The sequence below is a fragment of the Agelaius tricolor genome, unplaced genomic scaffold (assembly GCF_023055355.1).
Source record: "Agelaius tricolor isolate 1412-34295 unplaced genomic scaffold, bAgeTri1.0.p SCAF_78, whole genome shotgun sequence".
NCBI classification, from domain to species: domain Eukaryota; kingdom Metazoa; phylum Chordata; class Aves; order Passeriformes; family Icteridae; genus Agelaius; species Agelaius tricolor.
Window position 1 is genome coordinate 650,837 of NW_027269338.1, and position 60,948 is coordinate 711,784.

General features: G+C 51.2%; 3 protein-coding genes, 1 long non-coding RNA gene and 2 pseudogenes across 4 annotated transcripts in view; 2 read left to right on the plus strand and 4 right to left on the minus strand.

The window, feature by feature from the left end:
- LOC139585446 (uncharacterized) overlaps positions 1 to 3,093 on the minus strand; it is an 8,005-nt gene extending 4,912 nt beyond the window's left edge. Inside the window, exons 1-2 of the long non-coding RNA XR_011677084.1 lie at positions 3,021 to 3,093; positions 1,090 to 2,055 (exon numbers count right to left, since the gene is read on the minus strand). This is a non-coding gene — a long non-coding RNA (uncharacterized lncRNA). The remainder of the gene's footprint in view (positions 1 to 1,089; positions 2,056 to 3,020) is intronic.
- A 4,420-nt stretch (positions 3,094 to 7,513) lies between these two features.
- Positions 7,514 to 9,954, plus strand: LOC139585441 (erythroblast NAD(P)(+)--arginine ADP-ribosyltransferase-like). Its single transcript, XM_071418202.1, has 2 exons — positions 7,514 to 7,968; positions 8,684 to 9,954. The coding sequence occupies exon 2, from the start codon at positions 8,717 to 8,719 to the stop codon at positions 9,569 to 9,571; it is 855 nt and encodes a 284-aa protein (XP_071274303.1). The 5' UTR covers positions 7,514 to 7,968; positions 8,684 to 8,716; the 3' UTR covers positions 9,572 to 9,954.
- Positions 9,955 to 32,310: 22,356 nt separating this feature from the next.
- On the minus strand, positions 32,311 to 33,811 carry LOC139585443 (NAD(P)(+)--arginine ADP-ribosyltransferase 2-like; annotated as a pseudogene).
- Positions 33,812 to 39,560: 5,749 nt separating this feature from the next.
- LOC139585405 (erythroblast NAD(P)(+)--arginine ADP-ribosyltransferase-like) lies at positions 39,561 to 43,277 on the minus strand (annotated as a pseudogene).
- Positions 43,278 to 49,131: 5,854 nt separating this feature from the next.
- Positions 49,132 to 52,450, plus strand: LOC139585406 (erythroblast NAD(P)(+)--arginine ADP-ribosyltransferase-like). The gene is made up of 2 exons (XM_071418163.1): positions 49,132 to 49,302; positions 51,644 to 52,450. The coding sequence occupies exons 1-2, from the start codon at positions 49,132 to 49,134 to the stop codon at positions 52,448 to 52,450; spliced, it is 978 nt and encodes a 325-aa protein (XP_071274264.1).
- Positions 52,451 to 58,660: 6,210 nt separating this feature from the next.
- On the minus strand, positions 58,661 to 60,019 carry LOC139585391 (erythroblast NAD(P)(+)--arginine ADP-ribosyltransferase-like). Its single transcript, XM_071418119.1, has 3 exons — positions 59,255 to 60,019; positions 58,903 to 58,944; positions 58,661 to 58,665 (listed from the first exon to the last, which is right to left on the minus strand). The coding sequence occupies exons 1-3, from the start codon at positions 59,994 to 59,996 to the stop codon at positions 58,661 to 58,663; spliced, it is 789 nt and encodes a 262-aa protein (XP_071274220.1). The 5' UTR covers positions 59,997 to 60,019.
- Between the last annotated feature and the right edge of the window lie 929 nt (positions 60,020 to 60,948).

A 60,948-nucleotide genomic window follows, 5' to 3' on the forward strand; every position in this document is an offset into this window, starting at 1 on the left:
CTGTGGTGTTGGTGGCAGCCTGAGTGACTGGGATAGCTGATTTATCTCCCTGCCCCCCTGCCTCCGTCTGCTGTCCTACAGTCTCCAACAGAGTGCGATAAGCATACGCCAGGGCCCAGCTCACTGCAATGACCTTTCTCTCCTTAGGCTCATCCTGGTATTTCTCTTTCAGATATTTCCCCCCTCAGCTGGCGTCTGAATTTGTTTATGGGGAAAATCCCAGACTATAGGGTCGGAGAATTCCTTCAGGATGTGGCCCATTTCCTCCCATTTCCCACACCACTCAGGATGTTTCACCCCTGGCTCTACTCCTAAGTCAGGGGTCTCATCAGCCCGTCTAGAAATCTCAGCCCTCATTCTGGAGAGACAGCAGACTGTATAGAGGAAGGTTACCAGATTGAATACAAGAAAGATGGTTTCTCTAACATTCAGGGGAAACTGAACATCCTTTACTACTGATGCAACCGATTCATAGGAGAAGAAGGAAAGCAAAGGCTGAAAAGCCTCATTCCCTGCTGCTCCTCCTCTAACAAACTGGACGAATAACCATAGCCAAGAACCATTCATACCTGGAGCAGACCCCAACATGTTTATAAACTTCTTGCACATCATTGCCATCAAGCCCAGCAGGATAGCTATTCTGGTCACTGCCCCTCTGCTGTAAAAACTACGTATGAGGGACAATACTAGAACTATGTCAGGATAGGAAAATAAACCTAGGGACCACAGAGGTATTAAAATCTCGAAAAACCCTACGGACCAGAAGCACATGCAAGCCTTCACCCCAACACTCATCATCAATTCAAAAAGCATGGCTATTAACTGCTTCAAACAGAGAGTAATGGCAACCAAAATACCCACAAAACAGGGTTTTTCCACTCACTCTCTCGAGCCCAGCGTTGGGCACCAAGATTTTGTCGAGGTTTAGGGCAAATTTGGAGGAGAATTTCCAAATTAGGGCTCCTCCAGTTAGCAAACCCACACAGCCCCTCCCCCCAGCCGGTTCGGGAAGGATTTCTCGGAGAGGAGTGGAAAGAACCTGTTTATTTAACAAGCACAGCACCCCCCAGCACACAAAATGAACAATACCGGATGACACCACTCTGAAAAAGATGACAAATTCAGAAAGTCTCCCTGGGGGTGGTCACTCTGGTCTCAGTCCCTCCGGCGCTGGGGCTGCTGCTGCAGGCCAGAAGGTGCAGGATCTTGGTGTTTCTCAGGTCCCAGTCCGGAGCAGGTTCAAAGTGATCAGAAAAAGGAAAGGAGAAACTGTCCAGGAAGAAATTGGACAGTTTAGCTGAATTAGCTAAAGAGCAAAAGCAAGCAGAAGCAAAGCGAGCAAGAGCGAGAGAGCAAAAGCAAAAAGCAAAAGCAGCAAAAGCCAAAGCTGCAGTCTCTGTGTCCCGCCAGGCTGATAAGAAAACCAAAACAAAACTTTCCCGCTTCAGAGCCGGTCTTAAAGGTACAGAACATAATATCCAACATTAACAGAACACATGAATGGGGATACAAGCATCATAACGTCACCCTAGGACAGTTAGGTAAGGGAAGATTGACATAGAAATTTCTTGAAATGAAAAGGGGTTGGTTACAATGATAGGTAACTGGCGGGAGAAACAAACCATTACGAGGGAGAACATGGGGGGAACTGAGGGTCAAACCAAAATCTTAACTTATAAAAAATAACCAACTTCACAATAAAACCAGTACAGGACACACAATGTTACATCTCCCCCTTTTTTGTTTTAAAAAGGAGAGGGGGACACTGTAAAAAGGCACAGAGTCCAGTTCCTGGAGATGGTGCTGTAAAATGTGTGAAGTCCAGTCCTTTGTACTCTGGTGCTCTCTGCCTTTTGGCTCTCCCACTCTCTATCACTCTTTGTGACACCGGCAGCAAAGGCGATCTTGCATGCTGAGGAAGGCTTTGTGGTGGAGGCAGTGATGACTTGCTTCAAGACACCGAAGCACAAGGATGGCAGGAAACGAATGGCAGCAAAGTAACTTCTGCTCTTCATGCAGGACAGCATCCACAATCGCGAGGAGCATTGTGGGCGCCTGAAATGAAATGAGAGCAGAACACATGATGAATACTAAAACAAACATAACAACGGAATTTCTCTGAGGGAGAGGCAAGGGAATAAAAGAGGTAATATCAGGAGTCTCTTCCCCTCCTGCGAGGTTTTCTATTCTGTGCAAACGTACGGTCATTGGGGTCCTCCTGGCCGTGGGGGGTTACAGCTTGAGGCGCGCTAACAGACTCCGTTGGTGTATAGGGCTTGATTAGTTTCTCAGGGACCCATCTGACACCTGAGGGCGTGGACACGCAGGCATATCCATGACCCCAAGTGATAAGCTGGAATGGACCCTGGATTTCTGCAGAGTCTGGGTCCCTAATAAGGACAGGTGGCCTTTCTTTGAACCCAATGTGTTGTTGTAGGCCGAATCGGTTACTAGATTAAAAGGCTGTGGAAACTTCTCAAAGGCCCTGATGACTGCATCTAACTCAGCAACTTGCAGAGAACCCTCCACAATCTGCACATCGGCTTCCCACTGCTGAGTCTGAGGGTCCTTCCAAGTAAGCACTGACTTGTGGGATCCTCCAGATGCATCTGTAAAAACTGTCAGGGCTTTGAGTGGGCGGCAACTTTGAACCTCTGTTGGACTTAAATTAAATTCAACATTAAACAATTTGTGGCCTGGATGGTCGATTGAAATTTGGCCAGTGTAGCTGTCTAGGGCAAACTGCAAATTCTCATTAGGCCGGTATAAATTTTCCACAGTGTCCAGAGATATCGTTCCCATGCATGTTTGGATAGGGAGGTGAATGCATGCAAAATCGCACCCTGCCAAAACACGCAGGCGAGCCCTAGCCCTCGTGATCAGCTGGGCCATCAGCTCTTGTGGCTTGGTGATGCTCTTGGACAGCTGGTGACCAAGGAACACCCACTCTATGATTAAGAGGGGGTCCTTTTGGTCCGTGTCCCATTGAAAAATCAACCCCTAAAGATGCGGTGGCCTACCCAGGATTATGAAGCTGAAGGGAAGATCCTCACGGCACCAGTGGGCGTGTCGACTTGCAATGGTGGACTGGACCTTCTCGAGTGCTGCCCTGGCCTCCGGAGTCAGGGCCCTCGGGGAATCCAGGGTCTCCCCGCCTTTTAACAAGTTGAATAGAGGGGATAAATCTCTTGTGGTGAGCCCTAACCAGGGCCGATCCAGTTTAGGGATCCACAGAGCTGGTGCAGGTCTCTTAGGATTTTAGGGTTAGTGCGAATTAAGATTTTTTGGGGTGTAATGGAACGGTGGGTGATCTCAAGGCCCAGATACTTCCAAGGTGGCAGGCGTTGGACTTTCTCTGTTTGCAGCTCAAATCCTGCCACTGACAAGGCTGTAATCGTGTCCTCTAAGGTGCGTGCAAGCGTGTCATCGTCAGGGGCACAAACAAGGATCTCATCCATGTAATGATATATTATGCATTTTTTCTCCCTTGCGCGCACAGGTGACAGAACCCTAGCAACACACCACTGTCAGATAGTGGGGCTGTTCTTCATTCCCTGAGGAAGAACGCACCAGTGGTAGCGCTTCATGGGAGCTCCTCTGTTGATGGGGGGCACAGAGACAGCAAACCATGGCGCATCATCTGGGTGAAGGGGAATGTGAAAGAAAGAGTCTTTGATGTCAATAACTGCCAATTTCCAATTTTGTGGGAGCACAGATGGGGAAGGCATCCCTGGCTGGATGCAACCCATGTCTCCAATGACATTATTGATTTTCCTCAGATCGTGGAGAAGACGCCACCTGTCACCTCCACGCTTCCTGATGACAAAACCAGGAGAGCTCCAGGGGCTGTTGGTAGCATTCTGTAGCGCACAATGCTACAGAAGTTGTCCCGGTATTGCTGGTGGGAGTGCCCGGCCACATGCACGGTGGCATTGAACTCCTTGTACACGTCCTTCATTGTGTAGGTCATGAGGGCAATGGCCTGGGCTGGGGACAGAGGAGTCACAGGTGGACCCGCCTCCACCACTCGGCCGCAGCCAGCATCCAGGTCTGGGCAAACAGAGGATTCTGCTGGAACTCAAAGTGGTTGAGGGCTGGCAACAACTCTGTCATGGCGTGTCGGCAGCCTGGATGCTGGTCATCAAAGGAGTTCCAAGCCATGTCCAGGGGGACAACTGTGAAGCCTGTGTTTGCCACGGTCATTGCCAGCAGTGCCAGGGTCCTAACCAGAGAGTCCAGAGAAGGCAGTGGCCACCAGGACTAGTGTGAAACACCGGGGGACACTGGGAAACTGAGGGGCCACTGTGGGACATGGGGAACACTGAGGAAGACGGCAGGACACTGATGTGACACTGAGAGGATGCTGAGGGGACATGGGGGGACAATGGGACACAGAGAAGATCCATCCATCAGGGGCTGGGGAAGGAGGGTGGTGTCAGCCCCAGGAGAGGGAGGGCAGCCTTGGCCAAGAGAGCTCTGTACACATCCTGGGAGCCTGATCTCAAATCCTGGGGTCACTCCTGGGTGACCCAGTGTCCTCCAGTCTCCCAGGGGCCCAAATCCCACACCCGCATTCTTGCTGTAATGTCCCCAGTGTCCCTTCAGACCCTCCAGGACCCCAACCCAAATCTGGGGTCACCCCCTGACCTTCCCAGTGTCACTCTTGCCCCCCCTCCTTGTCCCAGTCCCGCTCCCACTCTGGTGTCCCCTTTGGACTTGTTGCAAATGATACACCCCAGGACCCCAACCCAAATGCAGGGATCCCCTGCCCCCTGCAGTGTCCCCCAGCCAAGGAGATGAGTGGGTAAAGAGGGAAAATCCCTGATTTGAAAGAAAAAAGAGTTTCCTGAGTGAAACATGAGGGTTTGTCATCAAAAAATAGGTGGTGCAGCCTCTGTCCCCTTTCTCCATTTTATTTTTCTTCCTTTTCATTCTGTTTGTTTTTCTTTCTTTCCTCCCAGTGCTTCTTCTGTTGCATTGCCTCAAATCAGGAACTTTGGAACAAGCCCCAAACTGATCATTCATCATTTTTAAATTGCACCGAGCAGCCCCTGCCAGCTCCCTCTGCCCTTCCTGCTACTCCAGACCCTTCCCCAGCTCCCTCCCTTCCCTCGTCATGCTCCAGCCCCTCCAGGTCCTTTCTCAGGGTCTGCAGTGAAGGAGGAAAAAGGGAGGAACATTTCTCCAGCACTCTTTGTAGACAGAAGTTTGAAAAATAATATTTTGATTTCCCTCGAACAAAAACTCCAGGATCTGCTTTATTTTAGGAAATGAGGCGCTCTGCAGGAGAGGCGTTAAAGGAGCTGGACATGACCCCTGGGCATGTCCTGGAATCTGATCCCAAATCCAGGGGTCACTCCTGGATGCCCCAGTGTCCCCCAGACCCCCCAACTCCCAATCCCAGTCCCACAGTCCTATATCCCCCCTCAAGGTGTCTTGTCAGCCACCCTCAGGACCCTGACTCAAATCCTGGGGTCATTTCCTGGCCCCCCCCAGTAACCCGTGTGACCCCCAGACTCTCAATCCCACTCCCACAGTTCTGTGTCCCCCCTCCTGGTGTTTCCCAGTGTTTCCATTTCCCCAATCCCTCTCCCAATCCCTTGTACCCCTCCCAGTGGCCCCATGTCCCCCAGGACCCTGGCCCAAGGTTTGGGGTCCCCAATGGGTCCCACTGTCCCTGTCCCCTTCCCCCCTTACCCCAATCCCACTCTCAGTCCCATGACGTCCCCAGTGACCCCTGGACCCTGATCCAGTCCCATGGGCCCCCCAAGCATCCCCCATCACCCCACTGCCACTCCCATGGTCCTGTGTCTCCCACTGCTGGCCCCCAGACCACCCCAGCACCCCAGTCCCTGTTCTGTGACACCCCCAGTGCCCCCCCAGACCCCAATCCCGCTGTCCCATGTCCCCCCACAAGGGTCCCCAGCCCCTGATACTGAAATGGGACAGAGTGAAACTCCCTGATGGAACTGCAGGTATCAGAAAGCCGGAATTCTTTATCAGCTTGGACTCATAGCAGATCTCTCCTGGTCCTGCAGCTCAGGGGGGTCTTTGCCATTGGGTATTTATGCATCATAATTATAAATATTCATGAAATTGTGTCTTTATCGAATACAGGAACCAACACTTTTCCCGTAAATAATCTGCATGGCTCTGCCTCTTTTAGGAAATAATTTTTATTGTGCTACAGAGTCATAAAAATGGGCTGTCAGAGTTTGTTTTCACTGAGTGCCCCAATATCCCACGTGACCTTGCCTCAAACTTTCGCTTTGAGCAGGCGCTGCTCTTTCTGTGTTACAGAACTTGCCAAAAACCCCTCACTGCAGTTCCCTTTATCTCTTTCTCCACAGGTTACAGCCACCTTTGCCCTGCTGTGTTTTTACTTGTTCATCTTTAAGCTGGACCCAGCACCATTAAGGGATGGAAAACTTTCTATTCTCTCTCTTATTGCTCAGTCCCCATGACCCCAATCCCACCGTCCCATGTCCCCCCAGTTGCCCCCAGTTCCACTCCCCAGTGCTCACTGAGTTGCAGTCACACCTCAGATACCACTTGGGGTCCCCTATCAGATGCCATCTGCGGAGGATCAGCAATGGGACATCACACCATGATCAATATGACCAAGTGAAGTCAAATTTATTACAAGAACAAAATGTATTTATGCTTTGTTCTACTGTTCACGTGCCTCAGGCTAATACATGATTGGTTTAGCCTGGCTGTGCACGCGTCTCAAGCCTTCAGCTCATTGTTCAGTCTTCTTTCTTCATGCATCTCACTGTGGTTTATTGTTTTCCCTTCAGGCGCTCTGCTGTGGTTTTTTGCTCCGTCTTCTTAGCCCGCCCCACATCCTGGACTCGTTTTTCTCCTGAGTAGGCTCTTCCTGTTTTTGAGCTATCGGAGACAATGAGAAATTCTACTCAGACCCCTTAAAGGCTGCTTGGGCACTGTGTCCGTTTTCCTGCAAAAATCCCTCAACAGACATGCCTGTGGGCACCTTGAGCGTGGGGATGATCTCTTAGGGGAGTGCCTGGGTGCCTGGGCTGAGCTGAGCTGCCCCAAGGCGTGGCCGTTCTACAACCCAGGGCACACCAGCCTGGGGACTGACAAATCCCTGTGGGAAATAGACTTGCACTAAAGCTGCACGAGAGGTTCCTTTGTATTCAAAACCATCACCTCCAGGCATCACTGAAAGAGGAAAGACTCCTGGGGATTACTGGCAAATGGATTTTCTGAGCTACCACGCCAACATGGGCTCAGGTATCTCCTGGTGTTGGTGGATCCCTTCTTGGAGGTCCAGAGCTTCTCCTGCCAAACCAGCAAGGCCAGGGAAGTCACCCAGGCACTCCCCCAAGAGATCATCCCCAGGCTCAAGGTGCCTGCAGGGATGGCATCTGATAGGGGACCCCAAGTGGTATCTGAGGTGTGGCAGCAACTCAGTGAGCAGTGGGGAGTGGGGCTGGGGGGGACTGGGGCAACATGGGACTGTGGGATTGGGGTCCTGGAGGGTGAACAATAAGAGAGAGAATAGAAATTGAGATCCCTTAAAGGTGCTTAATAGGGTTTAAAAAGAAGTAGTAAAAACCAAGAAAAGGATGTAAAAGTGTGTACAGAGAAGAACAAAGGTGGGTGGAACCTATGGAGAAAGAGATAAAGGGCACTCCTGTGAGGGGTTTTGGCAAATTCTGTAACACAGAAGGAGCAGTGTCTGCCAAAGGTGAAAGTTCAAGGTGAGGTTATCTGGCACACTGGGGCACTCAGTGAAAACCTCACTGAGTAAACTCATTTTTACGACTCTCCAGGACCATAAAAGGATTTCAAGAAAGAGGTGGAGCCATGCAAATTATTGCTAGGAAATGTGCAGTTTCTGTACTAGGTGAGGGACACATTATAACGAATATTTGCAATTGTGGTGGATAAAGACCCTGTGGCAAAGTCCCCTGTGACCTGCAGGACCAGGACAGATCCACTGTGAGTCTGAGCTGATAAAGAATTCAGTCTTTATGCTACCTCCAGTTCCATCAGGGAATTCATTCCGGCTGATTTTGGTATCAGGACTGGGGGGACTCCAGGGGGACTCTTGGGGGACATGGGACTGAGGGATTGGGATTGCGGTGCTGGGGGGACACTGGGGGAGTCACAGGTCTGGGATTGGGGTAATGGGGGGCTCTGGGGGAAAATGAGGGGGGACACGGGATGGTGAGAGTGGATTGGGGTGATGGGGGGGCTGGGAGACACAGTGGGGGCAGAGGGTGATGCCTGGATTTGGGTTGATGTCCTGGGGTGACACCAATGGAACTGGGGAATGGGAGTAGGAGTGGGGTCTGGGCATGAGCCGAGGGGGACACCGGGGGGCTCAGGGAGTGACCCCAGGATTTGGGTCGGGATCCTGCTGGGGCTGAGGGGTCTTGTAGTCATGGGAGTAGGATTGGGCTTCTGGGGGGCCAGGAGGACACGGTAGTGTGGGATTGGGGTTCCTGGGGCTGGGGGACATTGGGGAGGGATAAGTAACCCCAGGATTTGGGATGAGGGAGGCCAGACATGCCCAGGGCTCTGCTGGCCAGGAGTGCCTCCCTTCCCCCTGGGCTGACCCCACTCCCTTCCCCAGTCCCTCACTGATGAACTCTCCCTGTGTCTCCCCTGTGTCTCCTCTGTGTCTCCCCTGTGTCCCCTTTGTGTCCTCCAGTGTCCACACCGGTCCCTGTGGCCTCTCCCCTCCATGGCCATCCAGGCACAGACCCTGGCACTGCTGGCAATGGCCATGGCCACCATGGGCATCGAGGTGGTGCCCCTGGACATGGCCCCGGACTCCTTCGATGACCAGTACCAGGGCTGCGGCCCTGACATGGCTGCGGCATTGCCAGCCCTCAACCGCTCCGAGTTTGAGCAGAACCCTCTCTTTGCCCAGGCCTGGACTAATGCCACAGCTGAGTGGCAGAGTCGGGGGTCCCCTGTGTCCCCTCTGTCATCCCCAGCCCAGGCCATCGCCCTCATGGCCTACACGATGGATGACCTGTACAAAGAGTTCAACCGAGCCGTGCGCACGGCCGGGCGCTCCAGGCAGGAATACCGGGACAACTTCCACTTCAAAACTCTGCATTTCCTGCTGACCCAGGCCCTGGCGACACTGAGGGTCACTCAAGGACCAGAGTGTCACAACGTGTACTGGAGGGTGAGCAGGTACCAGTTCAAGGCACAGCCCGGTGACATCATCCGGTTCGGTCTATTCATGTCGGTGTCAGAGAATGAAACAACTGACAAGATATTTGGGAATGGCACGGTGTTCCAGGTGCATACGTGCCACGGGGTGGGAATCCAGCAATTCTCCAAGTTTCCTAACAAGACGAAAGTGCTGATCTCACCCTTTGAGACCTTCGAGGTCATCGAAGTCAGCCAGGAAGTAGACAGGACGAGGATCCACCTCCGCACCAATGAGAACTTCAGCAAATACAACTGCGAGTGGCTGGAAGGTGACATCACAGGTGACAGCCTGGGGCAATGGGGACACCCACTGTGGCCCATAAGAAGGCACAGGGACAATGAAACTCACAGGGCATGGGGGACAGGGACATAGGCCCCCAGTGTGTGGAGATAGGAACACCCACTGCTAGGAACAAGGACAGGGGTTCCCTGTGCTGGGGACAGTCACTGGGGGTGGGGGGACAGTGACACCCAGTGCTGGGGACACCCACTGTGGACAGGGAATGCCCATGACAGGGCACAGAGGGTGGGGACACTCACTGAGAGCTTGGGGACAGGGACAGCCCATGCTGGGCACAAGGAGAGGGAAAGCCAGTGCTGGGGACACTCACTGGATGTGGTGAGAAACCAAGTGCTGGGAGCACCCACTGTGGCCATGGGGACACCAGGACAAGGCACAGGGGACAATGACACTCACTGGGCATGGGGGGACACCCAGTGCTGGGGAGAGCCACTGTGGACATGGAATACCCATGACAGGGCACAGGGGGTGGGGTCACTCCCTGAGAGTTTGGGGACAGGGACAGCCCATGCTGGGGACACCAAACCTGGGGACACCCATTGTGGGCATGGGGATGGGAATGTCCATGACAGGGCACCGGGTGGGGACCCCCGCATCTAGGATGGGACAGGGAAACCCCAGCCAGGGGACAGCAGGGACAGAGACAGGGATGTCCCCATTCCGATCCTGTGCCTCCCCACCAAAGGGGATGAAGACGTTGAGATGGCTGCCACACACACCCAAGGACAAAAGACTTAGTCCTAACGTTAATGTTAGTTTTTGCTAGGTACTTAACTAAACTGAATAACAATGAAAAAGCAAGTCTGTGCCACTCTAAAGACAGGGGGAGGAAAATCCTGAGGGATTACAAAACCAGAAATTAAACAGTGAACATGCCAAATAAAGAAAACACACTACAACACCCGGACACCCCCTGTCACCAGCCATGGCACCCCCTGACTTCCCCTATCCCTGTCACCCCTATGACCACCATGACCTCCCTGGTGCCTGTAGCCCATCACCGGTCATCTCATGGCCCCCATCTCTCCTGTCACCCCTAACCCCCCATTATGGTCCTCCCCCACCATCTCATTCCTCCATGATCCCCCTGACGTCCGTCTCTTTGTCTGCCAGGTGGCAGCGCCCCCAGGGCTCCCTTCCACTTTGGAGGACTCGTCCTGGCCACCACAGCCCTGGCAGTGGCCACTGGGATCCTCTGAGCCATGAGGCCACCACGGCCTCCAAGGTCACTGCGGCCACCCCGATCACCAAGACCACCATGACCCCCAGAGGAACGAGGCCACCAAGGCTACCAAGGCCACCACAGCCACTCTGGCCACCTTGGCAGCTATTGCCACCATGAGGTCACTGCGGCCACTATTGTCACCGTGGCACTGCGGCCACCACAGCCACTCTGGCCGCCATGTTTTGTTTTAGGGGGGTTGGGTGTTGCGTCTAATCCGCCTCCTTATTATGGGGTGTTAGGATTGGTTGTAGCGGCTGTTGCAGGGTGTGGTTGATTAGTGAGTTTGGGGGTTTCTTTTGTATCTTTGGTACTTGTTATGGTTTATTTAGGGGGGATGTTATTTAGTGTTTGTTTATTCAGTGTTGTTGGCGGAGGATCCTTATCCTGAAGCTTGGGCTAGCTGGGGGGATTGTTGGTTCTGGTTTTAGGATAGGTTTGGTTTTTTGTGGTGGGGCTTGCTATAGGGGGTGTGTTGGGACTGTTAGTGGACGAGGGGACGGTGAATAATGGGGGTCTGTTGTCGATTTGGTCGGATTTTAGTGGGGTGCCTTTGCTTTATTCAGAGGGGGTGGGGTTGCTTTTAATTGGGGGATGAGGGTTGTTGTTGAGTCTGTTTGTGGTGCTGGAACTTGTGCGAGGGTTATCTTGAGGGGCAATTCAGGCTGTTTGGGGGGGTCAGGAAGCATTTTAGCTTAAAATGCCAGCTTTGGGAGTTGGAGATGGAGGTTTGAGTCCTTTCTTCCTGAAGTAGTGGGGTGACAGTAAGGCAACTCTAAGAAGGGGTTTAGTCTTCAACCTTTGGCTTACAAGTGCAATGTTTTTATAAATTATTAGAGTTAATTAGAGTGTGAGTAGTTTGTTTTCTAGGGCAGCCACAATGGGGAATAAAACTAGATTGTGAAGCGGGTGGATGAGGCTAGTAGGCCAATAATGATGAATGGGTGTTCCACTGGTTGGCTGCCCACAAAGGTTAGGATGAGGACGTTAGCATCTAGGGTTCAGAAGAGGATTTGTGATAGAGGGCAGAAAGTTATTGATCGTAGTTTTGATGTGTGGGAGCATCCCCAGGGCTTCCTTCCAACTCAGAGGACTCTTCTTGGTCACCACAGCCCTGGCAGTGGCCACTGGGATCCTCTGAGCCATGAGACCACCATGGCCTCCAAAATCACTGTGGTCACTGGGGCTTTCATGGTGTTATGAATAAGAAGCTTGACTAGGCTAATATTCAAGCAGCAATCAATTTATTATTTAATATGGTAAAGTATGAGCAATACAGCGCTGGGTACAGTGGGGGAAGTTTTCCCTCCAACTGCACACCGATAATTGAGGGTTACAGGTATTTATAGGGGTACTCATCAGGTTTTTTGTAACAGTTTCTATTTCAAATGTTTACTCATCAGCAATTTTTATTCCAAATTATTACATCACAATTCTATACACTATTGGGATTTTAATTTCTCAGGATGCATTTTCAAAGGAGTATCCCCAGATGGTGATGGTCCAATTTCCGAAAGAAGATAGACGAATCCCATCTGGTGGAGTCCAGCTCCCCAGATGTGTCCACCTTTTAATTGCAGAGGCTATAAATCTAACAACAGTGATGTCCAGCTTCCTTTTGGTCGAAACCATAAATCCTTGAGGTGATGTTCATCTTCCTTTCTCAAACTGTTTTTCTCTGCTTCAATAAGGCGTGACATAAGCATATTTCCTATATATATATTCCAAAGCTATAGTTTCAAGGATGCAAGTAATATTCTAAAATTATACTTCAAAAGGTTATTATTGCAGAGCTTTGTATGGATTAAATGCAAGCAAAAAGCAACATCCTTAACACCTTAATTCTAATGCTCTTAAATCAACTAGGGTTAATTGCAAACAAAAGATAGGTTCAAAGGCCTTTTTCCATGCTTTATTTTCATCAGTTATTATTAGAATTCACAACTATCCCATTGCTGATGTCCACACATTTCACATTCGCAAGTACACACTTCGCCTGTTTGTACCTGACACGAAACACAGCTTTGCATCTCACAGTCCCCCCCCTGCTTGTATAAATTTTCATTTATCTTACTCATTCGTGTCTGGGCTTCAAATCTTGCCAAAACTTTGGAAGCTTTCTCTTTTTGGTCTCTTTTCTTTAATTTCATTATTTTGGTTATCTTAGCTCTTTTCTCAAATCTACCAACTTCTCCGGTAGCCAATTCCGAGTCGGTTACTGCAATCTCCATGCTTTGGATAACTGAGTAGATTAGTCGGATAAAACATGGAATAAGGCAAGGTAGAAACAATAACCCAGCTAATGAACACAATATCAGGAACTCTATTTTCTTCCACCAAGCTCCTCCTCCAAGCATCTGGTCCCACCATGAGGCTTGAAGAATGGAATTCCATTTTTGGACAGGGACATGAGCCACCCTTTTGATCTCTGCTGCCAAACCCTGGGTGATTTCTCCGTAATCATCAATCTCAACACAGCATTCTGACTCATTGAATTTCCCACACACTCCCCCTTCTTCGGCCAGCAAATAGTCCAAGGCTATTCAGTTCTGATACACAAAAGCCCACACCTGAGTGTGCTGCCGGCTTAACAAGTCCAGGGCTCTGAGGAGTGATTCGAGACTACCTCTACCCCTGCTTGCAGTCTGATCAACCTATTCAACAGGTAAATTGGGGTCCTATATCACCAGCTTCTGTCTTGAGCCCAAGTGGCTGGCCCGTAATAATCTGTTATTCTTTCTGCTGGCCACTCTTCTTCTCCCTATTTTTGGTCCCCTCCTGCCCTTGGAAACTCCAGTTTCAATTCTCTTTTTTCCCTGTTAAGGTTTTCATATAAGGGTGCTCTGTGGAGAGCTAGGGACTTGCGTGCGGAAGATCTCGGGCTGTACGGGTAGATAAGAAGCTCCCCCTTACCCTGCAGTCTGACCTTTGCTCTGTACCCAGCCACACCCGGCCGGACATGAGCAGAGGGAAATGACACAGACTGCCCAAACCATAAATACCCCCTGAGACCCCTCAATAAACGCCATTTTGCTGTCCACCACATTGGTGTATGTAGCATTGGACCGAGTGACCCTGGGCCTTGGGTCACCGTGCCGGACCTCCCGAACCAGGTCGCTAGGCCATAACGGCAACATCTGGTGCCGAAACCCGGGAAAATCGCAGCGCCCGGAGTTCGGGATTTCGCCTGGACAGGGGACCGGCGGCTGCACAGCAGGCCTAGTGCAGCGGGGGGGACGCCCCCGGACCAGCGTGGACCATGGAAGCCATAGCGAAGGTCGTAACTCAGATGCATGCTCAATGGGGGATTGATTGTAAGCTAAAAGATTTATGTCTTGCTATACCGAGACTTATTAAGCTGGGGGCGATAGACAGCCCGGTGGATATTCTCCATCCGGAGATGTGGGATACTTGTACGAAGGTTTTAGCTGAGGAGACTATTTCCTCAGGCTCAGGGAAAGCTCTAAAGTCATGGGGCAGAGTCGTGCAGGCTCTGCAGAAAGCTAGAGAAGAGCAGGAGACCTGGAAAGCCGCGCAGGCTTGGTTATTAGCCACGCCGCAGTTGGGGGTGAGCGCGGCAACGCAGACCGCGGAGGGCTTCGATCAGATCGGCACCGCGGAACCGCGAGCGCCGGATTCCCCCGAGCAGACCTCCTTACCATCAGGGGGGGAACACGCGCGGGCGTTTTGGCGGGGGTTAATGGAAGAAGCGCTGGAGGCGGCGAAATTGCCGGACCCCAAAGGGGTGGATAAAAGCGCACCCCCTCCATATCCGTTTGAAAATGGCGCCGAACCGCGTGTTCAGGGCGGAAAGGAAAACACGGCGGGCGGAAATGCAGTCAGCCTGCTTAACAACGCATGCGCGGGAGAGCGGGGGGATGGGGTGGCCCCCGCGGAGGAGCGTAAGGCCAATCAGAGCACTCAGTTCACTTTAGGTCCTTATAGGGCAAGGACCTCCCCCAGCAGGAGGCGGGGGGACCCCAGGGGGAGGGAACGGCCCGACCCCCGCAAGAAGGGGCAGGGTCGGAGCCCGAGAAAAAGGCAGAGCAGCCCGGAAACGTCCGGCCAGTCGACTTCCGACTCGGACTCGGACTCGAGCTCCGAGCTCGAGAGGGGATCGGGGAGTTCCGACTCGGATTCGAGTTTTAACAGAAGGAGAGCAGCGGCATACAAGGTCACTAGCCACAGCGCTCCTGCATGGGTGAAGGAGATATCGGAGAAAGATCGAACTCCGCTCACAGACTGGCGGAAAATAAAAATAGCGTGTGCTGAATGGACTCCGTCAGCAAAACTGGTGTTCCCGGTCCGGGTGGGGGGAGCCGGCGGGAATCAAAGGACCTATTCCCCGGTAAACTCGAAAGACGTGCAGGCAATTATTAAAGCAATTGCAGATAGGGGAATTAATTCTGCCATGGTTTCCACACTCATTGACAGCGTTTTTGGAGGGGATGACATGTTACCTTTTGATATTAAGCAGACTTGCAGAATGATCTTCGATGGGGCAGGGATGATCGTTTTTAAGCAGGAATGGGAGGATAACTGTATTAAGCAGCTGGCCCTGGTAACAGGGGCAGACCATCCACTGCACGGCTCCAGCATACAGAGGCTAATGGGCACAGACCCTACAATGATCACCCCCCAGGCACAGGCTGAGGGCTTGCGGGCACATGAGGTTATGACAACAACCCGTGCTGCCCGAGAAGCCATCCGTGTTGCTTCCAAAGTAATAGCCAAACCGTCGCCTTGGTCCACAATAAAGCAGAGTGAGAGTGAAAGCTTCACTCAGTTTGTGGATCGTTTACAGGCTGCCTTGGACTCCTCAACATTACCCTCAGAGGCAAAGGGTCCTGTGCTGGCAGAGTGCCTGCGCCAGCAATGCAACTCAGCCACCAAAGACATTTTAAGATCACTGCCGCAAGGGTCTAATCTAGCTGCCATGATCAGACACGTTGCAAAGGAAGAACACCTAGCTCCCATTCAAGCAGCAGTTCACACTGCAATAACGAGTGTCATGGCATGCTTTAAGTGTGGCCAAGCTGGGCACGTGGCAACAAACTGCCCCCAGTCAGGGCGCCCACCAGCAGCTGCTCCACCACGCCAGGGGAGACCTAGGGGACCATGCTGGGCATGTGGAAAGAAAGGGCATTTAGCTAAGGAATGCAGATCCAGGCATCAGGGAAACGGGAGAGGGAGGGGGCAGCCGGGCCGTATCCAGCCTCCTCCCACCTGGAACATGCAGCGGCCCAGCTACAGCAACCCCCAATGGGGCACACGGCTTTCATGCCCACCACCACCACCCTCTCAGGGAATGACCAACTTTGTCGCCCAGCCAATGGCTCAATCAAACCCATCTGCACCTCAGGAATACCAAGAACCGCTCCCTGGGGCCGAGGCCCCTGGGTGGCTTTGGCCATGAAAGCATGGGAACGGGACCCATGGGTGGCCTTCGCCGCGAAGGTGGGGAAACACCCACTGATCGTGTGGGCAGTGTGTCGTCTCCACAACAGCTCCGATGACTTGGCCATCTGCCTTCCCTTTTGGGTGGACACAGGGTCAGATGTCACCGTCATCCCAGACATACATTGGCCTCGACCATGGAAGCTAGAAGTAGCCCCCATGGCGGGCGGAGTTGGAGGGCTGTCCCGAGCCCACAAGAGCACCCAACCAGTGGCAATAACCCTCTGCACCGAGAGAGGACCGGGAAGAACTATCACCCTCACTGCATATGTGATGTCGGACTGCCCACCCTTGCTAGGGAAGGATGCCCTAGCCCTGCTGGATGTTAGGGTGACAAATTTATTCTAAGGGCCACTGTCGCGTACCCGCCATTGCCCATCAAGCTGACTTGGAAATCAGCCGACGCAGTGTGGGTCGAACATTGGCCCTTGTCAACGCCTCGAATGACTGGCCTCATTGAATTAGTTAGCCGTGAATTACACAAGAATCATATAGAACCCTCCACGAGTCCATGGAACACTCCTATCTTTGTAATACCTAAGCGGTCTGGTGAAGGCTTTCGACTCCTGCACGACTTGCGAGAAGTGAACAAGAGAATCCAGCCTATGGGCCCTGTGCAAACTTCGCTGCCCATGAACTCTGTGATACCGAAAGGACAACCCTGTGCAGTGCTCGACATCAAAGACTGCTTCTTTTCTATTCCCCTGCACGAAGACGACGAGGAGCGTTTCGCCTTCTCCATCGTCTTCCCAAACAGCCAGCGGCCCAACCTACGCTTCCAATGGAGGATGCTTCCACAAGGAATGCTCAACTCCCCGACCATCTGCCAGATCACCGTGGACCGAGCGCTAGCACCAGTCCGGCAGAGCAATCCGACTGTAACCATTGTGCAGTACATGGACGACATCCTGATCGCCGCACCATCCACGAGACAAGTGGACCAGCTGGTGTCTACCATCTCCGAGACCCTAAGGACAAATGGCTTTGAGGTAGCGAGTGCAAAAATAAAAAGGGGACCGTGCGTGACCTTCCTAGGAGTGGGAATCACAAGCTCCTACATAACTCCTCCCCAGATGAAAATCCGCCGAGACATCAAGACGCTCCACGACATGCAACAGCTGGTAGGGTCCTTACAGTGGCTCCGCAACATCGTCCTGATTCCTCCCGAGGTCATGGACCCTCTGAATGACCTCTTGAAAGGGAAGAACCCATGGGAGCAAAAAACCCTGACACCGGCAGCGGTAAGCTCGCTCAACTTCATCGAACGTCAGATGTCAGAGAGCATGCTCACCAGATGGGACTCAAGTGCTCCAGTCGATCTGTATGTCCACTTCACAAAAAAGGGGGGAGTGGGAGCCTTAGCCCAAGGACCCCCTGACAAGGCCCAACCAATACTATGGGTGGTTTTGGGGAAACCGTCGCGTGCCTTTTCCCCGGGAGTCGAGTGCCTCTGCAGCCTCATCATGAAAGGCAGGAAACTCGCCCTAAGACATCTGGGCATCGAACCTTCCAGGATAAGCTTGCCTCTCCGCAAACAGCTCTCTGCGCAGTCAACAACAATATCGGAATATCTAGCCATGGCCCTTACAGGCTTTGGAGGAGAGATTCGCTACGCGGAAAAACCCCCTTGGACTCGGCTGCTTACGGTCATCGATATCGACCTCCCACCAAAAGTACTTGACCGACCGCGGGCGGGACCAACCATCTTCACAGACGCATCATCACAGACCTCCACCGCGGCGGCAGTATGGCAGTCAGGAGAACAGTGGCAATGTGTCAAGGCAACCGACCCCACGCTTTCGGTCCAACAGCTTGAAGCAGCAGCTGTAGTGCTAGCGTGCGGACTGTTCCCAGAAGAACATATTAACATTGTGACTGATTCCATATTTGTGGCCAAGCTCTGCCTAGCCATGTCCAGACCAGGTGTGTCAGTGTCCACAGTGGCAACGATGCTGGAGGAAGCACTCTATTCACGGAAAGGCACCATATCAGTCATCCACGTCAACAGCCACGACCCGGTCAAGGGATTCTACCAAATAGGCAACGACAAGGCTGACGCCGCCGCAAAGGGCGTATGGACACTGAAAGAAGCTCGTCAGTTGCACGAATCCCTTCACATCGGAGCTAAAGCGCTTGCGAAAAGGTGCGGGATTTCTACTGTGGACGCAAAGCACGTCGTCGCTACGTGCCCCCACTGCCAGAAGTCACCACTGTGGTCGAGTGGCGTCAACCCCAGAGGCCTCAAAGCCTCAGAAATATGGCAAACAGACTTTACACAATGCCAGCTGTTGAAACCCCGAGCGTGGCTCGCAGTTACCGTAGATACGTACAGCGGCATGATCGTGGCCACACAGCATCTCAAGACTGATTCCAAAGCGACCATCCAACATTGGCTAACAGCCATGGCATGGCTTGGAGTTCCAAAACAGATCAAAACAGATAACGGCCCAAACTTCATCTCAAAGGTAGTCCAAGCATTCGCCTCGAAATGGAACATCGCCTTGGTGCATGGCATCCCATACAACAGCACCGGGCAAGCCATCGTCGAAAGAGCAAACCAGACTCTGAAAACTAAGCTGGAAGTGCTAGCAAAGGCAGAAGGCTTCACCAATGCCATTCCCCCGGGTGACCAGGCGCGCATGCTGGCAACTGCGCTGCTAGCGTTAAATCAATTCCCTAGGGGGGACGAAACAAACAGTCCTGCTCAGAGACACTGGGCCACTCGGGCGCTAGAAGAAGGCCCACGGGTGGTGATCAAAAATGAACTAGGGGAGTGGGAACAGGGTTGGAGATTGGTGCTCACGGGGCGGGGATATGCGGCTGTCAAAAAGGACGGGGACATTAAATGGTGTCCACTCAAATCTATCAAACCAGACCTTCAAAGGGAAACTCATGAGAATTGTGAGACTTTGTTTGCAGGACTGGATCATTGGACGTCCCCGAGCCTCATATTCCCCACTACTGGAAAAGAGAGAGAGGCCAACGAGCAACCCGACATCTCCTGAGAAGCTCGTGCCATCAAAATTAAAGCAACAACGGTGTTTCTGTGTAATTTTGCTGTTGGGGCTTGTTGCCAGAGGGCAAGCCAGCCCAGACTACTACCCTCATCAGCCCTTCAGGTGGGTCATGCAACATCTTACTGATGACAAGATGCTCAGAGACATCACCACGCCAAACGCCCCATCCTTCGTGCTTCGCATTACCGACCTGTTTCCGGGACAACCAAAGGTAGACCCCTATTCTTCACACGCCACGCACATGTACCTATCCTACTGGTGCCCAGCCTCAAACCCAGGAAAAAGTTATTGCAATCGCCCAGGGTGGGGATACTGTGGGCACTGGGGCTGTGAAACAATAGTTACAGACGCCAGGCCATCAGGACCTGGGTGGGACCCACAAGAGCCCGACAAATTCCTACAGTTCACCTGGGCACCCACAGGTTGCAAAACACCCGTCTTCCTTCAGGGAAGTTTCTATCGAAACCACCATAAAGTCCCCGAATTCCGGAAATGCATTCACTATAACATGACAGTTTTGCAGCCGAATCACCCTAGCTGGGCCATGGGCAAAGCATGGACAGTAGTCCTTCAAGGGTCAGAAAAGTGGGTGAATGTGCGAATTACCAGACTCCCAGCTTCAGTATCCCAATCAGTCGGACCCAATCCGGTTCTAGCAGTAAGTAGACCCAGGGAAGAGATCGCAGCTAACGGTAGTTCTAGCCGCGAAACACAAAGGTCGAAACTAGCCTCCCCATCCGATCTCTTAACCAAACCAACCCTCTCCAGTCCATTCTTAAGCGTGTTAAATGCTACCTTCTTATCGTTAAACCAATCCAACCCGAACTTCACAGAATCATGCTGGTTATGCTATGATGCACAACCCCCTTTTTACGAAGGTGTGGCCTTCGATCTCCCATTCATCTTCTCTAAGTCAAACAATCCACGCCAATGCAGATGGGACACCCCCCGGAGAGGTATCACCCTAAGTCAGGTTACGGGCCAGGGCAAATGCTTTGGCAATGCAACCTTGGCAAAGCAGATGGGCAACGTCTGCAAGGAATTCGTCAAACTTAAGGGAGGGAAGTTCCAGTGGGTGATCCCAGCTGCATCGGGAATGTGGGTCTGCCACAAATCCGGGGTAAGCCCATGTGTACTCCTTGACAAATTTGATCATTCTACTGACTTTTGTGTCCAAGTTCTAATTGTCCCCAGAGTCCTGTATCTCCAGGAAGAAGAGGTGTACCGCTTGCTCGAGGAACCCAACCGGCTCTACAAACGAGAGGTGATAACAGGCATCACCATCGCAATGCTCCTCGGTTTAGGAGCTACTGGTGCTGCCACAGGCATCTCGTCCCTTGCAACACAACATCAGGGACTGGCACAACTGCAGATGACAGTTGATGAGGACTTGCAAAGGATCGAGAAATCCATCTCTTCCCTGGAAAAATCCCTTTCCTCACTCTCAGAGGTTGTCCTCCAAAACAGGAGAGGACTGGACCTCTTATTCATGCAGCAAGGAGGCCTGTGTGCTGCCTTGAAAGAGGAATGCTGCTTTTATGCAGACCACACCGGAGTCGTCAGAGACTCCATGGCCGAACTGAGAAATCGGCTAAACCTAAGGAAAGCAGATAGAGAAGCTCAACAGGGCTGGTTCGAGTCGTGGTTCAACCGGTCTCCATGGCTCACCACCCTGATTTCTACCCTCATAGGCCCAGTCACTATAATCTTACTAACCCTAATCTTTGGGCCTTGCATGTTAAACAAACTGGTGCTATTTGTTAAAAGGCGTTTGGAAACGGCTAACATTTTGTTTCTCGAGCGCCGACAATTACTCTAAGGCGTGCCACTTACTAACACACTTACGATTTTACGCTAATTCTACTAACCCATGAAATTTTGTAACCTTTACATTTTATAACTTTATAAGATTTTTACTAATCATGAGGGGGGGGGGAAATGTGGAGAGCTAGGGACTTGCGTGCGGAAGATCTCGGGCTGTACGGGTAGATAAGAAGCTCCCCCTTACCCTGCAGTCTGACCTTTGCTCTGTACCCAGCCACACCCGGCCGGACATGAGCAGAGGGAAATGACACAGACTGCCCAAACCATAAATACCCCCTGAGACCCCTCAATAAACGCCATTTTGCTGTCCACCACATTGGTGTATGTAGCATTGGACCGAGTGACCCTGGGCCTTGGGTCACCGTGCTGGACCTCCGGAACCAGGTCGCTAGGCCATAACGGCAACAGTGCTCCTAACAGGTTACTCTTGGACTTTGGTAGTACAAAGAAGGAGGGTTGTATAATCCCTAAAGTACAGGATCCTTTCCATCTACGGGGCAGTTCACTGTAAGCTTTTTTTGCCCACAAATCCAATATATACCATTTGGGGCTTTCCATGGGTCATTTACACTCTCAGGTTTTTCCCAATACATTCTTAGGGTCTCCAGGGACTGGTAAGGGTTAGCTCCAGGACTTTTAGGCCAGCACAACTTTGTTTTGTTGTTCCATTCACAATTTTTCTCTTTATTTGAGCTCCAGTATCCAGCAGGAGGTGTTGGCTGCCAAGTTCTAGCATTATTGTTCTAATTCACAGCTAAAATAGACGTGCAGGGAGTATACCCTACCACTTCAGTATATTTTCTCCCCTCCTGGCTGATGCAAACTGTCCCAATTATTCGATGATTCAAAATCGATCCCTCAGGCCGCTTCAATGTTTTGGAAATTTGAGTATGGCTCCATTTTAGGAATTGCTCTGGAGCTAGACCCTCCCTTCTCCATGGCCACTTTTTGGCTGATTTTAATCCCCCACAAATCCAACAGTTAGATAACTAATTCTGTGGCAATTTCTTGCATTAGATCTACAAAAAGGTTCTTATTTGAAGTCAGAAAACCCCAATCACCATATTGCTGTTCTAACTGTTTGTATTTTTCACTCAATTTCTTTAGCCTTTCTTGTTCTGCCCATTTCTTTTTTGCTGCTGATTCTTGCTTTTGTAATTTTTGAGTCATTTGTTTTATTTTACTCTCTGGGTCTCTTCCTTCTCTGTCTCTTGCTAAACAAAAGAATTTGGCACATCGCAGACAAATTCGTTCATCATCATCTTTAAGAAGGTTGGTTAACACGGGCCCATCCTTGATAGAAACCTTCAGTCCATGTTTTAAATTTTCTCCAACCCAGTACAATTTTCCACCCATAGTGCACATCTTTAATTGGTTATGGTCATAGCCCACTTCACTAACATGGGAATGTGCCATGAACATTGATTCCATTTTTCCCCCGAACCAGACAGGGTGATTGCATTTGTCACAGACAGCGGGAGCAATAGGCTCTGATCCTGCAGCTCGCTCGTGAATTCTGTGGAGTTCAGGAGTGAGGCTATGGTAGCTATATGCCTGGGAGGCAATGATCAATACAGTGAGAATAATCCTCAAGGGGTTTAACTCTCTACCTCTCTCAAGGCCCCTTGGGTTGCATCCAAGGGCCGAGATGTAGATCTTCTCGGTAGCAGAGTTTATACCTTAGGATTTAGTCACTGATATTTTCCATTTCATTTTTGCCTTTTGCCTCATGAGCCTTCAGATCTCTATTTATCGTGGTTGTGGTCCAATTCTTTTTAATTTAGGCCAATTGGCCCCTGAGTTCAGGGGATGTGCAACTACAATAGGGTTGGTGTATGTGCCTCCCCCTCTTCCAGCAATACTCGGCTTCCTGCCACTCTTTTGCTTTAATTTGATATTCGTCAGGTATCCAATTGCCCTTGTCACACTCTACTTTTTCTAATTTGGCCTTTGGTACTTCCTGCAAATCAATTCCTGCTCTTGTTCTGTGTACCCAGGTTCTCCACCCATCTTTATCTCCTGTTTTAATATATCCTTTCCTTACTGCAGCTCACAAAGTTTTATCAGTTTCTTTCTCTATTTCTTTCATAAAATTACAGCAGAGAGCATTAGGGATCTGTCCCCTTGGTAGGTTTGTATACCAAAATTCTTCACACTCTATACACTTAAAACAACCCCATGGATAACACTTACAGTTTGGAGTAGTACATTCTACCTCTCGTGAGTACAATTGGTTTTGCAGCTTAAGGTAGGAGCGTTTTTGTGACATACATCAGTCCCTTTTTAACTTGATTTTCAGTTCTCTGGGGGTAGATGCAATTCTCCACTGGGATTCAGCAGACGTTTCTGTCGGTGGTTCCGTCTCTGTCGGTGGTTCCGTCTCTGTTGGTGGTTCCACTGGTCCTTTGACCCGCGACACGTGGGTCCAACCTTTTTCCACAGTTCGGACAGCTCGATCAGTGGTCAGCAGAGTTAAATATGGACCTTCCCACCTAGGAGACAAACTCTCTTCCTTCCAGCTTTTAATCAGCACCCAGTCACCTGGTTTTATTTGATGTATGCTAAATCTGAGAGGGGCTGATTGAGCAATTACCCCTTTCTCCCTTAGTTCTAGGACATGTTGTCCCATCTTCTGGATGTATTTTTGAATAGTCATATCGGCTATGACTACTGATGTTTGGGGTACTTCCTGGGAATAAGGCATTCCATAAAGCATCTCATATGCAGAAAGTCCTGTATCTGCATTTGGAAATGTCCTTATATTAAGCAATGCTAAAGGTAAACATTTTACCCATGACATTTGGGTCTCAATCATTAATTTTGTTAACTGCTGTTTTATTGTTTGGTTCATTCTTTCTACCCTCCCAGAGCTCTGGGGGTGCCAAGGGCTGTGATATTCCCAGGAAATCCCCATGGCTTGTGTTACTCCTTTTATGATGCTGGAAGTAAAGTGGGAGCCCTGATCAGAATCAATAGCCCCGATAACACCAAACCGAGGAATGATTTGTTCCAACAATATTTTAACCACAAACTTCGCTGTGGCTTGGGCAGCTGGGTAGGCCTCCCCTCAATGAGTTAGTTGATCTACTAATACTAACAAGTATTTCCATCTGCTCACTTTTGGTAATTCAGTATAATCCACCTGAACCCTTTCAAATGGTCGGTAGGCTATTTTCCTACCACCGGTTGGAGCTTGTCTCATTACCTTTTTGTTAACCTTTTGACATGTCAAAACCCCTGTGTTATTTGTTTCGCTATTTCAAAAATTCCAATACATCCATAATATTTTAAAAATGATCACATAAGGCTCTTGTTCCCCAATGAGTACGTTGGTGTAACTGGCTTAGAATCCTTCTAGCATAAGCTTTAGGTAAAATCTCTCTCCCATCTGGCAGTACCCATTTTCCCAGCTCTTTCTTAGCTTCTAATCTTTTTATAGCTTCCTCCTCTTGAGTACTATAACTTTTTGACAGCTCCTCTTGAATTTCTGCTATAGTGTTCAGCTGGATAGTTTCTTTTAATTTACAGGCTGCATCCTTAGCAGCTTGGTCAGCTGTGTTGTTTCCTCTTGCTAAGTAGCTTGACCCTCGTTGATGACCTCTTACATGTACTACAGCTATTCTCTTAGGCCCTTTCAGGGCTTCAAGCACTCTGATTATTAACTCCTGATGGATCAGTTTCTTCCCTTGAGTGTTTATCAAACCTCTTTCCATCCAGATTTTTCCAAATGTGTGTACAATTCCAAAAGCATATTTTGAGTCAGTGTAAATAGTCCCCACCTTATCTTTTAAAAGTTCTAAAGCTTGGTATAAAGCAAATAATTCACAAGCCTGAGCTGACCAGCTAGCACTTATTTTTCCTCGTTCTATTACAGACAGATTTTCTCCTTCTACAATAGTGTATCCTGAATTTCTTTTCCCTTCTATCACCCTTGACGAACCATCGAAAAAATATTTTTCCCCACTAGATAGCTCTATCTCACTTTAATCTGGTCTCCCTTTTGTTTGTAATTCAATTCATTCCACACAGTTATGATCAAGCTCTTCAGCTGGCTCCCCATAGAGAAATTGAGAGGGGTTCTGAGCCGGAGTGACCTTAAGTTCCAGTTCAGGGGAATGTATCAAATAGCTTCATACTTTAAAATCCGGCTATCAGTGAGCCATTTCTCTGCTTTTTGATGCAATATGCTTCTGACATTGTGAGGGGTATATACTGCTAAGGGAGCTCCAAATGTAACTTTCTTTGCTTCCTCTACCAGAAGGGCTGTTGCTACTATAGCTTGTAAACATATTGGCCATCCCCAACAAGCAGGGTCCAGTAATTTTGAATAATACCCCACCGGCTTTTTGTCTCCTCCCCAGTCCTGGGTGAGCACTCCATAAGCAGTTTGCTCAGCAGTACTTACAAATAATTGAAAAGGTTTATCTAAGTTAGGTAGGCTGAGTACTGGGGCTTGAATTAGAGCATCTTTCAAATTCTTAAATTGTTTTTCATCCTCCTGGTTCCATTTCATTGTATTGACTGTTAGTTTTTCATACAAAAATTTCACCTTTTGACTATATCCATCTATCCATTGTCTACAATACCCCAGTAACCCTAGGAGTTGTCATACCTCCCTTTTGGTATTAGGTAAAGGTAGACTTAGTATTCCCGATATTCTCTCAGGATCCAATTTCTTTGTTCCTTTACTCAGCCAGTGACCTAGATATTTCACTTCCTCTTCAGCAAATTGGAACTTAGCGCTCGAAACCTTTAGGCCTTTCTTTCCCAAGAAATTCAACAGACTGATTGTTGCTTCTCTCACTTGCTCCTGATTCTCTCCTGCAATTAACAGATCATCTACGTATTGTACTAGTTTAGTTCCTTCTGGTCTTTCAAAATCCTGTAAAATTCTTTCTAAAGCCTGACCGAAAAGATTTGGGGATTCAGTAAAGCCCTGTGGAAGTACCGCCCACCTTAACTGTTGTTTTCTCCCTGTGTCTGGATCTTGCCACTCAAAGGCAAAATAGTCCCTGCATCCCTCCTCTAAGGGACAGGACCAAAAGGCATCTTTCAAATCCACTGCACTATACCAGGTATAGTCAGAGGAAACCTGACTTAGTAATGTATACGGGTTAGCTACCACAGGAAACCTTGTGGCTGTTGGTTGATTAACAGCCCTTAGGTCTTGGACTAGACGGGAGCTGCCGTCACTTTTCTTCACAGGGATTATGGGGGTATTGGGGGGTGACAGACATTCTTCTAACTTGCCCTGCTTTAAGAGTTCTTCAATCACTGGCTCCAGCCCTCGCCTGCCATCTTGTGGAATAGGGTATTATCTCACTCTTATAGGAAACTCAGGGTTTACAATGATGATTTTTAAGGGCTCTATATCCAATTTAATGATCTGCCCAGGAGTGGACCAGACACCAGGACATATTTTACTCTCATCCTGCTCTGTCAATTTGTACAGCTGTACCGTTAGTTGATCATTTTGGGGTTGGATGCCAATTTTTAACGAAAGAATCAGGTCTCTCCCCAAAAGATTGCATTCTGCTTCTGAAACTAGTAATAGATCACTGATATCCACTTTTCCCTTTGCTTCAATTAATACTTGTTCAATAATGGGAACCTCAAAGGCCTCTCCCCTTTTGCTCCAAATACTTGAGCTGTTTTCCTGCTGATTTTGCATCCTTTTGGTAATCTTTGCACTGTTGACCTTTCAGCACCTGTATCTACTAAAAAGGTGAATTCTTCACCTTCGGGACCCATTCTTAATTTTATCAAGGGCTCTTGCAGTGGTCTGGTCCCTAATAAATAGAGTCCCTGACACCATTAATCCAGGTCAAACAGTTTTTGATCTGCCTCCCGTTTCTTGCAAAACCTTTTAACATGCCCTTCCTTACCACAGTAAAAGCAGGTAGGTTTTTTAGAACCTTCACCTGTTACTTTTCTCATGGTTTTTTAGCATTCCCTGAAGATGCACCACCGTTCTGTACCTCCTTTACCGCAGCCACAAAGACCTCAGCTTTGGCTTTGGCCTTTTCTTCATCTCTGCGAATATAAATTCTCTGTGCTTCCCTTAACAATTCTTGCAAACCTCTCTCTTGCCAACCGTCTAACTTTTCGAGTTTCCTTCTTATATCCTCCCAGGACTTCGCCACAAACTGAGTTTTGATTAATGCTTCCCCCACTGCTGTATCAGGATCTAATCCCAAATACATTAGTATATTCTTCCTTATCCTTTCTAACCAATCTATGGGTGACTCATCTTTCCCCTGACGTTCATTCAGGGCCTTGCTAATATTTTGCCTTCTGGGGACTGCTTCTCGGATTCCCTGAATAATTATATTCCTGAGATCCCCCATATTCTGCCTGTCCTGGTCATTGTTATGGTCCCAGTTAGGGGCTGCCAGGGGCCATTTCATTTCTCCTAAAGGTCCCTGCTGGTGGTCCCTATCCCAAATTCTCATGCCGGCCTGCCTTATCAGCTGCCTCTCCTCTGCTGTAAGTAAAATACCTAAAACTGACTGAATCTCCATCCAGGTGTAAATACTGGGTCCTAGAAACTGATCTAACCTTTCAGACACCCCCAGGGGATCTTCAAGTAACCTTCCCATTTCTTTTTTAAAAGCCCTTACATCCTCGGTGTTCAGGGGTGCTGACACATACCCCATGACTGGTCTCCCTTGATTTCCTACTAATGGTACTTCCCTCAGTGGGTACAGCTTCCCCCCCCTTCCCTTCTTCATTGCTATCCCCACTGCTTTCTGCTTGTGCCCTTTCCGGGTTTCTTGTTCTGTGTGCTGGTGGTGAATCAAGTACCGGGAGCGGAGCCACCGGGGCTTGTGGCAATGGAAGCAGAGCCACTGGGGCTTGTGGCAGCGGAAGTGGAGCCACCGGTGCTTGTGGCAATGGGAGCGGAGCCACCCCGGCTTGTGGCAGCAGCAGTGGAACCACCGGTGATTGTGGCAATGGGAGCGGAGCCACTGGGGCTTGTGGCAAAGGGGGTGCTGGAATGGGTGCAAAGGGTGCCGGGTTAGGTGCTGGATGAGGCACCTCTGCCAGTGCAGCTGGCTGTGGTAGATAAGGGGGGGAAGGTTATCTAAGGGGTCCCATTGATCCCTTTTCTTTTAGGTTTTTAATGCATACAGAGGAGTAGGCCGGGACCCATGCCATAAAGCAGCATAATCGCTTTCTTCTTGGTTAATAGGGTCCTTTTTATTTACATAGGCATTCAAGGCCTTACAGATCCACCCTTCAGATGACCCATACATTGGCCAGTATAAATTATCAGGTTGTATCATTTCCTTAGTCCATTCTACCATACAATATTGTATCATTTTCTCTTTACTTTTTCCTCTCCTGGATTCACATTTGTCCCACAATTTTAACATTACCCCAAGGGGACTGTCCTGGGGTACATCTGGCAAAATGCTCCCTCTTTTTCCAGTACTTTCAGTACCTTTATTTTCCTGCTGGTTTATACCAGCTCCTGGGTATTTGCTCTGGCATTGACCCATTTTTCCACCAAACGGGTGTACCCTCACTCGCTCTGACCTCACTCCTTCAGACCTTAGTCCTTTCTTGTCAGGAATTTCCTTAATAACAAGTCCCTTCTAATGCCTCCTGCCTCTGATTCTCTACCGGGAAAAGAAAACAAATTCCGCTCCGTAACTATTATCTTCTCTCACCACCCCCAACCTTTTACATACAGAGAATCCTTTTCCACACACTTTGTTCTTTCACCTGCCGCACCCCTCGCAGGGTAGCGAAACCGAGGTTAGAAGAACTCCACTCTCGTGTTGTGACTAGGTCATGTCTCATACACACACCATTCACACTCTCACACACCTACAACCACCCGTTCTCATCCCACCAAACCAAGCGATACTCACAGCCTCCTTTTCTCACCTGGGTCTTCATGCACGAGTTTTTACAGGTGAATTTACTGCAGTCTACTCCGGGAGCTCAAAATTTATTGCTCATAATTTACCTTATGGATTTCCTCTTCCCTGAGAGATTCCCCTGTCACTCAGGGCCACCGGAGGCAGAAGCCTCCAAGGTGGGGCGCCTGCCCGAGATCAGGAGTCTCCCTCAATGGATTTGGAAATTCCTGGCCAACGTACCAAATCTCTTATGAATAAGAAGCTTGACTAGGCCAAAATTCAAGCAGCAATCAATTTATTATTTAATATGGTAAAGTATGAGCAATACAGCGCTGGGTACAGTGGGGAAAGTTTTCCCTCCAACTGCACACCAATAATTGATGGTTACAGGTATTTCTAGGGGTACTCATCAGGTTTTTTGTAACAGTTTCTATTTCAAATGTTTACTCATCAGCAATTTTTATTCCAAATTATTACATCACAATTCTATACACTATTGGGATTTTAATTTCTCAGGATGCATTTTCAAAGGAGTATCCCCAGATGGTGATGGTCCAATTTCCGAAAGAAGAAAGATGAATCCCATCTGGTGGAGTCCCAGCTCCCCATGTGTCCACCTTTTAATTGCAGAGGCTATCAATCTAACAACAGTGATGTCCAGCTTCCCTTTGGTCGAAACCATAAATCCTTGAGGTGATGTTCATCTTCCTTTCTCAAACTGTTTTTCTCTGCTTCAATACGGCATGAGATAAGCATATTTCCTATATATATATTCCAAAGCTACAGTTTCAAGGATGCAAGTAATATTCTAAAATTATACTTCAAAAGGTTATTATTGCAGAGCTTTTTATGGATTAAATGCAAGCAAAAAAGCAACATCCTTAACACCTTAATTCCAATGCTCCTAAATCAACTAGGGTTAATTGCAAACAAAAGATAGGTTCAAAGGCCTTTTCCATGCTTTATTTTCATCAGTTATTATTAGAATTCGCAACTTTCCCATTGTCGATGTCCACACATTTCACATTCGCAAGTACACACTTCGCCTGTTTGTACCTGACACGAAACACAGCTTTGCATCTCACAGTGGCCACTGGGATCCTCTGAGCCACGAGACCACCACGGCCTCCAAGGTCACTGCAGCCACCCCGATCACCAAGACCACCATGACCCAACGAGGCCACCAAGGCTACCAAGGCCACCACTGCCACTCTGGCCACCTTGGCAGCTATTGCCACCATGAGGTCACTGTGGCCACCATTGTCACTGTGGCACTGCAGCCACCACAGCTACTGTGGCCACCATGGTCACAGAAGCCACCAAGGCCACTGTGGCCACCATGATCACCTAGAATCCCTCAGCTACGAAGTTACAACAGCCACCATGGCTACCAACACCATTTTACAATGCAATTGTATTTAAAAAATCAATCAAAACAATTCTATTAAGTATATCTGTCAAAGCCAACAAAAAGTGACAATTCCTAAGCAGAGCTCAATGTCACTCACCACACCAACACTCGTGGGAATGTCTCTTTCTCTCAGCCTCGAGGAGGATCCTTGGGGAGCATCCCCTTCCTGAGGGAGGAAACACACACAGTTCATTTTAAGCAGGAATATGGGAGAGGAATCTCTGTCTAAGAGGGGACTGGACATTCCCACGGTCACATGAGGCCCAGTTCTGGTGCTTCACCCTTAGTTGTCAATTCTGCATTGGTGATTTGGGCTGGTTTTAACTCAATTCAGCACCAAAAGCAGCAGCAGACCCCTCTCAATGCAGCCCCGATGGCCACAAATGGGGCATTGTCCCTTGACCACATTCCAGGCAGAGCATCCTAACACATCCTGCTGTTCAGGGGGACCTTAAAGGCTGGAAACTGGGAAGTTCAAGACGGCAAGGGCAGATCCTGTCCTTGGGGAGGGACAGTCCCCAGTGCCAGTCCCAGCTGGGGTTAACCTGCTGGAGCAGCTGTGGAGAAGGACCTGGAGGTGCTGGTAGGTGACCAGTGGAGCTGCCTGTGTGGCCTGGGGCCAGGAGGGACCCAGGGGATGTTGTAAAGACTTGGGCCAAGAGGTCAGGGTCGCTTCATCCCAAACCATTGCAGAGCCCCCGGGGCCGGGATGGGGCGGGGCGGGCGCTCGGCAGCGCCAGCAGCTCGTGCTGCCGCCTGCTGTTGGCACCCGGAACTGCAGCTGGGAGCGGCGCATGCACAGTGCCGCTGATTTCCTGTGCTCGCTGCTGCCCTCCGGACAATTCCTGAACTGCAACTGCACGGTGAGTTCCAGGAGATGTGCAAGTAAAAAAGGAAAATCCCTGCTTTGAAAGAAAAAAGAGTTTCCTGAGGAAAACATCAGGGTTTTTTTTTTTTTAATAAATAAATGGATGGTGTTACCTCTGTCCACATTTCTCTATTTTATTTTTCATCCTTCTTCATTCTGTTTGTTTTTATTTGTTTATTCCCAATGCTTCTTCTGAAGTGTTACCACAAATCAGAAACTTTGGAACAGGCTCCAAACTAATTATTCATCCTTTTTAAATTGCATTGAGCAGCTCCCGCAAGTTTTCTCAGCCCTTCCTGGTGCTCTAGACCCTTCCTGGTTCTCCATCCCTTCCCTGGACATGCTCCAGCCCCTCCAGGTCCTTTCTGAGCGTCTGCAGTGAAAAAGGGAGGAACGTTTCTCCAGCACCTCTTTGAAGATCGAAGTTTGAAAAATAAAGCTTTGAGTTGCCTCAAATGAAAACTCCAGGAACTGCTTTATTTTAGGAAATGAGGTGCTCTGCAGGAGAGGTATTAAAGGAGCTGCAGTGGATATATCAGGTGAGCCAGCAGCAAATTTTGGTAAGATTTTAATATACCAGGCAAGCAAGGATCAAATTTCTGATAAACATTTGATATGCCAGGCGAGCAAGGATCAAGTTTTTGATACACATTTTATACCCCAGGTGAGCAAGCAGCAATTTATTGCTACATCAGGCGAGGCAGCCAAGGAGCGTCAGCAGGTGGCCGTGGCATTGCCATTCCCAAACCCCTCTGTAGGGAAGTGCCCAAGTGGCCCCAGGCACTGCCCAATCTCTGCTGTCCTTTGCTGTCCTGGCTGTTCCAGTCCCCCCATGCTAGTCCTGATGCCCTGGCATTGCTCCCTCGCTGGGCAGCTCTTGGAGGGACTTCCCCTGGATGGGCGCCTTGTTACAGTGACCATGGTGGCCACAGTGGCTGTGGTGGCCACAGTGACCTTGGTCACCTTGGTAACCACGGTGTCAACGGTGACCTCAGTAGTTACGGTGACCGTGGTAGCCATAGCGGCCACAGTGACATCATGGGTCACTGTGAGCACAATGACCATGCTGACCATGGTGGTTCTAATGCCCAGAGTGGCCAGACTGGTCATAGATGCCAAAGTGGCCACAGTGGCCAAGAGTGGCAATAATAGCCACAGTGGTCACAGGGGACAAAGTGACCATAGTGGCCATAATGGCCTTGGTAGCCTTGGTGCCCTCATTTCCCTGGGGGTCTTGGTGGCCTTCATGCTCATGGTGACCACAGTGGCCCCCAGGACCACCGTGACCTTGGTGGCCTCATGGCTCAGAGGGTTCCAATGGCCACTGCCATGGCCACGGTGGCCAGGAGAAGCCCCCCAAGCTGGGGGAATTTCCTGGGGAGGCTCCCACCTGTGGAGACAAAGAGAGGGGTCAGGAGGGCCATGGGGGGAGGGACAGGGGTGATGGGGGGTCCTGGGAGTGTGGGATGTCAGAGGGGGCCATAATGAGGCCCCTTTCCCCTGTGCCCAACCATGGGTGGCCTTGTCCTCCCCACCCCTGTGGGTGTCCCCAGCACTGGATGTCCCTGTCCCCCTCACCTGGCACTGGGTGTCCCCATCCCCTGTGCCCAGCAGTGGCTGTCCCTGTCCTTGTCCCCAGCTCTGGGTGTCCTGCCTCCCACCCACAGTGGGTGTCCCTGTCCCCTCTGTGGGCCATGGGCATCCCGAGCACTGTGGGTCCTTGTCCCCAACCCTCACTGAGTGTCCCCATCCCCCCTGGTTGTTCCCATGATGTCACCTCGCAGCCACTCGCAGTTGTAGTTGCTGAAGTTCCCGGTGGAGCGAAGCTCAATCTGCACCTTCTTCCTTTCCCTGGTGACTTTGGTGACCTCAAAGGTCTCAAAGGGTGGGATCAGCACCTCCTTCTCGCTTGGATTGAAGGAGAATTTCTGGATGTCTGCTCCATGGCAGGTGTGCACCTCAAACATCGTGATGTTCCATTAACCCTGGGCCACCGTTTTGTCCAGCGACGACGAAGCGAATTGACCAAAGCGGACTTTATCACCAGCTGTCACATTGAACTGGACTGTCCTCACCCCACGGAACACAGCTGGACACTCATCAGGGCGTCTCAGCTTCTGGAGGGCCTGGGTCAGCAGGAAATGCAGCGTTTTGAAGCGGAAGTTGTCCCGGTATTCCTGGCGGGAGCGCCCGGCCTGGCGCACGGCCGGGTTGAGCTGCTTGTGCACGTCCGGCATCGTGTAGGCCATGAGGGCGATGGCCTGGGCTGGGGACAGAGGGGATGAAGAGGAGCCCCGCTTCTGCCACTCGGCCGTGGCCTTCACCCAGGCCTGGGAAAACTCCTTGTTCTCCTGGAACTCGGAAATGTTGAGGGCCGGCAAGGCCTCAGTCATGGCAGGGCCACAGTTGAGGTACTGGTCATCAAAGGAGTTCTGGGCCATGTCCAGGGGCACCACCTTGATGGCCGCAGTGGCCACGGTCATTGCCAGCAGTGCCAGGGTCTGAGCCAAGGGGGCCATGGAGAGGAGAGGCCACAGTGGCCAGTGTGGGACACTGGGGGTCACAGAGGGGACACAGAGGACAGACTGTGTGACACAAGGAGGACACTGGGGGACAGCAGGGGACGCTGAGGGGGCACTGATGGACACCAGGGGACACTGATGGGACACAGGGGACACTGAGGGACATGGTGGGACATAGGGAGGCTTCCCTGGGGAGGGGCTGGAAAGAGAGAGTGGGGTCAGCCCAGGGAGGGGAGGCAGCCCTGGCCAGGAGACCCCTGGACATGTCCTGGGACCCTGATCCCAAATCCTGGGATCACTCCTCGATGCTCCAGTGTCCTCCAGTCCTCCCAGAGACCCTAATTATGCTCCCACAGTTTTGAGTCATTCCCCTGGGGTCCCCTCAGCCCCCCCAGGACCCCAACCCAAATCTGGGATCACTCCCTGACACCCTGTGTGTCCCTCTCAGCCCACCCCTAGACCACAATCCCATTCCCAGTCTGGAGTCCCCTTTGGGGTTGTTGGAAATGAAACACCCCAGGACCCCAACCCAAATGCAGGGATCACCCCCTGCCCCCTGCAGTGTCCTCCAGCCCTCCCATGGCCCAGTCACACCCCCAGTTCCCCCCTGCTGCACCCCAGAGCCCTGTGGACCCCAGTCCCATGTCCCCCAGTGTCCCCCAGCATCCCCCAGGATTCCAAACCCACATCACTTTCACCCCCAGGGTCCCCCCAGTATCCCCCAGGGCCCCAGTCCCGATGTCAAGGTCCCCTCTCCCCTCCTCCAAGTGTCCCCAGAGTCCCCCCAGCCCCGATACCAAAATCAGCCGGAGTGAACTCCCTGATGGAACTGGAGGTATCAGAAAGCCGGAATTCTTTATCAGCTCAGACTCACAGAGGATCTCTCCTGGTCCTGTAGCTCAGGGGGGACTTTGCCATGGGGTATGTATCCACCACAATTATGAATATTCTTTAAAAGGGGCTTCTTAGCTAATGTGGATGCATCACTTTCTCTGGAAATAATTTGCATGGTTCTGCCTCTTTCTGGAAGTCCTTTTATGGTACTGGAGGGTCATCCAAAGGGGTTTCTGGGTGTGGTTCATACTGAGTGTCGCAATACGCCAGATGACCTTTCCTGCAACTTCTGCTTTTTGCAGGTGCTGCTCCTTCTGTGCTCCAGAACTCACAAAAGACCCTCACTGGAGTTTCTTTATCTGTTTCTCCAGGGATTCTATCCACATTCATCCCGGTATCCACACTTCTCACTCCTTTTCTTGCTTTTGCCCGTTCATCATTAAGCTCTATCCAGCATCATTAAGGGATCTGAAACTTTCTATTTTCTCTCTTATTGCTCACCCCCCATGACCCCAAACCCACTGTCTCATGTCCCCCCAGTCCCCCCCAGTCCCACTCCCCACTGCTCACTGAGTTGCTGCCACACCTCAGATACCACTTGGGGTCCCCTATCAGATGCCATCCCTGCAGGCACCTTGAGCCTGGGGATGATCTCTTGGGGGAGTGCCTGGGTGACTCTCTTGGCCTTGGTGTGGCCTTGGTGTGGCAGGAGAAGTTCTGGAGCCACCAAAAAAGGGATCCATCAATACCAGGAGATACCTGGGCCTATGTTGGCGTGCTAGCTCAGAAAATCCATTTGCCAGTTATCATTGGGAGTGTTTCCTCTTTCAGTGATGCCTGGAGGTGATGGTTTTGAATTCAAAGGGTTCTTTTGAAGACATATCAGGCATTGCTCTGAAACACACCTGACAATTTTGTCCTATGGACCCTGAGGATCTGAGGCCACAGACCGGTCCCCATCTCATCGATTCCCCAGAGCTTTGCTGGTGCTTTTCTCCTTTACAAATTGCAGCATCAGTTGGGGAGGGTCTGACCTGGTTATTGGGAGTTAACTCTCACCCATCCAGCCAGCCACCCTCTTTATTGTGGCTTTTAGATAAGCAGCCAATTTTCAATCTGCCCAACTCTCTCCAGGCCTCACTTCCTGGGGCTGAAATTCCTTTCTCAGGAATTAACAGCAGCATGCTTTGTTGTGGAACCTCTCATGCAGCTTTATTGCAAGTCTATTTCCCACAGGGATTTGTCAATCCCCAAGCTGGTGTGCCCTGGATTGTTGTATGGCCACTTCTTTGGGCAGCTGGGTGGTTGCCAGCACACCCAGGGCCTGCTGCTTTTGTTGTTACACAAAAATCTCCAAGGAGAGGAAATCCCATGGGAAATGTGGACCTCAGGGCCATCTTTGAGTTACAGAATGTGTGTCCTTCCTTAGGAGTCCAAATTGAAGGTCATTCTGGGGCCTGCTTTGTGGGGGAGACTTCACAAGACCTGTGGGGTGCTCTTCAAAACAACTCAACATCAGCCAGGATTGGCACAGATGAATGTGGGGCACAGCAGTGACTGTTTTCCTCATCCAAGTGGCCAAGAAATCCAATCTGGGACAAAGGTTTATGGTATATACTCTGCTTACTGTAAAGAAAACTGTCAGGTCTCTTACAGAGCAATGCCTGGGACCTTTTCAAAAGAACCCTTTCAATTGAAAACCATCACCTCCAGGCATCACTGGAAGAGGAAACACTCCTGGGGATTACTGGCAAATTTTCTGGACTACTGCGCCTACATGGGCTCAGGTATCTCCTGGTGTTGCTGGATCACTTCTTGGGGGTCCAGAACTTTTCCTGCCACAACAGCAAGGCCAGGGAACTCACCCAGGTACTCCTCCAAGAGATCATCCCCAGGCTCAAGGTGCCTGCAGGGATGGCATCTGATAGGGGACCCCAAGTGGTATCTGAGGTGTGGCAGCAACTCAGTGAGCAGTGGGGAGTGGGACTGGGGGAAACTCGGGGGACAAGGGATGGTGGGATTGGGGTTGAGGGGGCTGAGCAATAAGAGAGAGAATAGAAAGTTTCAGATCCCCAGGAGATGATGGATAAGGCTTTAAGAAGAACTAGCAAAAAACAATAAAAGAATGTAAAAGTGACGGCACGGAAGGCCAAAGGTTGCTGGAACCTGTGGAGAAAGAGAGAAAGGGAGCTGCAGTGAGGAGATTTTGGCAAGATCTGTAACACAGCAGGTGCAATGCCTGCAAAAGTGAAAGTTTGAGTCAAGGTCATCTGGAATATTGGGGCACTCAGTGAAACCCACAACCTTATACCCCAGTTTTATGACCCTCCAGGACAATAAAAATTATTTCACAAAAGAGGCAGAGCCCTGCCAATTATTTATGGGAAATGTGCAGGTTTTGTATTAGCTAAGAAGCCCATTTTGATAAATATGTATAATGAGGATGGATAGATTCTATGTGGCAAAGTCCCCCCTAATGTGCAGGACCAGGAGAGATCTTCTGTGAGTCCGAGCTGATAAAGAATTCCAGCTTTCTGCTACCTCCAGTTCCATGAGTTAGTTTACGCTGGCCAATTTCTATATTGGTGGCTGGGGGGACTCCAGGGGACACTTGTGGAGGGACATGGGACTGGGATTGCATATTCCTAGACCGTTATATTTCCATAAACTAGTTTCCATATTCCAGGAATTATTTAACATGGCCCTTCCTTGGGTCAGCCTTTTTTAGAGCATGCCTGCTTCTTGGCTGCAGTTTTGGCTCCTTCTCTTTATCACTTCCAGTCTGGGCCTTGGTCCATACTTTCTTCGGACAGCAGACGCTGAAAGTTGGCATTTCAACAGCAGGGTCCTCATGACATGTCCACTGGATGTTATCCCGACCAAACAGACAGTTCACTGGTAACAATATCAGCTACCGCTACTACTATGTCTAACCTTTTGTTAATAGCAGAAATAAAAGCAAAGATATTTGAACATATACATGTAGTAATTCATCTTAATATTTGCAAAGAGACAAGAGATTTGATTTGTCTTCCATTCTCTTTTCCCATTTTTCTCTTTTCCTCCAGGGGTAATATCAGGGGTGGCCATGGCACCATGGTGACCTCTCTTTTCTGGGAATGATGGTGGCCTTGGTGGTAATGGAAACCACAGTGACTGTGAGAAACGACCGCTCACTTTAATTTTTAAAGGTTTATTAAACTGCAGCAACACAAGAAAAGGACTGAATAAGGAAAAAGGGACAGTGCTGGGAGTGTGGCCAAGTGCCACAAAACGGCGGCTCTGCCTTTTATACTCCTGGGGGGTTGCATCAGCCAAATACATATTCATAAGCAGTTTTGCCCCACCAAAAATCTGCCGGTTGACTCTTCCTTGCTGTCCATTGGTGGAGACCTTCCTGCAGTCTGATTGGAGGTGAGGTGTTGCCATGCCACACATCCCCAGCAACAACTTCTCCCATTCCCAGCTGCCCCATGCAAGGGGCACAGGTACACACCCTCCCTCCCTCCAACATGTCCATGACATCCAATGCTGAAACCTACACTGAAAACCAATGCTGTTGGGTAGAAACAATATGGGTTGGGGAAAGGGGGCTGTGAGGAGAACCGAGGGTGTCCAATCAACAAATTACAATAACATAACCATAAATCAACAAAACTTCTCTTAATACAAAAATGCAATATTCATCCCTGAATTGTGAGAGCCTATCATCATATTACCTATCTACAGCAAAGCTATGGCTGCCACACTCCTGGAATGGTCCAAGGCCAGGTTGGGCTGGGCCATGAACAGCGCAGCCCAGGGGAAGATGTCGATGCCCATGGCAGGGCTGGCACCGGACGGGCTTTAAGGTCGCTCCATCCCAAACCATTGCAGAGCCCCCGGGGCCAGGATGGGGCGGGGCGGGCGCTCGGCAGCGCCAACAGCTCGTGCTGCCGCCTGCTGTTGGCACCCGGAACTGCAGCTGGGGGCGGTGCATGCTGCTGATTTCCTGAGCTCACTGCTGCCCTCCGGTGGACAATTCCTGAACCACAACTGCCAGAATCCCCAAATCCCAGCATGGGTCAGGCTGGAAGGACCCAGAGTGGGCACCCGGCCCAACCCCCCAGCTCAGGCAGCGTCATCCCTTAGGATAGGATTGGGTCCAGAGCAGCCCATAACTGGACACGCCACTCGGCAGAGCTGGATACGTCACTCCCGATGTGCCTCCCTGCTCAGGGATGAGGGGCACGATCTCTCCCTGACCTCCTCCCCCTGCTCTTCTTGATGCCCCCTGGATCCCTCCTGACCCCAGGCCAGCTTCACTGGTCACCCACCAGCACCCCCAGGTCCTTCCCCAGAGCTGATCCAGCAGGTCCCCTCCATCTGGAACTGACACTGGGAACTGTCCCTCCCCAGGGGCAGAACCTTTCCTTGCCCTCTTGAACCTCCCAGTTTCCAGCCTTTAAGGTCCCCTGAAGTGCAGGATGTGGCAGGATGCTCTGCCTGGAATGTGCCCTAGGGACAATGCCCGATATGTGGCCATGACGGCAACATTGAGAGGGGTCTGGTGCAGATTTTGGCACTGAATGGGGCTAAAACCAGCCCAAATCACCAACTTCAAATTGACAACTGATGGTAAAGCACCAGAGCTGGGCGTGGCCATCCATCAGCTGACCCTGGGAACATCCAGGTCTCTGTCAGACAGAGATTCCTCTCCCCTATTCTGCTTGGAATGAAATGTGTCTGAGGATCCTCCCTTGGGAAGCGGATGCTCCCTAGGGATCCTCCTCTAGGTTGAGAGAAAGAGACCTTCCCAAGATTGTTGTTGTGGGGAGCCCTGTTTAGGAATTTTCTCTCTTTGCTGGCTTTGTCACAATCATTTAATCTATTTTTTTGAAAGAATTTTTTATTAGAATTGCTTTGCACAAGGGTCTTGGTGGCCACACTGGCCAGGGAGCCTGTGGTAGCCTTGGGGCTGAGGGAGTCTTGGTGATCATGGTGGCCACAGCTGCCACAATGACCACAGTGACCTTGGTGACCTTGATGGCCTCATTGCTCAGAGGATCATGGTGGCCAGTGCCAAGGCTGTGGTGGCCAGGAGGAGTCCTCTGAGGTGGAAAGGAGTCCTGGGGACACTCTAACCTGGGGGAAAAAGAGGAGAATCAGTGGGGCCATGGGGGTAGTGAGAGGGTCAGGGATAGCCATAATTGGGGATTAAGGGTGACAGGAGAGATGGGGGCATGAGTGTGACAGGTGACAGGGTGTCAGGAGGGACACAGGGGGGTACAGGGGCCAGGGAGGTCAGGAGAATCATGGTGGGCTTAGAGGGCCATGGGGTGTTACAGGGGGTTACAGGGTTTCAGGGAGTGCCATGGGGAGGTTTTCCATACACAGGGCCCATCCCCAGAGCAATGCCTTTATCAGAGAGGGACAGGGTTGGTACACTGTGGAGGTCCCTGTCTCTCTCCCTGTCCCTGGTCCCCTGGGATGGATGTTCCTGTCCCTGTTCCCTCCCAGAATTGGGGGTCCCTATCTCTGTTCCCTGTCATGGATGTTCCTGTGCCTGTGCCCACAATGGGTGACCCCAGAATAGGTGCCCCCAGCCCAGGGTATCCTTGTCACCCCACACACTGTGGGTGTCCCTGTCCCCCATCCCCAGTCAGTGTCATTGTCCCCTGTGCCTTATTGTGGCTGTCCCCATCCCCCCTGGCTGTCCTCTGTGTTTTTACCTCGCAGCCACTCGCAGTTGTATTTGCTGTAGGTCCCAGTGGACTGGAGCTGGATCTGTGTCTTGTTTCCTTCCTGGGTGTATTGGGTGACATTGAAGGTCTCAAATGGTGGGATCAGCACAATTTTAGGTTCTGGATGTTCACTAAAAAGCGTGACATCTACGCCATGGCATGTGTGCACCTCGAGAATTGTGGCGTTGGAGCACTCGCCAGTTTGATTGCTCAGGAATATTGGCATGAAATGACCGAACCGGATGGTGTCACCACGCTGTGCCTCGAACCGGGTGCCACACACCATCAGGAACGCGTCCCAACACTGCCCGTTCTGAGCGTCCCTCAGCGTGGCCAGGGCATCGGTCAGCAGGAAATGCAGCGTTTTGAAGTGGAAGTTGTCCCGGTATTCCTGTCGGGAATGCCCAACCACGTGCAGGGCATCATTGAATTTTCTGGACTCAGTCATTGTGAAGGCCATGATGGCGGTGGCCTGGTCTGGAGACAGAGGGGACTCAGGGGGGCCCCGACTCTGCCACTCAGCTGCAGCCTTTACCCAAACCTCAGCAAACTCCTTGTTCTGCTCAAACTCGGAGCTGTTGAGGGCCGGCAATGCCTCCTTCATGGCAGGGCCGCAGCCCTGGTACTGGTCATCAAACGAGTCTGGGGCCATGTCCAGGGGGATCACATCGACAGCCGTGGTGGCCATGGCCATTGCCAGCAGTGCCAGGGTCTGAGCCAGGGGGGCCATGGCTGGGAGAGGCCACAGGGACCGGTGTGGACTCTGGAGGACACAGAGGGGACACAGGGGAGACACGGGGAAGGTTCATCAGTGAGGGACTGGGCAAGGGAGTGGGGTCAGCCCAGGGAGAAGAAAGGCACTCCTGCCCAGCCAACTCCTGCACATGTCTGGGTTCCCTGACCCCAAATCCTGGGATTACTTATGCCTCCCCAACATCCCCCAGCCCCAGGACCCCAGTCCCACAGCATCATCAACCCCAGAAGCCCAATCCTACTCCCATGACTACAAGTCCCCTCAACCCCAGCAGAATCCCCACCCAAATCCTGGGGTCACTCCCTGAGCCCCTCAGTGTCCCTCTCAGTTGGTCCCCAGACCCCACTCCTACTCCCATTCCCCAGTTCCTTTGGTATCACCCCAGGACATCAACCCAAATCCAGGCATCACCCTCTGCCCCCACTGTGTCTCCCAGCCCCCCATCACCCCAATCCCACTCTCACCATCCCGTGTCCCCCCTCATTTCCAGCAGAGCCCCCATGACCCCAGTCCCTGGCATGTGACTCCCTCAGTGTCCCCCCATGTCTGCAATTCCATTCCCTCAATCCCCTGTCCCCGCAAAGCGTCCTCCCAGTGTCCCCCCAGCCCCGATACCAAAATCAGCCGGAGTGAACTCCTGGATGGATCTGGAGATAGCAGAAAGCCGGAATTCCTTATCAGCTCAGACTCACAGCAGATCTTTCCTGGTCCTGCACATCAGGGGGGCACTTTGCCATGGGGTATTTATCCACCATATTTATAAATATTCATGAAAATGTCTCCCTTAGCTAGTACAGAATCTGTACTTTTCCCGTAAATCATTTGCATTGATCCACCTCCTCCTACAAGTCATTTTATTGTCCTGGAGAGTCATAAAAATGGGGCTTCTGGGGATCATTTTCACCAAATACTTTGATACCAAAGGTTCTTTTCCTGGAACAATTTCTTTGCACAGGTGCTGTTGTTTCCTGGTACAGAACTTGCCAAAACCCCTCTGGAGTTCCCTTTGTCTGTTTCTCCATGGGTTCTAGCCGTGATTTTCATCTTGTATGCACACCTCTCCATCCTTTTATCATTTCTGCCAGTTTGTCTTCAGGCTCTGTCCAGCACCTTCAGGGGAAGGGAAAATTTCCATTCTCTCTGTTATTTGTCACTTTGTGACAGAAATGCTCCAGTCCAGTCATCATCCATAGTACCACCCAGGATCTCCAGGTCTTTCCTGTCCTGAGGAGCTCAGAACAGGAAAGAGCACTGGGCAGAACTGGACATGGCACTGGGCAGAGCTGGACATGGCACTGTCCAGAACTGGAAAGAGCATTGGGCAGAACTGGACATGGCATTGGGCAGAGCTGCACAGAGAGCTGGACAGAGCTGGACACTGGGCAGAGCTGGACACAGCCCTGAGCAGAGCTGGAAATGGCGCTGAACAGAGTTGGGCACAGCACTCCTGATGTGCCTCACTGGGCAGGGAGAGGGGCACGATCACTCCCTGACTTCCTGGCCCTGCTCCTCTGAGTGCCCCCCAGATCTCTCCTGGCCCCAGGCCACATGGCCAGCTCCATTGGTCACCCAGAAGCACCCCCAGGTCATTCCTCAGAGCTGCTCCAGCAGGTCCCCACCAGCCAGGCAGGGCACTGGGGCTAAATTGGGCTAAACCCAGCCCAAATCACCAACTCTGAACTGACAACTGAGGCTGAAGTACTAGAGCTGGGCCTGGCCATCCATCAGCTGACCCTGGCAATGCCCAGTCCCCTCTCAGGCAGAAATTCCTCTCCCCTATTCATACTTGGCATGAAATGTCTCTGACGTTCCTCCCTCGGGAAGGGCATGCTCCCCAAGCATCCTCCTGAAAGCTGAGAGAAAGAGACGTTCCCACAAGTGTTGGCATGGAGAGTGACATTGAGCCCTGTTTGGGAATTGTCACTTTTGACTGGCTCTGTCAGAATTACTTCATGGAATAGTTTTGGAAGAATTATTTAATGGAGTTGTTTGATAGAATCATGTAACAGAATTGATTTGACAGAATAATTTATTAGAATGTGAATTGACCAAACCAGACCCTCTGGTCACACCATGCCTGTAACCGGACACCATGCACACCCCGGAACACGTGGTGATACTGCCCATTCTGAGCATGCCTCAGTGTCACCAGGGCCTGGGTCAGCAGGAAATGCAGCCCTTTGAAGTGGAAGTTGTTCCGGTATTCCTGGCGGGAGCGCCCGGCCACACGCACGGCCGCGTTGAACTCCTTGTAAATGTCCTTTGTTGTGCAGGCCATGAGAGCAACGGCCTGGGCTGGGGACGCCAGAGCTGACACAGGGGGAGCCCCGCTTGTGCCACTCAGCCTCGGCCTTCACCCAGGTCTGGGTGCACAGAGGATTCACCTGGAACTCAGAGTGGCTGAGGGCCGGCAATGCCTTGGTCATGGGCAGGGCTGCAGCCCCAGTACTGGTTATGAAAGGAGTCCTGGGCCACGTCCAGGGGCACCACCTTGATGGCTGCAGTGGTCACAGTCATTGCCAGCAGTGCCAGGGTGAGAGCCAGGAGGGCCATGGCAGGGAAGTTACTGGGAGCAGTGTGGGGACACTGGGGGACAAAGTGGGACACACTGAGGGGACACTGAGGACACACGGGGCTACATGGGAAGGGCTCCTCTGTGAGGGGCTCAGCATGGCCCCTTAGCTCCAACCAGATGAACTTAGAACAGTGGCCATTTATCCTCATTTCCTAGGAGGCCGTGGATATTATCCTTTTGTTCTCCTATGCAGTGAGACTCTTCATCAGGGTCAAGGTTGTATCTGGTAAGTTTTTCTTGATTGTGATCTGTGCTCCATATATTTTGTCCTGTACTTAGCGGATAACCAGTAATAGTTTTAATAAGATAATTGCCTCACAGATGGGAACTGCTTTAACATCAAGGTACACAAACTCTTTGCATAAAGAACCGAGAAGGGGAAGATGTGGAAGACCAGACCACTACAGAAGCTCAGCTGGGGAGCATGGCAGACCTTGTGGCCCTGGTAGAGTGAAGACTGTGGGAGAGAAAAACTCAAGGCAAGAACAGAAGTGATGACGTCATGTCTGATCACTCTGACCATCATGTCTGGACACTTCTGACCATCACGCTGAGCACTCTGGCCAGAGAAGAGATGACAGGGATGTTGCTGGTGAAAGAGATAACAAGGACATTACCAGTGTAAGAAGGATAATGGAGAATATTGTGTTTCTAAGGGGTCTGCCGCACAGGAGTCCTAGTAGAAAACTCTGTACAAACATAGTGAGCTATAAATCCTGGTAAATTGGTGCAATAAATGGCTTTGATTTGCTGGCATTGCAGAGTCCGTGTCTCTCAATCCCCACACACCAGCTGCCCAGTCCCAGTCCCAATCCCAATCCTGTGTTTACACTTCCAATGTCCCCCTGGTGCTTCCCAGGATCTCATTTCTGCTCCCAGACCTTTGTAGCCCTCTTGTGACCCCAGGCTGCTCAGGAACCTCACCCAAATTCCTTAAGCCACTCTGTCCCCGCTCCTGCCCAAGTCCACCTTGGCCCTCTCCCAGACCCCAGTCCTGCTCCCAGTCCTGTTACCCATTTCACATCACCCCAGGACCACAACCCAAATTTAGGGACCCCAACCTGTGACCCTCCAATGTCGGCCTGGAGCCCTCCATGCCCCCACTCTACAATCCCAGTCCCATGTCCCTCCACAAGTGTCCCCTGGAGTCCCCTCAACCACTGATATTGAAATTGAACAGAGTGAACTCCCTGATGGAAATGGAGGAAGCAGAAAGATGGAATTTTTGTTTAGCTCAGACTCACAGCAGATCTCTCCTGGTCCTGCACATCAGGGAGGACCTTATCAACAAAATCTATCCATCTTAATTATACATGTTCATCAAAATGTACTTCTTAGCTAACACAAAACCAGCACATTTCCCATTAATAATTAGCATGGCTCGGTCTCTTTTGGGAAATAATTTTTATTGCCCTGGAGGGTCATAAAATTGGTCAGTTCAGATGTTAGGGTTTCACTAAGTGTCGCAATATCTCAGATGACCTTGCCTCAAACTTTCGTTTTTACATGCACTGCTCCTTCTGTGTTACAGATCTTGCCAAAAACCCCTCACTGGAGTGCCCTTTCTCTCTTTCTCCACAGGTTCCAGTAACCTTTGCTCTTCTGTGTGCACATTTTTACATCCTTCTATCGGTTTTTGTTTGTTCTTCTTAAAGCCTTATGCAGCACCTTCAGGAGAACTCAAACTTTCTATTTTCTTTCTTATTGCTCAGCCCCAATGACCCCAACCCCACAGTCCCATGTCCCCCCAATGCCACCCAGTCCCACTCCCCACTGCTCACTGAGTTGCTGCCACCCCTCAGATACCAGTTGGGGTCCCCTATCAGATGACAGCCCTGTGGGCACCTTGAGCCTGGGGATGATCTCTTCGGAGAATGCCTGAGTGAGTTCCCTGGCCTTGCTGGTGTGGCAGGAGAAGTTCTGGACCTCAAAATGGATCCATCAATACCAGGAGATAACTGAGCTTATGTTGGCGTGGTAGCTCAGAAAAACCATTTGCCAGTAATCCCCAGGAGCGTTTCCTCTTTCAGTGATGCCTGGAGGTGATGGTTTTGAATGCAAAGGGTTGTTTTAAAAAGAAAGATATTAGCGATTGCTCTGTAACACACCTGACAATTTTGTCCTATGAACACTGAGGCTGCAGACCGGTCCCCATCTCATTGGTTCCCCAGAGCTTTGCTGGTGCTTTTCTCCTTTACAAATTGCAGCATCCGCTGGGGTGGGCCTGACCTGGTTATTGGGAGTTACCTCTCACCCACCCACCCGCCCAGCCATCCTCTTTATTGTGGCTTTTAGATAAGCAGCCAATTTTCAATCTGCCCAGCTCTCTCCAGGCCTCACTTCTGGCAGTGAAATTCCTTTCTCAGGAATTAACACCAGCATGCTTTGTTGCAGAACCTCTCATGCAGATTTATTGCAAGTCTATTTCCCACAGGGATTTTGTCAATCCCCAAGCTGGTGTGCCCTGGATTGTTGTATGGCCATGTCTTTGGGCAGCTTTGTGGTAGCCAGGACACCCAGGGCCTGCTGCTTTTGTTGTTACCCAAAAATCTCCAAGGAGAGGAAATCCCATGGGAAATGTGGACCTCAGGGCCATCTTTAAGTTACAGAATGTGTGTCCTTCCTTAGGAGTCCAAATTGAAGGTCATTCTGGGGCCTGCTTTGTGGGGGAGACTTCACAAGACCTGTGGGGTGCTCTTCAAAACAACTCAACATCAGCCAGGATTGACTCAGATGCCTGTGGGCCAGAGCAGAGACTGCTCTCCTCATCCAAGAGGCCAGGAAATCCAATCTGGGACAAAAGGTTATGATATATACTCTGCTCACCATGGAAGAAGATGTGGAACAAGGGGCGGAACTCGATGTGTTACGAAGAGCTCTGGAATTGTGAGAAAAAGAGCAAGCATAGGAACTCACTTGCCATCTGCTTTGAGCATTGCTCATGCCCATGGACCCATATGCAGAGAAAAAAGTCAATTAACAGCACAGGGATCTCCAATTAAATATAAACAAGAATTAATTTCCCTCCTTGATTCCACCCATCTTCCAAAAGAAGTGGCTGTACTACAATCCAGGGCACACCAGCTTGGGGATTGACAAATCCCTGTGGGAAATAGACTTGCAATAAATCTGCATGAGAGGTTCCACAACAAAGCATCCTGGTGTTAATTCCTGAGAATGGAATTTCAGCCCCAGAGGTGAGGCCTGGATAGAGTTGGGCAGATTGAAAATTGGCAGCTTATGTAAAAGCCCACAATAAAGAGGGTGGCTGGGTAGGTGAGAGGTAACTCCCAATAACCAGGTCAGGAATTCCCCACCTGCTGCTGCAATTTGTAAAGGAGAAAAGCACCAGCAAAGCTCTGGGGAATTGATGCAATAGGGACTGGTCTGTGGCCTCAGATCCTCAGTGTCCACAGGACAAAATTGTCAGGTCTGTTACAGAGCAATGCCTGATATGTCTTCAAAAGAAACCTTTGCATTCAAAACTATCACCTCCAGGCATCACTGAAAGAGGAAACACTCCTGGGGGTTACTGGCAAATGGATTTTCTGAGCTACCACGCCAACATAGGCTCAGATATCTTCTGGTGTTTCTGGATCCCTTTTTGGGGGCTCCAGGACTACTCCTGCCACATGAATAAGGCCAGGGAACTCACCCAGGCACTCCTCCAAGAGATCCATCCCCTCAAGGCTCAAGGTGCCCACAGGGATGTCATCTGATAGGGGACCCCAACTGGTATCTGAGGGGTGGCAGCAACTCAGTGAGCAGTGGGGAGTGGGACTGGGTGGCATTGCGGGGATATGGGACTGTGGGACTGGGGTCATTGGGGCTGAGCAAGACGAGAGAGAATAGAAAGTTTGAGTTCTCCTGAAGGTGCTGCATAAGGCTTTAAGAAGAACAAACAAAAACCGATAGAAGGATGTAAAAATGTGCACACAGAAGAGCAAAGGTTACTGGAACCTGTGGAGAAAGGGAGAAAGGGCACTCCAGTGAGGGGTTTTTGGCAAGATCTGTAACACAGAAGGAGCAGTGCCTGCAAAAACGAAAGTTTGAAGCAAGGTCATGTGAGATATTGGGGCACTTTGTGAAACACTAACATCTGAACTGACCAATTTTATGACCCTCCAGGGCAATAAAAATTATTTCCCAAAAGAGACCGAGCCATGGTAATTATTAATGGGAAATGTGCTGGTTTTGTGTTAGCTAAGAAGTACATTTTGATGAACATGTATAATTAAGATGGATAGATTCTGTTGATAAGGTCCTCCCTGATGTGCAGGACCAGGAGAGATCTGCTGTGAGTCTGAGTTAAACAAGAATTCCATCTTTCTGCTTCCTCCATTTCCATCAGGGAGTTCACTCTGTTCAATTTCAATATCGGTGGTTGAGGGGACTCCAGGGGACACTTGTGGAGGGACATGGGACTGGGATTGTAGAGTGGGGGCATGGAGGGCTCCAGGCCGACATTGGAGGGTCACAGGTTGGGGTCCCTAAATTTGGGTTGTGGTCCTGGGGTGATGTGAAATGGGTAACAGGACTGGGAGCGGGACTGGGGTCTGGGAGAGGGCCAAGGTGGACTTGGGCAGGAGCGGGGACAGAGTGGCTTAAGGAATTTGGGTGAGGTTCCTGAGCAGCCTGGGGTCACAAGAGGGCTACAAAGGTCTGGGAGCAGAAATGAGATCCTGGGAAGCACCAGGGGGACATTGGAAGTGTAAACACAGGATTGGGATTGGGACTGGGCAGCTGGTGTGCGGGGATTGAGAGACATGGACTCTGCAATTCCAGCAAATCAAAGCCATTTATTGCACCAATTTACCAGGATTTATAGCTCACTATGTTTGTACAAAGTTTTCTACTTGGACCCCTTTTCCCCAGTCCCCTTAGAAACACAATATTCTCCATTATCCTTCTTACACTGGTAATGTCCTTGTTATCTCTTTCATCAGCAACATGGCTGTCATCTCTTCTCTGGCCAGAGTGCTCAGCGTGATGGTCAGAAGTGTCCAGACATGATGGGCAGAGTGATCAGACATGACGTCATCACTTCTGTTCTTGCCTGGAGTCTTTCTCTCCCACAGTCTTCACTCTACCAGGGCCACAAGGTCTGCCATGCTCCCCAGTTGAGCTTCTGTAGTGGTCTGGTCTTCCACATCTTCCCCTTCTCGGTTCTTTATGCAAAGAGTTTGTGTACCTTGATGTTAAAGCAATTCCCATCTGTAAGGCTATTGTCTTATTAACATTATTACTGGTTATCTGCTAAATACAGGATAAAATATATGGAGCACAGATCACAATCAAGAAAAACGCACTAAATGCAACCCTGTCCCTGATAAAGCGACTCGCTGCATAGGAGAACAAAAGGATAATATCCAAGGCCTCCTAGGAAATGAGGATAAATGGCCACTGTTCTAAAGTTCATCTGGTTGGAGCTCAGGGGCCATGCTGAGCCCCTCACAGAGGAGCCCTTCCCATGTAGCCCCGTGTGTCCTCAGTGTCCCCTCAGTGTGTCCCACTTTGTCCCCCAGTGTCCCACATTGCTCCCAGTAACCTCCCTGCCATGGCCCTCCTGGCTCTCACCCTGGCACTGCTGGCAGTGACTGTGACCACTGCAGCCATCAAGGTGGTGCCCCTGGACATGGCCCAGGACTCCTTTCATGACCAGTACTGGGGTGGCTGCAGGCCTGCCGTGATCCTGGCATTTCTGGCCCTCAGCCATTTTGAGTTCCAGGTGAATCCTCTGTGCACCCAGACCTGGGTGAAGGCCGAGGCTGAGTGGCACAAGCGGGGCTCCCCCTGTGTCCCCTCTGGCATCCCCAGCCCAGGCCGTTGCTCTCGTGGCCTACACAACAAAGGACATTTACAAGGAGTTCAATGCAGCCGTGTGTGTGGCCGGGAGCTCCCGCCAGGAATACCGGAACAACTTCACTTCAAAATGCTGCATTTCCTGCTGACCCAGGCCCTGGTGACACTGAGGCAGGCTCAGAACGGGCAGTATCACCACGTGTTCCGGGATGTGCATGATGTCCAGTTCCAGGCATGGTGTGACCAGAGGGTCTGGTTTGGTCAATTCACATTCTAGTAAATTATTCTGTCAAATCAAATCTATTACATGGTTCTATCAAAACAACTCCATTAAATAATTCTTCCAAAACTATTCCATGAAGTAATTCTGACAGAGCCAGTCAAAAGTGACAATTCCTACCCAGGGCTCAATATCATTCCCCATGCCAACACTTGTGGGAACGTCTCTTTCTCTCAGCTTTCAGGAGGATGCTTGGGGAGTATCCCCTTCCCGAGGGAGGAACTTCACACACTTTTCATCCCAAGAATGAATAGGGGAGAGGAATTTCTGTCTGAGAGGGGACTGGACATTGCCAGGGTCAGCTGATGGATGGCCAGGCCCAGCTCTGGTACTTTACGAGCATTTGTCAGTTCAGGGTTGGTGATTTTGGCTGGGTTTAGCCCAATTTAGCCCCAGTGCCCTGCCTGGCTGGTGGGGACCTGCTGGAGCAGCTCTGGGGAATGACCTGGGGGTGCTGCTGGGTGACCAATGGAGCTGGCCATGTGGCCTGGGGCCAGGAGAGATCTGGGGGGCACTCAGAGGAGCAGGGACAGAAAGTCAGGGAGTGATCGTGCCCCTCTCCCTGCCCAGTGAGGCACATCAGGAGTGCTGTGCCCAACTCTGTTCAGCGCCATTTCCGGCTCTGCTCAGGGCTGTGTCCAGCTCTGCCCAGTGTCCAGCTCTGTCCAGCACTGTGTCCAGCTCTGCCCAATGCCATGTCCAGCTATGCCCAGTGCCATGTCCAGTTCTGCCCAGTGCTCTTTCCCGTTCTGGGCTCCTCAGGACAGGAAAGACCTGGAGATCCTGGATGGTACCATGGATGATGACTGGACTGGAGCATTTCTTTCACAAAGTGACAAATAACAGAGAAAATGGAAATTTTCCCTTCCCCTGAAGGTGCTGGACAGACAATGAAGACAAACTGGCAGGAATGATAAAAGGATGGAGAAGTGTGCACACAAGATGAAAATCACGGCTAGAACCCATGGAGAAACAGACAAAGGGAACTCCAGTGGGGTTTTGGCAAGTTCTGTACCAGGAAACAACAGCACCTGTGCAAAGAAATTGTTCCAGGAAAAGTGCCTTTGATATCAAAGTATTTGGTGAAAATGATACCCAGCAGCCCCATTTTTATGACTCTCCAGGACAATAAAATGACTCCAGGATCAATGCAAATGATTTACAGGAAAAATACAGTTTCTGTATTAGCTAAGGGAGACATTTTCATTAATATTTATAAATATGGTGGATAAATACCCCATGGCAAATCGCCCCTGATGTGCAGGACCAGGGGAGATCTGCTGCCGATCTGAGCTGGTAAGGAATTCCAGCTTCCTGCTATCTCCAGATCCATCCGGGAGTTCACTCCGGCTGATTTTGGTATTGGGGCTGGGGGGACTCGGGGGGGACTCTTGTGGGGGGGACAAGGGATTGAGGGAATGGGATTGCAGACATGGGGGGACACTGGGGGAGTCACAGGCCAGGGACTGGGGTCATGGGGGGCTCTGGGGGAAAATGAGGGGGGACACGGGATGGTGAGAATGTGGTGGGAATGGGGTGATGGGGGGCCTGGGAGACACTGTGGGGGCAGAGGGTGATGCCTGGATTTGGGTTGATGTCCTGGGGTGACACCAAAGGAACTGGGGAATGGGAGTAGGAGTGGGGTCTGGGGACCAAGGGAGAGGGACACTGAGGGGCTCAGGGAGTGACCCCAGGATTTGGGTGGGGATTCTGCTGGGGTTGAGGGGACTTGTAGTCATGGGAGTAGGATTGGGCTTCTGGGGTTGATGGTGCTGTGGACTGGGGACCCTGGGGCTGGGGGATGTTGGGGAGGCATAAGTAACCCCAGGATTTGGGGTCAGGGAACTCAGACATGTGCAGGGGTCGGCTGGGCAGGAGTGCCTCTCTTCCCCCTGACCCCACTCCCCTGCTGACCCCACTCCCTTCCCCAGTCCCTCACTGATGAACCCTCCCCGTGTCTCCCCCATGTCCCCTCTGTGTCCTCCAGAGTCCACACCGGTCCCTGTGGCCTCTCCCTGCCATGGCCCCCCTGGCTCAGACCCTGGCACTGCTGGCAATGGCCATGGCCACCACAGCTGTCGATGTGATCCCCCTGGACATGGCCCCAGACTCCTTTGATGACCAGTACCAGGGCTGTGGCCCTGCCATGACGGAGGCATTGCCGGCCCTCAACAGCTCCGAGTTTGAGCAGAACAAGGAGTTTGCTGAGGTTTGGGTAAAGGCTGCAGCTGAGTGGCAGAGTTGGGACCCCCCTGAGTCCCCTCTGTCCCCAGACCAGGCCACCGCCATCATGGCCTTGTTAATGACTGACCACACAAAATTCAATGATGCCCTGCGCGAGGCCGGGCATTCCCGACAGGAATACCGGGACAACTTCCACTTCAAAACCCTGCATTTCCTGCTGACTGATGCCCTGGCCACGCTGAGGGACGCTCAGAAAGGGCAGTGTCGGGACGTATTCCTGAATGTGTCTGGCACCTGCTACAAGGCACAGCGTGGTGACACCGTCCGGTTCGGTCATTTCATGCTCTTGTTACCGAGCAATCAAACTGGCGAGTGCCCCGGTGAGACAATGCTTGAGGTGCACACATGCCAAGGCGTGGAAATCCAGTCTTTCACCAAACATCCAGAAGAGAAGGTGGTCCTGATCCCACCCTTTGAGACTTTCAATGTCGCCCAATACACCCAGGAAGGAAACAAGACACAGATCCAGCTCCAGTCCACTGGGACCTACAGCAAATACAACTGCGAGTGGCTCCGAGGTGACACTACAGGTGACCGCCTGGGGGAATGAGGACAGCCATGATAAGGCACCGGGGACAATGACACTGACTGGGGATGGTGGACAAGGACACCCACAATGTGTGGGGTTACAAGGATACCCTGGGCTGGGGGCTCCTATTCTGGGGACACCCATTGTGGGCACAGGCACAGGAACATCCATGACAGGGAACAGGGATAGTGACCCCCACTTCTGGGAGGGAATAGGGACAGGAACAGCCGTGCCAGGGGACAAGGGATAGGGACAGAGACAGGGACAGGGGACAGGGACAGGGACAGGGACCCCCCACGGTTCCAACCCTGTCCCTCTCTGATAATGGCAGTGTTCTTTGGGGATGGGCCCTGTGTACAGAATGTGGGTGGGCCAGGACCACCGGATGGTACTCCCTGAATACCTGTAACCCACTGTAACCCCCCCACTGCAATCCCTGACTCCTCCTGACCCCTGTCACTCCTAAGTCCACCAAGACCCCCCCGACCTCCCTGGGCTCTCTTTCTCCCCATGCCCCCCCCTCACACCCTGTCACCTGTCACCTCATGGCACCCATCTCTCCTGTAACCCCTAAGTCTCCCTTATTGCCATCCCTGACCCCTTCACTCCCCTCATGATCCCCCTGATGCTCATCTTTGTCCCTCAGGTGGGAGTGTCTCCAGTGCCCCCTTCCACGTTGGGGGACGACTCCTGGCCACCACAGCCCTGGCAGTGGCCACTGGAATCCTCTGAGCCACGAGGCCACCGACGTTACTGGGGTCACAGCGGCAACCATGGCCAGCATGGCAACCAAGGTCACTGTTGTCACTGTTGCCACCACGATCAAGAATACCACCAGGACCCCCAGAGAAACAAGAGCATCAAGGCTACCAAGGCCACCACTGCCACTATTGCCACCATGAGGTAACTGGGGCCACCATTGTCACTGCAGGCACCACAGCCACCCTGGCCACCATGGTAACTATAATCACCAAGGCCACTGTGACCACCTTGATCACCAAGATTACTTGAGCCACAAAGTTACAACAGCCAATGTAGCCATTGCGGCCATCAGTATCATTGTGCAAAGCAATTCTATTAAATAATTCTATCAAAACAATTCTATCACGTATATCTGTCAAAGCCAGCAAAAAGGGACAATTCTTAAGCAGGGCTCAATGGCACTCCTCACACCAACACTCATGGGAATGTCTCTTTCTTTCAAACTCAAGGAGGATCCTTGGGGAGCATCCCCTTCCTGAGGGAGGAACCTCACACACATTTCATTCCAAGCAGAAACAGGAGAGAGGAATCTCTCTCTGAGAGGGGACTGGACATTCCCAGGGTCAGATGATGGATGGCCAGCCTCAGCTCTGGTGCTTCATCCTCAGTTGTCAATTTGGCGCATGTGATTTGGGCTGGTTTTAGCCCCACTCAGCAGCAAAAGCAGCACCAGACCCCTCTCAGTGCTGCTCCAGTGGCCACAAACGGGGCATTGTCCCTTGGCCATATTCCAGGCAGAGCATCCTGCCACATCCTGCACTTCAGGGGGACCTCAAAGGCTGGAAACTGGGAGGTTCAAGAGGGCAAGGGCAGATCCTGTCCCTGGGAACAGACAGTCCCCAGTTCCAGTCCAGGCTGGGGGGGACCTGCTGGAGCAGCTCTGGGGAAGGACCTGGGGGTGCTGGTGGGTGAGCTGTGGAACTGGCGTTGTGTCTTGTGTCCCATGGCCAGGAGCGATCCAGGGGGCATCAGGAGGGGTGGGACCAGGAGGTGAGGGAATGTTTGTGCCCCTCTGCCCTTCCCAGTGAGGAGCATCGGGAGTGCCGTGACCAGCTGTGCCCAGTGCCATGTACAACCCTGCCCAGTGCCGTGTCCAGTTCTGTCCTGCTGTGGACCCAAACCTGGTCTAAGGCATGATGCTGCCTGAGCTGGGAGGTTGGGCCAGGGGCCCACTCTGGGTCCTTCCAGCCTGACCCATGCTGGGATTTAGGGATTCTGGCAGTTGCAGTTCAGGAATTGTCCACTGGAGGGCGGCAGCAGCGAGTGCGGGAAATCAGCGTCACTGCGCATGCGCCGCTCCCAGCTGCAGTTCCGGGTGCCAACAGCAGGCGGCAGCACGAGCTGCTGGCGCTGCCCAGCGCCCGCCCCGCCCCATCCCGGCCCCGGGGGCTCTGCAATGGTTTGGGAAGGAGCGACCTTAAAGCCCATCCGGTGCCAGCCCTGCCATGGGCAGGGACACCTTCCCCTGGGCTGGGCTGTTCATGGCCCTGCCCAACCTGGCCTTGAACTGTTCCAGGACTGGGGAGCCACAGCTTTGGTACAGATGGGTAAGATGATGATTGGCTCTCAAAATTAAGGCATGAATATTGTGTTTATGTTAAGAAAAGTTTTGTTGATGTATGGTTATGTGATTTTAGTTTGTAGTTTGGACATCCTGTGTAATCCCCATCGCCCCCTCTCCTCCCCCATAAGTTGGTACAGGACAGCTGTGGTTGTCAGGATTGTCAGGGACATGTAACCGTGCCCCTTGCACGGGGCGGTTGGGAATGGGGAATGCCTGTTGCTGCGGAGGAGTGGCATGGCAACATCTCACCTCCAACCACGCTGCAGGAAGGTCTCCACCAATGGACAGCAAGGAAGAATCAAGTGGCAGACTTTGGGAATGACAAGGGATTTAGAAGAAAAATGTTTGAATATATATGACTGCTTATGGATATGTATTTGGTTGATGCAACACCAGGGGTATAAAGGTCAGAGCCGCCATTTTGTGGATGAGACTCTGGCTGCAGCTAAGCATACCGCTTAGGATTCAAGTGGAATATTTTTACTGTCTACCTTTTGAGCAGAAAAATTTACCTTGCCAGAGGTTTACTTGCAGAAAGGAGACAGAAGAGCCCTGTAATTTCATTCATGATCAAAGGAAGAGGTTGTTCTGGTTTGAAAGCAAAACCAGTGAGAGACTCCAAGTCAGAAATGCAATTTATTGTGAAGAGGGAGAAGGAAAACAAAAATACATGCAATAATACAAAAGAAAAACCACAGACAAAGAGTATGACCTGACACCATGTTGGTCAGCGTGTTGGCAGCAGTCCAGTTCGATTGGTAGCTGCAGTCCTCTTGGAGTGGCAGATGTGGTGCTGTTGGAGCAGTTATCCTGTAGATGGATGTAGTCTCCCTCTGAAGATCCAGTGGAAAAGATGGCTGTTTCTCTGGGAATACAGTGGAAAGTTTGACTGCTCTGTCCCAAAACCCAGATTACATCCAGGTGGAGGTTCTTAGCTCCTCCCTCCTGGGCAGAGCATCTCACAATGGGCTGTTATCATTCTGATGAGTCATACAGTGGGTCCTTGACTGTCCATTAAACAGAAATGGCTCCTAGAGGGAGTTATCTCTGTGTCATGTGGCAAGACATTGATGGGCTCATTAACAGCAGATAAGGAAAAAACAATGACCCTCCTGGTTTCGACAGCTCTTGAGGATGGGAATAGAATACATCTTTTTATTGTAACCTGGGACAGAGGCCATGGGCAATTTCCCCATGGGGTGTTCCAAGTTGCTGGACAATGCAGCCTCCTTTTTATCCCAATTTCCGTGCACTCCCCTTCCCCATTCATGGAGGTATTCAGAAGGTGCAGACTTCAAAACCCACCTACAAAATATCCCCCTTGCTACACAGCCCACTCTTCTATCACACAGACACGTGACCATTCAAATGAGATTTAACTCCACCCTGGGTGCAGAAATTAAAATTCATAAGATTGTTAAGTCTTTTTTCTTCTTCTTGAAGTTCAGGAATTTTGCAGGACCTTGTCTGAGCAGCAGTCCGTGTCAGTGAGGAACATTTTCTGAAACTGATCGTTTCTCCAGTCACTTCCTTATCTACAAGTCCCTGGCCCAATATACCACAAGATCCAAACAATCTGTTTGTAAAGAAACATTCCTCTTATTCCTTTCAGGGTTGAATTAATTGTGGTGCAGAAATAGAGTTTGGTTGGGTTTAAGTCCTGAATATGTGGGAAAGCACAGAATATGATCAAGAATGCAAATGAATGAATTTCTAAAGAAGTAAAGGACAGTCAGGGAGATGTTGGGGGAGAGAGAGGGTGGGGAAGATTGTTGTTTTTCCTCTTCTCTTCCTCTACTCTTTTCCCTTTTTCCCTTTTTTCCTCCAAGGAAAATGGCAGTGGTGGCCGTGGTGGCCACATTTTTCTGGGGGGTCATGGTGGTCATGGTGATTATGGAGATCATGGTGAGTGTGAGAAATAACTGCTCACATTAAAATTTTAAAGGTTTATAAGACCACAACAGCACAATAAAAGGACTGAATAAGGAAAACAGGCAGCACTGGGACCATGGCCGACTGCCAGTGTCTCTACCACAAAACGGCGGCTTCGCCTTTTATACCCCCAGTGTTGCATCAGCCAAACCTGGCTCTGCCAAAGTCTGCCATTCAATCCTGACTCGCTGTCCGTTGGTACAGACCTTCTTCTAACTTGACTGGAGGAGAGGTGAGGTGAGGTGAGGTGAGGTGAGGTGAGGTGAGGTGAGGTGAGGCATGCCACACCTCATCAGGAATAGATTTTCCCCATTCCCAATTGCACAATGGCAGGGGCACGGGTTCATGTCCGGCCCCCACATGTCCCTGACAACCCTGAGAACCTGGGCCGTCCAGTGGGAACAATATGGAGGCGGGTGAAGGGGACAGTGTGGAGCGCAAAGGGTGTTCAAAAGCCAAACTACAATCACATTACCATAAGTCAACAAAATTTCTCTAAATATACACACAATATTCACCATTTAATTGTGAGAGTCAGATATAATGTTACCCATCTATAACAAAGCTGTGGCTGCCACACTCCTGGAAGGGTTCAAGGCCAGACTGGGAAGAGGCTTAGAGCAGCGGGGCCCAGGGGAAGATGTCTCTGCCCATGGCAGGGCTGGCACCGGATGGGCTTTAAGGTTGCTCCATCCCAAACCATTGCAGAGCCCCCGGGGCCGGGATGGGGCGGGGCAGGTGCTCGGCAGCGCCAGCAGCTCGTGCTGCCGCCTGCTGTTGGCACCCGGAACTGCAGCTGGGGGCGGGGCATGCGCAGTGACGCTGATTTCCCGTGCTGGCTGCTGCCCTCCTGTGGACAGTTCCTGAACCACAACTGCCAGAATCCCCAAATCCCAGCATGGGTCAGGCTGGAAGGACCCAGAGTGGGCACCTGGCCCAACCTCCCAGCTCAGGCAGCGTCATCCCTGTGCACAGGATTGGGTCTAGAGGAGCCCAGGAATGGACACGGCACCTGACAGAGCTGGACACGGCATTCCTGTTATGCCTCCCTGGGCAGGGCAGAGGGACATGAACATTCCCTGACTTCCTCCCCCTGCTCTTCCTGATATCCCCTGAATCCATTCTGGCTCTAGGCAGCACAGCCAGCTTCAATGGTCACCCACCAGCACCCCCAGATTCTTCTCCAGAACTGCTCCAGCAGGTCCCACCCAGCCAAAGATGGCATTGGTGACTGTCCTTCCCCAGGGACAGGATCTGTCCTTGCCCTCTTGAACCTCCCAGTTTCCAGCCTTTAAGGTCCCCTGAAGTGCAGGATGTGTCTGGATGCTCTGCCTGGAATGTGCCCAAGGGACAATGCCCACTTGTGGCCATCATGGCAACATTGAGAGGGGTCTGGTGTAGATTTTGTTGCTGAATTGGTGAAAACCAGCCCAAATCACCAATTTCAAATTGACAACTGAGGCTATAACACCAGAGCTGAGGCTGGCCATCCATTAGCTGACCCTGGGAACATCCAATCCTGTCTCAAACAGGGATTCCTCTCCCCTATTCTGCTTGGAATGAAATGTGTCTGAGGATCTTCCCTAGGGAAGGGGTTCTTCCCAAGGATCCTCCTTGAAACTGAGAGAAAGAGACCTTCCCAAGATTGTTGCTGTGGGGAGTGACATCGAGCCCTGTTTAGGAATTTTCTCTCTTTGCTGGCTTTGTCAGAATTATTTAATGGAGTTTTTTTGATAGATTTTTTATTAGAATTGCTTTGCACAATGGCCTTGGTGGCCACACTGGCCAGGGAGGCTGTGGTAGCCTTGGGGCTGAGGGAGTCTTGGTGATCATGGTGGCCACAGCTGCCACAGTGACCACAGTGACCTTGGTGACCTTGATGGCCTCATTGCTCAGAGGATCCCGGTGGCCACTGCCAAGGCTGTGGTGGCCAGGAGGAGTCCTCTGAGGTGGAAAGGATTCCTGGGGACACTCTAACCTGAGGGAAAAAGAGGAGAATCAGTGGGGCCATGGGGGTAGTAAGGGTCTCAGGGATAGCCATATTTGGGGATTACGGTGACAGGAGAGCTGGGGGCATGAGTGTGACAGGTGACAGGGCTTCGGGAGGGACACAGGGGGGTACAGGGGCCAGGGAGGTCAGGGAAATCATGGTGGGCTTGGAGGGCCATGGGGTGTTACAGGGGGTTACAGGGTTTCAGGGAGTGCCATGGTCCACCCATGTTCTGCACACAGGGCCCATCCCCAGAGCACTGCCTTTATCAGAGAGGGACAGGGCTGGTACACTGTGGAGGTCCCTGTCCCTGTCCCTGTCCCTTTTCCCCTGGCATGGGTGTTCCTGTCCCTGTTCCCTCCCAGAAGTGGGGGTACCTATCCCTGTTCCCTGTCATGTGTGTTCCTGTCCCTGTGCCCACAATGGGTGTCCCCAGAATAGGTGCCCCCAGCCCAGGGTATCCTTGTCACCCCACACACTGTGAGTGTCCCTGTCCCCCATCCCCTGTCAGTGTCATTGTCCCCCGTGCCTTATCGTGGCTGTCCCCATCCCCCCTGGCTGTCCTCTGTGTTGTTACCTTGCAGCCACTCGCAGTTGTATTTGCTGTAGGTCCCATTGGACTGGAGCTGGATCTGTGTCTTGTCCCCTTCCTGGGCATATTGGGTGACCTTGAAGGTCTCAAAGGGTGGGATCAGCACGATTTTAGGTTCCGGATGTTCGCTAAAAAGCGTGACATCCACGCCATGGCATGTGTGCACCTCGAGTATTGTGGCGTTGGAGCACTCGCCAGTTTGATTGCTCAGGAATATTGGCATGAAATGACCGAACCGGATGGTGTCACCACGCTGTGCCTCGAACCGGGTGCCACACACCATCAGGAACGCGTCCCGACACTGCCCGTTCTGAGCGTCCCTCAGCGTGGCCAGGGCATCGGTCAGCAGGAAATGCAGCGTTTTGAAGTGGAAGTTGTCCCGGTATTCCTGTCGGGAATGCCCAACCACGTGCAGGGCATCATTGAATTTTCTGGACTCAGTCATTGTGAAGGCCATGATGGCGGTGGCCTGGTCTGGGGACAGAGGGGACTCAGGGGGGCCCCGACTCTGCCACTCAGCTGCAGCCTTTACCCAAACCTCAGCAAACTCCTTGTTCTGCTCAAACTCGGAGCTGTTGAGGGCCGGCAATACCTCCTTCATGGCAGGGCCGCAGCCCTGGTACTGGTCATCAAAGGAGTCTGGGGCCATGTCCAGAGGGATCACATCGACAGCCATGGTGGCCACGGCCATTGCCAGCAGTGCCAGGGTCTGAGCCAGGGGGGCCATGGCAGGGAGAGGCCACAGGGACCGGTGTGGACTCTGGAGGACACAGAGGGGACACAGGGGAGACACGGGGAGGGTTCATCAGTTAAGGACTGGGCAAGGGAGTGGGGTCAGCAGGGGAGTGGGGTCAGGGGGAAGAGAGGCACTCCTGCCCAGCCGACCCCTGCACATGTCTGAGTTCCCTGACCCCAAAATCTGGGATTACTTATGCCTCCCCAACATCCCCCAGCCCCAGGGACCCCAGTCCACAGCACCATCAACCCCAGAAGCCCAATCCTACTCCCATGACTACAAGTCCCCTCAGCCTCAGCAGAATCCCAACCCAAATCCTGGGGTCACACCCTGAGCCCCTCAGTGTCCCTCTCTGTTGGTCCCCAGACCCCACTCCTACTCCCATTCCCCAGTTCCTTTGGTATCACCCCAGGACATCAACCCAAATCCAGGCATCACCCTCTGCCCCCACAGTGTCTCCCAGCCCCCCATCACCGCAATCCCACTACACTCTCACCGTCCCGTGTCCCCCCTCATTTTCCCCCAGAGCCCCCCATGACCCCAATACCAGACCTGTGACTCCCTCAGTATACCCCCATGTCTGCAATCCCATTCCCTCAATCCCGTCTGCTCCCAAAGAGTCCCCCCAGTGTCCCCCCAGCCCCAATACCAAAATCAGGCAGAGTGAACTCCCGGATGGATCTGGAGATAGCAGAAAGCTGGAATTCCTTATCAGCTCAGACTCACAGCAGATCTCTCCTGGTCCTGCACATCAGGGGGGCACTTTGCCATGGGGTATTTATTCACCTTATTTATAAATATTCATGGAAATGTGAGCCTTATCTAATACAGAAACAGCACTTTTCCCGTAAATCATTTGCATTGATCCACCTCCTCCTGCAAGTCTTTTTATTGTCCTGGAGGGTCGTAAAAATGGGACTTCTGGGGATCATTTTCACCAAAT

What these genes read in the sequence shown, in the direction of transcription:
- LOC139585441 (XM_071418202.1), top strand. Translation starts at nt 8,717, where the DNA reads ATGGCCATCCAGGCACAGACCCTGGCACTGCTGGCAATGGCCATGGCC.
- LOC139585406 (XM_071418163.1), top strand. Translation starts at nt 49,132, where the DNA reads ATGGCCCTCCTGGCTCTCACCCTGGCACTGCTGGCAGTGACTGTGACC. An exon ending in TCAGCCATTTTGAGTTCCAG is followed by an intron (nt 49,303 to 51,643) that starts GTGAATCCTCTG and finishes TGTGTCCTCCAG; the next exon opens with AGTCCACACCGGTCCCTGTG.
- LOC139585391 (XM_071418119.1), bottom strand. Translation starts at nt 59,996, where the DNA reads ATGGCCCCCCTGGCTCAGACCCTGGCACTGCTGGCAATGGCCGTGGCC. An exon ending in CAACTGCGAGTGGCTGCAAG is followed by an intron (nt 58,945 to 59,254) that starts GTAACAACACAG and finishes TCCCTCTCTGAT; the next exon opens with AAAGGCAGTGCTCTGGGGAT.